General features: G+C 44.4%; 1 protein-coding gene and 1 pseudogene across 6 annotated transcripts; both read right to left on the bottom strand.

The window, feature by feature from the left end:
* Nucleotides 1–26,733: 26,733 nt before the first annotated feature.
* LOC100382568 (Transducin family protein / WD-40 repeat family protein) lies at nt 26,734–60,363 on the bottom strand. Of its 6 annotated transcripts, XM_023301540.2 has the most exons (17): nt 60,101–60,317; nt 59,197–59,381; nt 59,021–59,105; nt 58,617–58,766; nt 58,380–58,500; nt 58,223–58,307; nt 38,570–38,678; nt 38,410–38,477; nt 38,178–38,303; nt 37,641–38,092; nt 37,109–37,312; nt 36,950–37,010; nt 34,164–34,277; nt 31,251–31,364; nt 31,110–31,176; nt 30,207–30,321; nt 26,734–27,254 (listed from the first exon to the last, which is right to left on the bottom strand). In XM_023301540.2, exons 4-15 carry the CDS (start codon nt 58,675–58,677, stop codon nt 31,111–31,113), a joined length of 1,581 nt encoding a protein of 526 aa, XP_023157308.1. In that variant the 5' UTR covers nt 58,678–58,766; nt 59,021–59,105; nt 59,197–59,381; nt 60,101–60,317; the 3' UTR covers nt 26,734–27,254; nt 30,207–30,321; nt 31,110. The 6 variants fall into 6 exon arrangements, with proteins under 6 accessions (XP_023157308.1, XP_008668351.1, XP_008668349.1 ...); XM_008670129.3 differs by lacking the exon at nt 59,197–59,381 and having other exon boundaries at nt 59,021–59,135; nt 60,101–60,363; XM_008670127.3 differs by lacking the exon at nt 59,197–59,381 and having other exon boundaries at nt 30,960–31,176; nt 58,384–58,500; nt 59,021–59,135; nt 60,101–60,361.
* A 5,466-nt stretch (nt 60,364–65,829) lies between these two features.
* Nucleotides 65,830–66,004, bottom strand: LOC111590969 (uncharacterized; annotated as a pseudogene).
* Nucleotides 66,005–72,089: the final 6,085 nt, after the last annotated feature.

Here is a 72,089-nt window from a genome sequence, read left to right as displayed (position 1 = left end):
GGGTCGTCTCTAGTCTCCACCACCGGCTTCTTCCCACGGCGGTCCACATCGTCTTGACCAGGATAGCCGTCATACGGCAATTGATTAAATTCAAAACCCTGTTCAGACGATCATTCGACCCGTGGATATCCCAGCTGCGCTGGCCCTCTGTCCTCGGCACGTAACGACCAACGAGCCGCACCGCCCCATCCTCCGCCTCACGCACAAAGGCGACCGGATCGCGGCTTTGCAGATTCAGCGTGAAGGCGGGACTTCGCACCACCCTCCCACCATGGAAAGGCATCTGGCGAGGGCACACTTCGCCCAACGCCCAGCCATGCGCCAAGGGCCATACCCCGTACGCCACAAATTCTTCAACCAAATCGCGCCCACTGCTCAGGCCGGCGACGCACCGAAGGGCCCCTTCGTCCACATCCTCCTTCGCCACCTCAAAGGGCGGGTACGCTGAGTAAAAATGAGAACACATCTCGGACACGGGGAGTCCCTCATGGTCTTCGACGGTACCCTCAGCAACGTAAAACCAAAACTCATTCCAGTTGCCCCACTTGTTGCGGGCGCAAGGAACCAACTCGACTACCTGCATCGTGGTCTTGCCGGTCTTCGGCGTAAACGTGCAAGACCCAAACTGAGCAACTTCATCTCCAATCATCCTCTTCTGCCAGTGCAAGCAATAATACTTCGCAAAGACTTCGACCGATGGCTGTCCGTCGTACGAAGTCGTCGCCCAGACATACTTCGACAGAGCCACCACGGCGTTCGGTGTCAGCTGATGTATCTGAACGTTAAACCTGCGCAGGACTTCGCCAACAAATCGGTGCGCAGGCAGGCGGAGACCGGCGGCGAAGAACGCCTCGAACACAACCAACTCGCCCTCCGGCTTGGGGACTTCCTCCGTCCCCGGGACACGAGCAACTCCGCCGCCGAAGTAACCCAACCGCTGCATATCTTGCACGCGGACCGACGACATCCGCGACACGCCAAAATCCACAGAATCGCCGGCGCGCAACTCCTCCGCCATCAAACTACTCAGCGTCTCCTCAGACGAGGCGTCGGCCGGCGGCGAGGCGTCGGCCGGCGGCAGCGAAAGAAGAGGAGGTCGGCATCGCTACGTACCGTCGGCGGCGGCGGGCGGTCTGCTTCACTCGAGCCAGATCTCCGGCGAACAAGAGCACGGCGGGCAGACGAGCAACAAGACGGTGAAAAAGGCGGCTAGGGTTTTCACGGAGCGCGGAAAGTGAAGTTCAAAAAGCGCCGACCCCCGCCCCCTTTTATAGACAGGGCGCGGCTCATCGGGAAACCCGCAATCCAACAGGGCGCGGCGCTTCGGGAAACCCGTAATCCAACAGTACGCTGTCAATCAACGGTCATGTCAAAAACCCCCGCGGAACCACTTTGAGCGAGGGCAGCGTCTCCGCCATCTAGCGACGTCTTCGGCACCAGGTTACTTTGTCAAATTGGTCCCTCGGAGGGCAAATGTTGGGGCAAAGGCAAAGACGCCACCCTTCGCTCGAGGCCTTCGCTGCAGTCGCTGGTCTGACAGAGATAAAACGGGCAGGGACACCCTTCGCTCTATTCGGCACCATACGAAGGCCTGTGACGGCGTCATCCCACAGTGCGGCCTCGTCCAGCTCAGAGGCCCACGTGTGATCCGGCCCATTGTAACGGGCCCTGCGTGGCCGCCGCGTGTTACGGGCCTAATTTGTAAAGGCATCCCTGTAATTACAGTCTGTAACCCTGCTTTATGGGAATATTCTGGGGATAACCTAGGTAGCTGAGGGCACATGCGTCCTTAGCACAAGGCGCTGGGCGCTCAGGTACCTATAAATACCCTCGCACAGTGCCCGTTAGAGGCCAGATTAACAGAGCTATTGCCATCTAGCGCGTAACCCTGTTAACGTCACTGTTCACCCTTGTTGGCCCCCCTTGCGACCGAGAGCAAGTTCCAACAATATGATTAGCTTTAACACAACCCTGTTATTGTAAAGCTCACTAGATAATTTTTCACATTTTTCTACTTCCTGAGCATAAGCATTTTTAACCTTAACATGCTTCTTATTTTCCTTAATAAGAAAGTCCTCTTGGCTATCCAAGAGTTCATCCTTCTCATGAATAGCACCTATCAATTCATTTAACTTTTCTTTTTGTTGCATGTTTAGGTTGGCAAAAAGAGCAAGCAAACTATCTTCATCATTACTAGAGTTGTCCTCATCACTAGATGTTGCATATTTAGTGGAGGCTCTAGATTTTACCTTCTTTTTGTTGTCCTTTGCCATGAGGCACTTGTAGCCGACGTTGGGGAAGAGGAGGCCTTTGGTGACGGCGATGTTGGCGGTGTCCTTGTCAGAGGAGGAGTCGGTGGAGCTCTCGTCGGAGTCCCACTCCCGACAAACATGGGCATCGCCGCCCTTCTTCTTGTAGTATCTCTTTTTATCCTTCTTCTTCCCTCTCTTGTCGTCCCTGTCACTGTCACTAGAAATAGGACATTTTGCTATAAAGTGATCGGGCTTACCACACTTCTAGCAAACTTTCTTGGAGCGGGGCTTGTAATCCTTCCCCCTCCTTTGCTTGAGGATTTGACAGAAGCTCTTGATGATGAGCGTCATTTCCTCGTTGTCGAGCTTGGAGGCGTCGATGGGGAGCCTACTTGATGTAGACTCTTCTTTCTTCTCCTCCGTCGCTTTGAAGGCGACGGGTTGCACTTCGGGTGTGGAGGTAGCGCCTCACTCGATGATTTGTTTGGAGCCTTTGATCATCAATTCAAAGCTCACAAATTTTCCTATAACCTCCTCGGAAGACATTAGCTTATATCTAGAATCACCACGAATTAATTGAACTTTAGTAGGAGTAAGAAAAACGAGTGATCTAAGAATAACCTTGACCATTTCATGGTCATCCCATTTTATGCTCCCAAGGTTGCACACTTGGTTGACCAAGATCTTGAGCCGGTTGTACATAGCTTGTGGCTCCTCTCCTTGGTTGAGCATGAACCGACCGAGCTCCCCCTCGATCGTTTCCCTCTTGGCGATCTTGGTCACCTCGTCTCCTTCGTGCGCGGTCTTTAGTACGTCCCAAATCTCTTTGGCACTTTTCAACCCTTGTACCTTATTATACTCCTCTCGACTTAGAGAGGTGAGGAGTATAGTAGTTGCTTGGGAATTGAAGTGTCGGATTTGGGCGACTTCGTCCTCATCATAATCTTCATCCCCTACGGATGGTACCTGTGCTCCAAATTCAACAATGTCCCATATACTTGTGTGGAGTGAGGTTAGGTGATACCTCATCATATCACTCCACCTACTATAATCTTCACCATAAAAAACCGGTGGTTTGCCTAATGGGACAGAAAGTAAAGGAGTATTTTTAGAAATGCGAGGGTAGCGTAGGGGAATCTTACTAAACTTCTTGAGCTCATGGCGCTTAGAAGTGATGGACGGCGCGTCGGAGCCGGAGGTGGATGGCGACGAAGAGTCGGTCTCGTAGTAGACCACTTTCTTCATCTTCTTTTTCTTCTCGCCGCTCCGATGCGACTTGTTGTGTGAAGGGGATCCCTTCACCTTGTTACCGGACTCCCCCGATGGAGCTTTCCTGTGGCTTGTGGCAGGCTTCACGCCGGTCACCATCTCCTTCTTAGCGTGATCTCCCGACATCACTTCGAGCGGTTAGGCTCTAATGAAGCACCAGGCTCTAATACCAATTGAAAGTCGCCTAGAGGGAGGGTGAATAGGCAAATCTGAAATTTATAAAGTTTAAGCACAACTACAAGCCAGGGTTAGCGTTAGAAATAAAGTCGAGTCCGAAAGAGAGGGCGAAAACAAATCACAAGCAAATGAAAGAGGATGACACAGTGATTTGTTTTACCGAGGTTCGGTCCTTGCAAACCTACTTCCCGTTGAGGTGGTCACAAAGACCGGGTCTCTTTCAACCCTTTCCCTCTCTCAAACGGTCACCTAGACCGAGTGAGCTTTTCTCCTCAATCAATTGGGTCACTTAGACCCCACAAGGACCACCACACAATTGGTGTCTCTTGCTTTGATTACAATGGTGTTGAGAACAAGAAATGGGGAAGAAGAAAAGCGATCCAAGCGACAAGAACTCAAATGAACACAAATATCTCTCTCTCACAAGCCACTAAATCTTTGGAATGTGTTTGGACTTGGAGAGGATTTTATCTTTGCTTTTTGTGTCTTGGAGTGAAGTCTAGAGCTCTTGTATTGAATGTGTTGGCTGAAAACTTGGATGCCTTGAAGTGTGGTGGTTGGGGGGTATTTATAGCCCCAACCACCAAAGTGGCCGTTGGGAGGGGCTGCTGTTGATGGGCGCACCGGACAGTCCGATGCGCCACCGGACACTGTCCGGTGCGCCAGCCACGTCACCCAACCATTAGGGTTCGACCGTTGGAGCTCTGACAGGTGGGGCCACCGGACAGTCTGGTGGTGCACCGGACAGTCACTGTTCACTGTCCGGTGCGCCTTCTGGCGCTGCTCTGACTCTGCGCGCTCTGTCCGCGCACTGTAGCGGTGTCAGCCGACCGTTGAACTCGACCGTTGCGCTAGCGACCGTTGCTCCGCTTGGCACACCGAACAGTCCAGTGAATTATAGCGGAGTGGCTCCCCAAAAACCCGAAGCTGAGCAGTTCAGAGTTGATCTCCCTGGCACACCGGACACTGTCCGGTGCGCCAGACCAGGGCAACCTTCGGTTGTTTTTGCTCCTTTCTATTTGAACCCTTTCTTGGACTTTTTATTGGTTTGTGTTGAACCTTTGGCACCTGTAGAACTTATAATCTAGAGCAAACTAGTTAGTCCAATAATTTGTGTTGGGCAATTCAACCACCAAAATCATTTGGGAAAAGGTTTGACCCTATTTCCCTTTCAATCTCCCCCTTTTTGGTGATTGATGCCAACACAAACCAAAACAAATATATAAGTGCAGAATTGAACTAGTTTGCATAAGGTAAGATCAAAAGTTACTTGGAATTAAACCAATTTACATTTTCATAAGATATGCATGGATTGCTTTCTTTCTTTTAACATTTTGGACCACACTTGCACCACTTGTTTTGTTTTTGCAAATGTTTTTGGAAATTTATTTCAAAGTCTTTTGCAAATAGTCAAAGGTATATGAATAAGATTTCGAGAAGCATTTTTAAGATTTGAAATTTTCCCCCCTATTTCAAATGATTTTCCTTTGACTAAACAAAACTCCCCCTTAATGAAATTCTCCTCTTAGTGTTCAAGAGGGTTTTACAAATTGAAAGAAGATCAAATATTTTGGATACCAATTTTTGAAAACCTCTTCTTTAAAATATACCAATTGAGATAGGATTTCTTTGAGGAAGAAAAATACCAATTGAAAACAACTTTCCGAAAAATTTTGAAATTGGGGTGGTGGTGCGGTCCTTTTGCTTTGGGCTAATACTCTCTCCCCCTTTGGCATTAATCACCAAAAACGGAGTCTTTAGAGCCCTTTTACTTTCTCCCCAATGGTATGAGTAATGAATATGAGTGAAGATTATACCAAAGTGGAGAGCGATGCGGAGTGACGGTGAAGGGTAAATAATACGGGTAGAGTGGAGTGGAAGCCTTGTCTTCGTCGAAGACTCCATTTCCCTTTCAATCTATGACTTAGCATGAAATACACTTGAAAACACATTAGTCATAGCACATGAAAGAGACATGATCAAAGGTATATAAATGAGCTATGTGTGCAAAATATCAATCAAAATTCTGAGAATCAAGAATGTTTAGCTCATGCCTAAGTTTGGTAAAGGTTTTCTCATCTAGTGGTTTGGTAAAGATATCAGCTAACTGTTCTTTGGTGCTAACATAAGCAATCTCGATATCCCCCCTTTGTTGGTGATCCCTCAAAAAGTGATACCAAATGGCTATGTGCTTAGTGCGGCTGTGCTCAACGGGATTATCCGCCATGCGGATTGCACTCTCATTATCACATAGGAGAGGGACTTTGGTTAATTTGTAGCCATAGTCCCTAAGGGTTTGCCTCATCCAAAGCAATTGCGCGCAACAATGGCCTGCGGCAATGTACTCGGCTTCGGCGGTAGAAAGAGCCACTGAATTTTGTTTCTTCGAAGCCCAAGACAACAGGGATCTTCCCAAGAACTAACAAGTCCCTGATGTGCTCTTTCTATCAATTTTACACCCTGTCCAATCAGCATCTGAATATCCTATTAAATCAAATGTGGATCCTTTGGGGTACCAAAGACCAAACTTGGGTGTATGAACTAAATATCTCAAGATTCTTATCACGGCCCTAAGGTGAACTTCCTTAGGATCGGCTTGGAATCTTGCACACATGCATACGGAAAGCATAATATCCGGTCGAGATGCACATAAATAGAGTAAAGATCCTATCATCGACCGGTATACCTTTTGATCTACGGATTTACCTCCTGTGTCGAGGTCGAGATGCCCATTAGTTCCCATGGGTGTCTTGATGGGCTTGGCATCCTTCATCCCAAACTTGGTGAGTATGTCTTGAATGTACTTCGTTTGGCTGATGAAGGTGCCCTCTTGGAGTTGCTTGACTTGAAATCCTAGAAAATACTTCAACTCCCCCATCATAGACATCTCGAATTTTTGAATCATTATCCTACTAAACTCAATGGTTTTAGTAAAGAGTATAGGATCGACTTTGCCGACTTTGAAGCCATTAGCGATAAGAAAATCTCTTAGGCATTCATACCATGCTCTTGGGGCTTGCTTGAGCCCATAAAGCGCCTTAGAGAGTTTATACACATGGTTAGGGTACTCACTATCTTCAAAGCCGGGAGGTTGCTCAACATAGACCTCTTCTTTGATAGGTCCATTGAGGAAGGCACTCTTCACGTCCATTTGATAGAGCTTGAAGCCATGGTAAGTAGCATAGGCAAGTAATATACGAATTGACTCAAGCCTAGCTATGGGTGCATAGGTTTCACCGAAATCCAAACCTTCGACTTGTGAATATCCCTTGGCTACAAGTCGGGCTTTGTTCCTTGTCACCACACCATGTTCATCTTGCTTGTTGCGGAAGACCCATTTGGTTCCTACAACATTTTGGTTAGGACGTGGAACAAGATGCCATACCTCATTCCTCGTGAAGTTGTTGAGCTCCTCTTGCATTGCCAACACCCAATCTGAATCCCTTAATGCATCTTCCACCCTGTATGGCTCAATAGAAGACAGAAAGGAGTAATGTTCACAAAAATGAGCGACACGAGATCGAGTGGTTACCCCCTTATGAATATCGCCGAGGATGGAGTTCACGGGGTGATCTCGTTGAATCACTTGGTGGACTCTTGGGTGTGGCGGTCTTGGGCCCTCATCATCTTCCTTGTCTTGATCATTGGCATCTCCCCCTTGATCATTGTCCTCCTCTTGAGGTGGCTCTTCTTGATCTTCATTTTCATCATCTTGAGCTTGATCCTCATCTTGGGTTGGTGGAGATGCTTGATTTGAAGATGATGGTTGATCTTGTGCTTGTGGAAGCTCTTCGGATTCCTTAGGACACACATCCTCAATGGACATGTTCCTTAGCATGACGCATGGAGCCTCTTCATCATCTAGCTCATCAAGATCAACTTGCTCTACTTGAGAGCCGTTAGTCTCATCAAACACAATGTCACAAGAAACTTCAACTAGTCCAGTGGACTTGTTAAAGACTCTATATGCCCTTGTGTTTGAGTCATAACCAAGTAAAAAACCTTCTACAGCCTTAGGAGCAAATTTAGATTTTCTACCTCTTTTAACAAGAATAAAGCATTTGCTACCAAAGACTCTAAAATATGAAACATTGGGCTTTTTACCGGTGAGGAGTTCATACGATATCTTCTTGAGGATTCGGTGAAGGTAGAGACGATTGATGGCGTAGCAAGCGGTGTTGATTGCTTCCGCCCAAAACTGGTCCGAAGTCTTGTACTCATCAAGCATGGTCCTCGCCATGTCAAGTAGAGTTCTATTCTTCCTCTCCACTACACCATTTTGTTGTGGCGTGTAGGGAGAAGAGAACTCATGCTTGATGCCCTCATCCTCAAGAAAGCCTTCTATTTGTGAGTTCTTGAACTCCGTCCCGTTGTCGCTTCTAATCTTTTTGATCCTTAAGCCGAACTCATTTTGAGCCCGTCTCAAGAATCCCTTTAAGGTCTCTTGGGTTCGAGATTTATCCTGCAAAAAGAACACCCAAGTGAAGCGAGAATAATCATCCACAATAACTAGACAGTACTTACTCCCGCCGATGCTTATGTAAGCTATCGGGCCGAATAGATCCATGTGGAGTAGCTCAAGCGGCCTGTCAGTCGTCATGATGTTCTTGTGTGGATAATGAACACCAACTTGCTTCCCTGCTTGACATGCGCTACAAATCCTGTCTTTCTCAAAATGGACATTTGTTAGTCCCAAAATGTGCTCTTCCTTTATAAGCTTGTGAAGATTCTTCATCCCAACGTGGGATAGTCGGCGATGCCAGAGCCAACCCATATTAGTCTTAGCAATTAAGCAAGTGTCGAGTTCAGCTCTATTAAAATCAACTAAGTATAGCTAACCCTCTAACACTCCCTTAAATGCTACTGAATCATCACTTCTTCTAAAGACAGTAACACCTATATCCGTAAAAAGACAATTGTAGCCCATTTTGCATAATTGAGAAACTGAAAGCAAGTTGTAATCTAAAGAATCTACAAGAAAAACATTGAAAATAGAGTGGTCAGGAGATATAGCAATTTTACCAAGTCCTTTAACCAAACTTTGATTTCCATCCCCGAATGTGATAGCTCTTTAGGGATCATGGTTTTTCTCATAGGAGAAGAACATCATTTTCTCCTCAGTCATGTGGTTTGTGCTCCCGCTATCAATTATCCAACTTGAGCCCCCAAATGCATAAACCTACAAAACAAATTTAGGCCTTGTTCTTAGGTACCCAAACGGTCTTAGGTCCTTTGACATTAGAAACAAGCACCTTGGGTACCCAAACACAAGTCTTTGAACCCTTGTGTTTGCCCTCAACATATTTGGCAACTACTTTGCCTGATTTGTTAGTGAGCACATATGAAGCATCAAAAGTTTTAAATGAAACATTGGGTTCATTTGATGCAATAGAAGATTTCTTTTTATGCAATTTAACATGAGTGGATTGCCTAGAACTAGATGTCTCACTCTTATACATAAAAGCATGATGAGAGCCAGAGTGAGACTTCCTAGAATGAATTCTCCTAATCTTATGTTCGGGATAACCAGCAGGATACAAAATATAGCCCTCGTTATCCTGAACCATGGGAGCTTTGCCCTTAACAAAGTTAGACAATTTCTTAGGGGCATTAAGCTTGACATTGTCCCCATGTTGGAAGCCAATGCCATCCTTAATCCCAGGGCGTCTCCCATTATAGAGCATGCTTCTAGCAAATTTAAATTTTTCATTTTCTATCTCATGCTCATTAATCTTAGCACTAAGTTGAGCTATGTGATCATTTTGTTGTTTAATTAAAGCTAGGTGATCATGGATAGCATCAACATTAATGTATCTATATCTAGTACAAATAGTGACATGATCAACAGTAGATGTAGAGGGTTTACAAACATTTAATTCATCAATCTTAGCATGTAACATGGCATTTTCATTTCTAAGATTGGAAATAGAAACATTGCAAACATTTAAATCTTTAGCCTTAGTAATTAAATTATCATTTTCAATCTTAAGGCTAGAAAGTGATTCATTCAACTTGTCAATTTTAGAAATCAAACTAGCATTATCATTTTTGAGGATGACAAGAGAATCATCACAAACATTTAACTTCTCAACCTTAGCAATTAATTTAGCATTCTCATTTCTAAGGTTGGAAATAGTGTCATGACAAATGCTAAGCTCACTAGATAATTTTTCACATTTTTCTACTTCCTGAGCATAAGTATTTTTAACCTTAACATGCTTCTTATTTTCCTTAATAAGAAAGTCCTCTTGGCTATCCAAGAGTTCATCCTTCTCATGAATAGCACCTATCAATTCATTTAACTTTTCTTTTTGTTGCATGTTTAGGTTGGCAAAAAGGGCAAGCAAACTATCTTCATCATCACTAGAGTTGTCCTCATCACTAGATGTTGCATATTTAGTGGAGGCTCTAGATTTTACCTTCTTTTTGCCGTCCTTTGCCATGAGACACTTGTGGCCAACGTTGGGGAAGAGGAGGCCTTTGGTGACGCGATGTTGGCGGCGTCCTCGTCGGAGGAGGAGTCGGTGGAGCTCTCGTTGGAGTCCCACTCCCGACAAACATGGGCATCACCGCCCTTCTTCTTGTAGTATCTCTTTTTCTCCTTCTTCTTCCCTCTCTTGTCGTCCCTGTCACTGTCACTAGAAATATGACATTTTGCTATAAAGTGACTAGGCTTACCACACTTGTAGCAAACTTTCTTGGAGCGGGGCTTGTAATCCTTCCCCCTCCTTTGCTTTAGGATTTGGCGAAAGCTCTTGATGATGAGCGCCATTTCCTCGTTGTCGAGCTTGGAGGCGTCGATGGGGAGCCTACTTGATGTAGACTCTTCTTTCTTCTCCTCCGTCGCTTTGAAGGCGACGGGTTGCACTTCGGGTGTGGAGGTAGCGCCTCGCTCGATGATTTGTTTGGAGCCTTTGATCATCAATTCAAAGCTTTGTGTTGAACCCTTTATTTCTATTTGAACCCTTTCTTGGACTTTTTATTGGTTTGTGTTGAACCTTTGGCACCTGTAGAACTTATAATCTAGAGCAAACTAGTTAGTCCAATAATTTGTGTTGGGCAATTCAACCACCAAAATCATTTGGGAAAAGGTTTGACCCTATTTCCCTTTGAATCATCCATAGAAACAAATTGTTGTCTCATTAATGCTTTTACATCAGTCCAAGTTATGGTTTTTCATAGTCACGCAAATTATTCCACCAAACTAACGCACCATTCGTTAAAGTATTGGCTACAATTTTAATTTTTTGCCTATCACATATATGACTTCGTGTGAAAATCTTATCCATTGATACTTCCCATTCATTATACTCATTTGCAATATTTTCATCAAAACAAGAGAAGGATGGATATATCGAACTTGAGGGAGACGAATCAACATCAATGGTGTGGCTCTCAAAGGCTTTAGTCAATGCGCACATCTTCTTCTTCAATTCCAGATAGGAGACACACTCACCATCAGTAGTCTTAGGGCCCTTATCCTTGTTCATTTGGGTCTTTTGTCCTGTCATTGTTAGTGCAAAACAGAGACAGATGGCAACAAACAAAGAGTGTGAACCCTACAACTACTCTCTGTGTGGTGGTGAAAGGGAAATGTGCCCTTGGGTCATTTCTATAAAAGTTTTGGTGATTAGATGCCCAACACATAGTGTTTTAGTTGATATATGCTAAAGTGTTAAAGAGATGCAAATCAAGAATCAAGGTATGTCTCTAGCTTTAGTGAATTGTTTTTGGTTCTAACATATTCCTCTAAGTGCTAGGAACCTTGCCAAATGAAATGAGATTGGATTGGAGAAGGTTGGTAGTGCCTAGCCAGACTTGCACCAGCATGCGGGTGCACCGGAATGTCCGGTGCCTAGGCTGGCACGCTCGACGAACTCGCTGCCCTCGGGAAAAGTTGGAGACGCTGCAGCTAAAATTCACCGGACTGTCCGGTAAGCCAGCAGCGCCCGTGCCAACGGTCGGCAGCGCAATCAGCGGGCGACACGTGGCTCGAGACAACGGTCACCAGGCCGCACCGGACTGTCCGGTGTGCCAAGGGGACCATGGCTGCAACGGTCGGCTTCACCAGAAAAGGAAAGGAGATCGCACATGTTCACTGTCCGGTGTGCCCACGGACAAAAGGCAACTATTGCCTACCAAATGGAGCTCTAACGGCTCCTAGCTGCCTTGGGGCTATAAAAGGACACCTAGACGCATGGAGCAGTACATCAAGCACCTCTTGAACATCCTAAGACGCCGAGACCTCGCATTCGCGCATTTGATTCACTGTGTTAGAGATCTGAGCACTTTTCTGAGTTGTAACTCTGTTGTGATGCTTTCTTGTGCTCGCTCTCATCTTGTATGCGTATTAGTGTTGCGACTCTCGCTTTTGTGTGTGTTGCTATTCCCTCCTTACTCCCGTGCTAATTCGAGATCTTTTGTGTAAGGTGTGAGAGACTCTAAAGTGTGGAGATTCCTCACAAGGGGATAAACTTGAGACAAAGAGAACCATGGTATTTGAAAGTCGCCTAGAGGGGGGTGAATAGGGCGAATCTGAAATTTACAAACTTAATCACAACTACAAGCTGGGTTAGCGTTAGTAATATAATCGAGTCCGAGAGAGAGAGTGCAAAACAAATCGCAAGCGAATAAAGAGTGTGACACGCGGATTTGTTTTACCGAGGTTCGGTTCTCGCAAACCTACTCCCCGTTGAGGTGGTCACAAAGACCAGGTCTCTTTCAACCCTTTCCCACTCTCAAACGGTCCCTCGGACCGAGTGAGCTTCTTATTCTCAATCAAACGGGAACAAACTTCCCCGCAAGGACCACCACACAATTGGTGTCTCTTGCCTTGGTTACAATTGAGTTGTTCGCAAGAAAGAGTGAAAGAAAGAAGCAATCCAAGCACAAGGAACACAACAAATCTCTCTCACTAATCACTAATGCTTTGTGTGGAATTGGGAGAGGATTTGATCACTTGGGTGTGTTTAGAATTGAATGCTAGAGCTCTTGTAAGTAGTTGGAAGGTGGAAAACTTGGATGACTTGAATGTGGAGGTGGTTGGGGTATTTATAGCCCCAACCACCAAACTAGTCGTTTGGTGGAGGCTGCTGTCGCATGGCGCACCGGACAATCCGGTGCGCCAGCCACATCACCAGGCCATTGGGTTCCTACCGTTGGAGCTCTGACTTGTGGGCACGTCTGGCTGTCCGGTGGCGCATCGGACAGGCCCTGTAGGCTGTCTCTGGTGTGCCACCCGCGCGTGCTCTGTCCTCTGCGCGCGCAGGCATGCATTTAATGCGTTGCAGTCGACCGTTGCGCGCGAAGTAGTCGTTGCTCCGCTGGCTCACCGGACAGTCCGGTGTGCACCGGACATGTCCGGTGAATTATAGCGGAGCGGATTCCCGAAGCTGGCGAGTTCAGAGCCGCTCTCCCCTGGGGCACCGGACACTGTCCGGTGGTACACCGGACAGTCCGGTGAATTATAGCGGAGCGCCTCTGAGAATTCCCGAAGGTGTTGAATTCAGCTTGGAGTTCCCTGGTGCACCGGGCACTGTCCGGTGGCACACCGGACAGTCCGGTGCGCCAGACCAGGGAGCACTTCGGTTGTCCCTTGCTCTCTTTGTTTGAACCCTTTTCTTGGTCTTTTTATTGGCTTAGTGTGGACCTTTGGCACCTGTATAACTTATAGACTAGAGCAAACTAGTTAGTCCAATTATTTGTGTTGGGCAATTCAACCACCAAAATCAATTAGGAAATAGGTGTAAGCCTAATTCCCTTTCAATCTCCCCCTTTTTGGTGATTGATGCCAACACAAACCAAAGCAAGCATAGAAGTGCATAATTGAACTAGTTTGCATAATTGTAAGTGCAAAGGTTACTTGGAATTGAGCCAATATAAATACTTATAAGATACGCATGGATTGTTTCTTTTTAACATTTTGGACCACGCTTGCACCACATGTTTTGTTTTTGCAAATTCTTTTGTAAATTCTTTTCAAAGTCTTTTTGCAAATAGTCAAAGGTAAATGAATAAGATTTTGCGAAGCATTTTCAAGATTTGAAATTTTCTCCCCCTGTTTCAAATGCTTTTCCTTTGACTAAACAAAACTCCCCCTTAAATGAAATCCTCCTCTTAGTGTTCAAGAGGGTTTTGATGTTAATTTTGAAGAGGGTATACCAATTTGAAATTATATTACACATAAGATACTAATTTGAAAATACTTCTTTAAAACCAAATTGAAAGACTAAATTTTTTGAAATAGGTGGTGGTGCGGTCCTTTTGCTTTGGGCTCATGCTCTCTCCCCCTTTGGCATAAATCGCCAAAAACGGAATCATTAGAGCCCTTTTAAACTACTTTTGCACCCTTTGGTAAATAACATGTGAGTGAAGATTATACCAAAGATGAAGAGTTGCTCGGAGCGACGACGAAGGATGAGTTACGGAGTGGAAGCCTTTGTCTTCGCCGAAGACTCCAATTCCCTTTCAATACACCTATGACTTGGTTTGAAATGCACTTGAAAACACATTAGTCATAGTATATGAAAGAGACATGATCAAAGGTATATTAATTGAGCTATGTATGCAAGACATCAAAAGAAATTCCTAGAATCAAGGATATTTAGCTCATGCCTAAGTTTGTTAAAAGTTTGTTCATCTAGTGGCTTGGTAAAGATATCGGCTAATTGGTCTTTAGTGTTAATATATGCAATCTCGATATCTCCCTTTTGTTGGTGATCCCTTAGAAAATGATACCGAATGTCTATGTGTTTAGTGCGGCTATGCTCAACGGGATTATCCGCCATGCGGATTGCACTCTCATTATCACATAGAAGAGGAACTTTGGTTAATTTGTAACCGTAGTCCCTAAGGGTTTGCCTCATCCAAAGTAGTTGCGCGCAACAATGACCTGCGACAATGTAGTCGACTTCGGCGGTAGAAAGAGCTACAGAATTTTGCTTCTTTGAAGCCCAAGACACCAAGGATCTTCCCAAGAACTGGCAAGTCCCCGATGTGCTTTTTCTATTAATTTTACACCCCGCCCAATCGGCATCCGAATAACCAATTAAATCAAAAGTTGATCCCCTAGGATACTAAAGCCCAAACTTAGGAGTATGAACCAAATATCTCAAGATTCGTTTTACGGCCGTAAGGTGAGCTTCCTTAGGGTCGGCTTGGAATCTTACACACATGCATACGGAAAGCATAATGTCCGGTCGAGATGCACATAAATAGAGTAAAGAGCCTATCATCGACCGGTATACCTTTTGATCGACGGATTTACCTTCCGTGTCGAGGTCGAGATGCCCATTTGTTCCCATGGGTGTCCTGATGGGCTTGGCATCCTTCATCCCAAACTTGTTTAGAATGTCTTGAGTATACTTCGTTTGGCTAATGAAGGTGCCCTCTTGGAGTTGCTTCACTTGAAATCCTAAGAAATACTTCAACTCCCCCATCATAGACATCTCGAATTTTTGTGTCATGATCCTACTAAATTCTTCACAAGTAGATTCGTTAGTAGACCCAAATATAATATCATCAACATAAATTTGGCATACGAACAAATCATTGTCGAGAGTTTTAGTAAATAAAGTAGGATCGGCTTTTCCGACTTTGAATCCATTAGTGATAAGGAAATCTCTAAGGCATTCATACCATGCTCTTGGGGCTTGCTTGAGCCCATAAAGCGCCTTAGAGAGTTTATACACATGGTTAGGGTACTCACTATCTTCAAAGCCGGGAGGTTGCTCAACATAGACCTCTTCCTTGATCGGTCCATTGAGGAAGGCATTCTTCATGTCCATTTGCTAAAGCTTGAAGCCATGGTAAGTAGCATAGGCTAATAATATACGAATTGACTCAAGCCTAGCTACGGGTGCATAGGTTTCACCGAAATCCAAACCTTCGACTTGGGAGTATCCCTTGGCCACAAGTCGGGCTTTGTTCCTTGTCACCACACCATGCTCGTCTTGCTTGTTGCAGAAAACCCACTTGGTTCCTACAACATTTTGATTAGGACGTGGAACCAAATGTCATACCTCATTCCTAGTGAAGTTGTTGAGCTCCTCTTGCATCGCCACCACCCAATCCGAAACTTGAAGTGCTTCCTCTACTCTGTGTGGCTCAATAGAGGAAACAAAAGAGTAATGCTCACAAAAATGTGCAACACGAGATCTAGTGGTTACCCCCTTATGAATATCGCCGAGGATGGTGTCGACGGGGTGATCTCGTTGGATTGCTTGGTGGACTCTTGGGTGCGGCGGCCTTGGTTCTTCATCCTCCTTGTCTTGATCATTTGCATCTCCCCCTTGATCATTGTCGTCATCTTGAGGTGGCTCATCTTGTTGATTTTCTCCTTCATCAACTTGAGCCTCATCCTCATTTTGAGTTGGTGGAGATGCTTGCGTGGAGGAGGATGGTTGATCTTGTGCATTAGGAGGCTCTTCGGATTCCTTAGGACACACATCCCCAATGTACATGTTCCTTAGAGCGATGCACAGAGCCTCTTCATCACCTATCTCATCAAGATCAACTTGCTCTACTTGAGAGCCGTTAGTCTCATCAAACACAACGTCACAAGAAACTTCAACTTGTCCAGAGGACTTGTTAAAGACTCTATATGCCCTTGTGTTTGAATCATATCCTAGTAAAAAGCCTTCTACAGTCTTAGGAGCAAATTTAGATTTTCTACCTCTTTTAACAAGAATAAAGCATTTGCTACTAAAGACTCTAAAATATGAAATATTGGGCTTTTTACCGGTTAGGAGTTCGTATGATGTCTTCTTGAGGATTCGGTGTAGATACAACCGGTTGATGGCGTAGCAGGCGGTGTTGACCGCCTCGGCCCAAAACCGATCCGAAGTCTTGTACTCATCAAGCATGGTTCTTGCCATGTCCAATAGATTTCTATTCTTCCTCTCCACTACACCATTTTGTTGTGGGGTGTAGGGAGAAGAGAACTCATGCTTGATGCCCTCTTCCTCAAGGAAGCCTTCAATTTGAGAGTTCTTGAACTCCGTCCCGTTGTCGCTTCTAATTTTCTTGATCCTTAAGCCGAACTCGTTTTGAGCCCGTCTCAAGAATCCCTTTAAGGTCTCTTGGGTATGAGATTTTCCCTGCAAAAAGAACACCCAAGTGAAGTGAGAATAATCATCCACAATGACTAGACAGTACTTACTCCCGCCGATGCTTATGTAAGCAATCGGGCCGAAAAGATCCATGTGTAGGAGCTCGAGCGGCCTGTCAGTCGTCATGATGTTCTTGTGCGGATGATGAGCACCAACTTGCTTCCCTGCTTGGCATGCGCTACAAATCCTGTCTTTCTCAAAATGAACATATGTTAATCCTAAAATGTGCTCTCCCTTTAGAAGCTTATGAAGATTCTTCATCCCAACATGGGCTAGTCGGCGGTGCCAGAGCCAACCCATGTTAGTCTTAGCAATTAAGCAAGTGTCGAGTTCAGCTCTATCAAAATCTACCAAGTATAGCTGACCCTCTAACACTCCCTTAAATGCAACTGAATCATCACTTCTTCTAAAGACAGTGACACCTATATCAGTAAATAGACAGTTGTAGCCCATTTGACATAATTGGGAAACGGAAAGCAAATTGTAATCTAAAGAATCTACAAGAAAAACATTGGAAATAGAGTGGTGAGGAGATATAGCAATTTTACCCAATCCTTTGACCAAACCTTGATTTCCATCCCCGAATGTGATAGCTCGTTGGGGATCTTGGTTTTTCTCGTAGGAGGAGAACATCTTCTTCTCCCCTGTCATGTGGTTTGTGCACCCGCTATCGATAATCCAACTTGAGCCCCCGGATGCATAAACCTACAAAACAAGTTTAGTTCTTGACTTTAGGTACCCAAATGGTTTTGGGTCCTTTGGCATTAGACACAAGAACTTTGGGTACCCAAACACAAGTCTTTGATCCCTTGTGTTTGCCCCCAACATACTTGGCAACTACCTTGCCTGATTTGTTGGTTAGCACATATGAAGCATCAAAAGTTTTAAATTAAATGCTATGGTCATTTGATGCACTAGGAGTTTTCTTCTTAGGCAACTTAGCACGGGTTGGTTGCCTAGAACTAGATGTCTCACCCTTATACATAAAAGCATGGTTAGGGCCAGAGTGAGACTTCCTAGAATGAATTCTCCTAATTTTGCTCTTGGGATAACCGGCAGGGTACAAAATGTAACCCTCGTTATCCTGAGGCATGGGAGCCTTGCCCTTAACAAAGTTGGACAATTTCTTAGGAGGGGCATTAAGTTTGACATTGCCTCCCTGTTGGAAGCCAATGCCATCCTTAATGCCAGGGCGTCTCCCATTATAAAGCATGCTTCTAGCAAATTTAAACTTTTCAATTTCTAAGTCATGCTTGGCAATTTTAGCATCTAATTTTGCTATATGATCATTTTGTTGTTTAAATAAAGCCATGTGATCATGAATAGCATCAATGTTAATATCTCGACATCTAGTACAAATGGAAATATGTTCAATGGTAGATGTAGAGGGTTTGCAAGATTTTAATTCTACAACCTTAGCATGCAATATATCATTTTTTACTTCTAAGGTCGGAAATGGAAGCATTGCAAACATCTAATTCTTTAGCCTTAGCAAGCAATTTTTCATTTTCATTTCTAAGGCTAGAAAGAGAAATGTTCAATTCTTCAATCTTAGCAAGCAAATCAACATTATCATTTCTAAGATTTGGAATTGAAACATCACAAACATTTGAATCAACCTTAGCTAATAAATTAGCATTCTCATTTCTAAGGTTGTCAATAGTCTCATGGCAAGTGCTTAGCTCACTAGATAGTTTTTCACATTTTTCTACTTCTAGAGCGTAAGCATTTTTAACCTTAACATGCTTTTTGTTCTCTTTAATAAGGAAGTCCTCTTGGGTGTCCAAGAGATCATCCTTCTCATGAATAGCACTAATTAATTCATTTAGTTTTTCTTTTGTTGCATGTTTAGGTTAGCAAAAAGAATGCGTAAGTTATCCTCCTCATTGCTAGCATTATCCTCATCACTAGAGGTTTCATATTTAGTGGAGGATCTTGATTTTACCTTCTTCCTCTTGCCGTCCTTTGCCATGAGGCACTTGTGGCCGACGTTGGGGAAGAGAAGACCCTTGGTGACGGTGATGTTTGCGGCGTCCTCGTCGGAGGAGGAGTCGATGGAGCTCTCGTCGGAGTCCCACTCCCGGCAAACATGGGCATCGCCTCCCTTCTTCTTGTAGTATCTCTTCTTCTCCTTTCTTCTCCCCTTCTTGTCGTCGCCCCTGTCACTGTCACTAGATAGTGGACATTTTGCAATAAAATGACCGGGCTTACCACATTTGTAGCAAACTTTCTTGGAGCGGGGTTTGTAATCTTTCCCTCTCCTTTGCTTGAGGATTTGGCGGAAGCTCTTGATGACGAGCGTCATTTCCTCGTTGTCGAGCTTGGAGGCGTCGATGGGTGTTCTATTCGATGTAGATTCCTCCTTCTTCTCCTCCGTCGCCTTAAATGCGACCGGTTGTGCTTCGGATGTGGAGGGGCCATCAAGCTCGTTGATCTTCTTTGAGCCTTTGATCATCAATTCAAAGCTCACAAAATTCCCTATTACCTCCTCGGGAGTCATTAGTGTATATCTAGGATTTCCTCGAATTAATTGAACTTGCGTAGGGTTAAGAAAAACGAGGGATCTTAGAATAACCTTGACCATTTCATGGTCATCCCATTTCTTGCTCCCGAGGTTGCGCACTTGGTTCACCAAGGTTTTGAGCCGATTGTACATGTCTTGTGGCTCCTCCCCTTGGCGAAGTCGGAAGCGACCGAGCTCCCCCTCGATCGTTTCCCGCTTGGTGATTTTGGTCACCTCGTCTCCTTCGTGCGCGGTCTTTAGCGTGTCCCAAATTTCCTTAGCATTTTTCAACCCTTGCACCTTATTATACTCCTCTCGACTTAGAGAGGCGAGGAGTATAGTTGAGGCTTGGGAGTTGAAGTGTTGGATTTGAGCCACTTCGTCCTCATCATAATCTTTATCCCCTACGGATGGTACCTGTACACCAAACTCAACAACATCCCATATACTTTTGTGGAGTGAGGTTAGATGAAATCGCATCAAATCACTCCACCTAGCATAATCTTCACCATCAAAAGTTGGTGGTTTGCCTAATGGGACGGAAAGTAAAGGTGTATGTTTAGGAATGCAAGGATAGCGTAAGGGGATCTTACTAAACTTCTTGCACTCATGGCGCTTAGAAGTGACGGACGGCGTGTCGGAGCCGGAGGTGGATGGCGATGAGGTGTCGGTCTCGTAGTAGACCACCTTCCTCATCTTCTTCTTCTTATCACCGCTTCGACGCGACTTGTGTGAAGGGGATTCCTTTTCCTTCCCCTTCCCTTTGTTGTAGGACTCTCCCGATGGAGCCTTCCCGTGGCTTGTAGCGAGCTTCTCGCCGGTCACCATCTCCTTCTTGGCGTGATCTCCCGACATCACTTCGAGCGGTTAGGCTCTAATGAAGCACCGAGCTTTGATACCAATTGAAAGTCGCCTAGAGGGGGGTGAATAGGGCGAATCTGAAATTTACAAACTTAATCACAACTACAAGCTGGGTTAGCGTTAGTAATATAATCGAGTCCGAGAGAGAGAGTGCAAAACAAATCGCAAGCGAATAAAGAGTGTGACACGCGGATTTGTTTTACCGAGGTTCGGTTCTCACAAACCTACTCCCCGTTGAGGTGGTCACAAAGACCGGGTCTCTTTCAACCCTTTCCCTCTCTCAAACGGTCCCTCGGACCGAGTGAGCTTCTTCTTCTCAATCAAACGGGAACAAACTTCCCCGCAAGGACCACCACACAATTGGTGTCTCTTGCCTTGGTTACAATTGAGTTGTTCGCAAGAAAGAGTGAAAGAAAGAAGCAATCCAAGCGCAAGAGCTCAAAAGAACACAACAAATCTCTCTCACTAATCACTAATGCTTTGTGTGGAGTTGGGAGAGGATTTGATCACTTGGGTGTGTTTAGAATTGAATGCTAGAGCTCTTGTAAGTAGTTGGAAGGTGGAAAACTTGGATGACTTGAATGTGGAGGTGGTTGGGGTATTTATAGCCCCAACCACCAAACTAGCCGTTTGGTGGAGGCTGCTGTCGCATGGCGCACCAGACAGTCCGATGCGCCAGCCACGTCACCAGGTCGTTGGGTTCCGACCGTTGGAGCTCTGACTTGTGGGCCTGTCTGGCTGTCCGGTGGCGCACCGGACAGGCCCTGTAGGCTGTCCGGTGTGCCACCCGCGCGTGCTCTGTCCTCTGCGCGCGCAGGCGTGCATTTAATGCGTTGCAGTCGACCGTTGCGCGCGAAGTAGTCGTTGCTCCGCTGGCTCACCAGACAGTCCGGTGTGCACCGGACATGTCCGGTGAATTATAGCGGAGCGGATTCCCGAAGCTGGCGAGTTCAGAGCCGCTCTCCCCTGGGGCACCGGACACTGTCCGGTGGTACACCGGACAGTCCGGTGAATTATAGCGGAGCGCCTCTGAGAATTCCCGAAGGTGTTGAATTCGGCTTGGAGTTCCCTGGTGCACCGGACACTGTCCGGTGGCACACCGGACAGTCCGGTGCGCCAGACCAGGGAGCACTTCGGTTGTCCCTTGCTCTCTTTGTTTGAACCCTTTTCTTGGTCTTTTTATTGGCTTAGTGTGGACCTTTGGCACCTGTATAACTTATAGACTAGAGCAAACTAGTTAGGCCAATTATTTGTGTTGGGCAATTCAACCACCAAAATCAATTAGGAAATAGGTGTAAGCCTAATTCTCTTTCAGTATTCAAGTGGATCATTGGATCACTTGAAAGGGGTTGAGTGCAACCCTCGACCGTTGGGACGCCACAACGTGGACTAGGCAAGTGTTCCACTTAGCCGAACCAAGGGATAAAAATCGTTGTGTCACATGTCTTTATTCTTGTGCGGTTCTCTCTACTTCTAATTACTTTATAATTGCTCTAAGTTTAATACTCATCTTGTGAAAAGCAATTAAGTGAAGAAGATGTCTCTTCTCGTTCTCTCCCTCTCTAGTCATAGCACCTTGGTTTTGACTTCACTAACATTTCATAAACCAAGTTTGTGTTGTGTAGTCTTGATTTTTACAGGATCACCTATTCACACCCCCCTCTAGATGCTCTCAATTGGTATCAGAGGCATACTCTTCATTCAGGGACTAACCGCCCGAAGAGATGGATCATAATGGTAAGGGGATGGTGACCAACGATCAAGAGAAGGAGACCCTCTACGTTGACGAGCCAAAAGGCGACAAGCCCACTAACTCAGGCTCAAGTCACAAGAAAAGGGATGTAAATAAGAAGAGGCACATAAAGAAGATCATCTACTACGACATCGATGCCTCCTCCTCTTCACCAAGGGATGACGACGACGAAGACTCTTCATAGAAAAAGAAAACGGTTAATCAGAATTACTCTTTTGATTATTCCGCATCCCTTATAATCCAAATGCTCATTTATTGTCTATTCCACTCAGTAAACCCCCACACTTTGATGGAGAAGACTATTCTTTTTGGAGTCATAAAATGCTAGTCACTTATTTTCTCTCCATCCTAGTATTTGGAAAACTGTTGAAAATGGAATGCATTTCGATAGTAGTGATAATCTTGTTTTGATTAATGAGCAAATACATAAAAATGCCCAAGCTACTACTGTTTTGCTAGCATCTCTATGCGGGAATGAATATAACAAAGTCAGCGGCTTGGACAACGCAAAACAAATTTGGGACACCCTCAAGATTTCTCATGAGGGAAACGATGATCATCAAAATAGAATTGGTGGAAGGTGAACTTGGGAGATTCGCCATGAAAAGGGGAGAGGAGCGAACCGAGACATACAACAGGCTCAAAACCCCGGTGAACAAGATCCGGAGTTACGGGACCACAAGATGGACAGATCATAATGTCGTTCAACTCATGCTCAAGTCATTTACTGTTATTGATCCTCATCTTGTAAACCTTATCCGTGAAAACCCCAGGTACACCAAGATGACGCCCGAGGAAATTCTCGAAAATTTGTAAGCGGGCACATGATGATGAAGGAAGCAAGGTATGTGGACGACATTGCAAATGGTCTGCTTTTAGTCTACGAACCGCATCCCGTTGCCCTCAAGAAACAAGAAGCAAGGAGGCGCTACCTAGCAAGGTAGCACAAGTGGAAGTTGCCAGGCTCAACGAGGATGAAATGGCGCTTGTAATCAAGCGCTTCAAGACCGCTTTGAAGGGACACAAGGAGGATCCCAACAAGAACAAGTCAAAGGAAAAACGTTTCTGCTTCAAGTACGATAAGTCTGGTCATTTTATAGCACAATGTCCTGATAATGATAATGATTAGGCACAAGAAAAGAAATGGAAGAAGGAAAGAAAGAAAAACTACAGGAAGGCGAAGAGTGAGGCGCATATTGGCAAAGAATGAGACTCCGACTGTTCTTCATCCGACTCCGACGATGAATGACTAGCTGCCTCCGCCTTCGACAAGTCCTCCCTCTTCCCCAACGAACTCCACACGTGCCTCATGGCTAAGGAGAAGAAGGTGATACACTTCTTCTAGTGATGAGAAATCTTCTGATGATGAGGTAGATTATAGTGATCTATTTAAGGGATTAGATAGATCTAAAGTAGATAAAATAAATGAATTAATTGATGCCCTTAATGAGAAAGATAGATTGTTAGAAAAGCAAGAAGATATTCTTTATGAGGAACATGATAAATTTATCAATGTTCAAAAATCTCTTGCTCTAGAAACTAAGAAAAATGAACTACGTACTGTCTTCTGAGCTATCTGCTTGCAATAATTGTATTCTAATATTAAGAATTTAAATGCTAAGTTAGAAAAAGTGAACATTGCTAGTTTATTTGTAGAGCATGTTGTTATTTGCAACAAGTGTAAGAATTTTGATATTGATGCTTGCAATAAACATGCTTCCACTATTCTTAAGTTGAATAATGATGTTGCAAGTCGACAGGTATTACCAAAATTCAATTTGGTAAGGTTCAGAGGAGGGGATCCGTGGTCTGGTTGGATTAGTGTAGGGATTATTTCACAGTCTATAGGACCCATGAGTCCGTGTGGGTTTCAGTGGCTTCTATGCATTTGGAATTGAATGTTGCTCAATGGTGGAAATTCCACAAGCTACGTTATGGAATGTGTGGATGGCAAGAATTTTCAGTTTCCTTGGTAATGGTTAGCAAGTATGGAATAGATGCTTATCCAAAGGCTTTGATAAGATTGATGGCTCTGAGGCAGACTTATAGTTTGGATGCATATATAGCTGAGTTTGAACAGTCCAGATACTGTACAGCAGTCCATAACTCATAATTTAATGAGATCTTTGTTACACACTTTATTAGGGGACTCAAATTTGATATACAAGGGGTTGTACAGTTGCAGACACCCAACTCTGTGGATAGGGCTATTCATTTGGCAGAACTGCAACAGTGAGTTTTGGAGAAGAGCAGAAATCATAATATGAGGGCTGCTTGACTGCCAGGTCATCAGAATAGGATGGATGTCAAGGAGAACATACCTGCTGATGATCTAGCCAGGAGAGAAGAGTTAGAGATTTTCGAAGGTTCAATGGGTTGTGGTATGAATGTGGAGAGAAGTTTGAACCATGACATTTTCTCAAATTCTATAAAAGGGTGCATGCCCATTATAATGTGGTTTCTACCAGAGGCGGATCTACAGTGTGGGCAATGTGGGCCATGGCCCCACATCAAATTTTGTAATATTCATAATATCATATAGGATTAGATTAGAGGGAGCAGGAGTCTCAGGTCCATTTCGTTCCAGTGTCCATCCGGTCACGGCCCATGCCCCATTGGCCCATTCGTTGTTCACCCAGGAGGCCAGAATCTCAGCTCTCAGGTCAGCCGCCTGCCGCCGCCGGCATCCCACCGCGGCATCGCCGATCGCGACATCGCCCCACATCACAGGACACAGCCACACAGGTAAACCCCTCCCCTGCCCCTTCTTCTTTCTCTCGCTCTCCCACTCGGCCACTCCGCCAGAGCAGCTGCACCGCTGCGCGCTGCAGGCTGCTACTAGTCTATTACTACTACTCTGGTGCGCGCAAGATGTTCGACGAAATGCACCAGCGCATAGAATTTCAGTTAACAACTGGTCAATTGTTGTGTGTTATCAAATATTGTTTCTATAATTTTTCAGAACAAATGAGAAGGTTTTTCCAGCCACTTTCAAGAGGCTCTAACACTGGTGCTAATAATAATGTGAATAACACAGCAACTGTTGGAGGGACGTTCAATCCGGATAACATAGTTGCAGATCCCGCTTTAAGGAGGCAAATTTATGAATATGATAAAGATGTCCAAGACCAAGTGAGAAGGGCATATGTTCTGAATGGTCCATGCCAACCAAAGGGTTTAGATTTCCCTCGTAGACAGTATGGACAAAGTTCAAGGCCTTTTAAAGAGGAATGGTATGACAAGTATGATTGGTTGGAGTATAGTGAATCAAAAGATGCAGTGTATTGCTTTTATTGCTTTCTTTTTAAGCAAGCAGTGAATATGTGAGGTGAATTTAATGGCTTTCTTGATCACCATGGATCAAAGGAAGCTATTTTTGGCCTTATTGATCACCATGGATTATCTATATCCAAGATAAGGGGGCAAGGATATGATGGAGCATCGAATATGCGAGGTGAATTTAATGGCTTACAAAGAAAGATACTTGATATTAATCCACATGCCTATTATGTTCATTGTTTTGCACATCAACTCCAACTTGTGGTGGTTTCTATTGCTAGTAGTGCATGTTGCCAATCGGTTCATGACTTCTTTGAGTACATTCACTTAATTGTCACCACCACAAGCTCATCTTGCAAGAGAAGGGATGATCTAAAAGAAAAACACCACCAGAATATTTTAGAAAAACTAGAAAGGGGTGAAATTTTATCTGGTAGAGGTGTGAATCAAGAAACTAACCTTGCTAGACCTGGTGACACAAGATGGGGTTCACATTATTTAACATTGCTTCGATTAGAGACAATGTGGGACTCAGTATTGCATGTTATTATAAAACATTTCTAATATTATTACTTAGCCTCTATATTGTCATCATAAAATTAGTTTTATCTTGTGAGTTGTGATCTAGTCTAGTGATTTAGCTTTTATAATATCGCCCCACCTATAATTTTATCCTGCGTCCGCCACTGGTTTCTACTGAAGAAATGAATATGGAACTAACTGATGAAGTTTTTATTGAACTCGAGAGGGAGAACAATAAAGAAGTTTTGTGCTGCAAGTTGTCTATGCAGCCATTAACTGGGGTTGCTAGTGATAACAATATGCATATCAGGGCTACTGTGAATAAAAAGTTTTGGTGATGCTCGTTGCTTCAGGAAGTTCCACCGGTTTCATCAGTGAGAATGTGGTGAAGCAGTTGGGGTTGTCTGTGCATGCATGCTCACCTATGCAGATCAAGGTAGCTAATGGAGAGTTGATGTTGAGTGACATCTTGGTTAAAAACTTCGAGTGGTGAGCTTGTGGTCATTTTTTTAGTCCAGTATGAGGGTGCTTCCCTTGAGTGCATTTGATGCAATTTTAGACTATGACTGGTTGATGCAGTATATCCCTATAAAGTGTGACTGGAAACAAAAGATACTGCAGTTTAAAGATGGAGTGTAGGTCAAGCTGGTAGGAGATAAGAATATGGAAGTAACTCAGGTAGCTGATGTTTCAGTGATGCAAATACAGAAGTGGATAAAGGAGAATGACATCTGGACTCTAGTTCTGTTGGAGACCAAGCAGAATCAAACAGTGGGTACTCATGAAGAGGAGATTCAGTCATTGTTGAAGGAGTTTGATGACACATGCAAACGGGTGAAGCCAGTCTTACGTATCCCAAGGCACCGAAGTTTAATACTATGCTCCAATTCCTTTGCTTCAATTATGTTTTTTTACGCAAAAGGAGAGGACTCCATTTAGGACCATGCTTTTTTTCTTGGTTTTTGGCGATTTAATGCCAAATGGAAAGAATTATTCGGCCAAAACAAATAGACCGTAAACCACTTCGATTTCGATTTTTTTATTACGAAAATCAGATTCTCGCGGCTAGAATCTGATCCAAACAGGGTCAATGTCACCCAAGGGAAATAATGCCTATCCCTTCCCTCACTTCACTCAGCCAACCACTACATTTCTTCGCAGGCTTCTATACAGTTTCAAAAAAAAAATCATCGAACTAAGGAACACATCGCATCTTTGGGAGGCCGGCCGTCAGTATATGGCTCGCATCCATATTCGTACAGGCGACCGTATCCCTTGAGGTCTCCTTGTACTAGTAGTAGTCAACCATCGTTGGTAATTCATGCTGAATGAGGCTGCGATTCCTTGTCCATTTTCTCATAGACGGGGCTACTTACACACGTTAACCGGACCTAAAATAGTAGCCCTCCTTGCCGGCACAATGGTTTTGCAAAGAGTGGAACGTTAGTCAAGAGTAATTGGATGCTGAAATCTGATGTTTTCTGTTAGCCCTCTCGGTCTTGGAGATGATCTCAGTTGACCATAAATTCCTGTAATAACAATAAACCATCACCTTCAGCAAAAAAGCAAAACCATTTCCATTTTAAGGAACATCAATTGAAATTAGTTTATGTCTACGATTGACAGTTGACAATTCAAACCCCTCTAACAGTACTAAAATGCTTTGGACATCCAAACACAGTCGAAAGAAATTTTCTAATACTTCATCGGCCCGTCACAAAGTGGCTTTTTGGAGGGTTAAGCCAACAATTCTAATATTTGATCGCATATTACCATGTGTTGAGTTCGGATACTTGCAAATCATACCACCAGATTTTTCTAGAAACGGGATTTCAAATATATATACTTTTCCCATATTTTATAAACATCTGGTAACAAAAAGTAGTCAAAGTTGTGCATTGTTGTGAGTAAAACCTAGCTAAGGCCCCGTTTGGTTAGGGGTGACTAAAGTTTAGTGACTAAATTTTAGTCACTTTTAGTCTCTAAAGAAGTAAACATAGTGACTAAAATGAGGTGACTAAACTTTAGTTCTTTAGTCACCAAGGGGTGACTAAAAAGGACTAAAGTAGTATTTTTACCTTATTTGTCCTCTCAACTTTCTTCTTATAGCAAACATCCATTAATTAATAAGGGTAAAATAGTCATTATTCACAGCAATTAATGCTCTTAGTTCGGTTTAGTCACTGGAACCAAACAGGGTACTTTAGCAACTAAACTTTAGTCACTAAAATTTAGTCTAGTGACTAAAGGAACCAAACAGGGCCTAAGTCCTTTATCTGCTATACTGTAGTATGTACATATAGATATTGATTTTTGCATATATTTGACTTTTGTTTTCTCAGTCATAATATTATTCTGGATATTTTGATGCAAAGATTGAAACAATTCGCACTGCAAATCTCCCTTCATGATGCCTAAGACCTAAGCATTAAACATATGCACTATATAAGATATTAATTGTACACAACTACATACATTGATCTTTCTGATTTAAAGCTCTATAACAATTTACAGTAAGTCCCTAGAACATAATCTAAAGTCACTGGACTAACAGTTCAACTCATGATGGCATTTTCCAGCCAATACCATGATTATATGAAAGGTTGTGGGCCAGCAAACCGTGCATTTGACCATACAAATACTATTTTGCACCGTGGACTATATTGTTTACATAGTAGAGTTTCGAATAAGAGATGAGATAGGTAAGACTGCTAGAGGTAGCCTAGGCATGCCATTGTAAGGGATAAAAAATTAAAGCATCTAATAGCAACCGATCATTTAAGGTGTGTTTGGTTTGTGAAATCACCCATTCTTCATGAGGTGATGCATCTAATGATTTCAAGTCGTCCGACTAATCGTGATTAGTCGGGCTGGTTGCCTGTTTGTGCTCGATTAGCCGGACAACTCGATTAGCCAGGCTAGTCGTCCTACTAGTCACCGATTAGGGCGATTAATTGTTCACTTATTGCCTGATTGGTTTTCATGCCCCACGCGTGCAGGCTCGCGCCATGCGTTGACCGCGCTCAAGCGTGTGTTCGGTTTCCTGTTCCTTCGCCCACCTCCCTGCATGCGCGTATGCAGTTTAGCAGCTTTTTCAGTGTCTGACCTGCACGCATTGAGATGTGGCGAGTTAGCTTCTCTCGCGATGCAGGCTCGCTCGAGGCAGGCACGCGCCAGCAGGGGAACCAATCAGCCGGTTAGTGTTTCCTGGTCGCCACAGCTAGGGTCTTGGTATTGAGCCATTTTCAGCCCATCTACAGTTTTCTTTAGACTTGCCTCTCCTCTCCTCTGCCAATACCTAGCCGCCAAAACCAGTGTACGCCTCCCCTCTTGCCCAGCTGCTCCAGCCTTCAGACCTAGTCACTGGCGGCTGCCCCTGCGCCCTAGACCTCCAGCACTAGCGGCTGCGCCACAGAACACCAATGGTTGCACCAGCGGTTGCTTGCCTGCGCCCCCTGCTGGCCTGCTCCATTCATCGGCGTCTGCGCCCTCTGCCTGCTCACCACCTGCAGTCTAGAAACCAGCGGCTGGGTCAGAGCACCGTCGGCGACTGTGACAGACTACCGGCGTCTCCACTCTCCAACACCATTGATGAGATGAGCTCATCATCTCAAGGCTCCTCTTGCTCCCCCCTTCTATGTAGTTCTGCTAGTGGATGGTTGCTGGCTTGCTACCCTAATCCTAAGCCAGTACTAGGTAGTGATTTGCTCTTATGTCTGTTATTTTGTTTATCCGAACTGTTTGTTCTAATTTATATAATGTATATAGGTATATGTATATATATACCTATATAAATATAACTACTAGTCTAAAAGGTCTAGGACAACCAGGGACCAACTAGGATTGACTAGGGGTCGACTAATCGCCCTAGTCGTCGCCTAATCGCGACTAGTCGTCTGGTCGGTCCTAGGGTTCAACCAGGCGACTTGAAATCATTGGATGCATAATAAGTTCATCCCACAATTTTTGGTGGAATCAACCCATTCCTCATGCATATACTAATTATTACCTTGTGAGGAATAATGTGGTGATGGATCAACCAATTCCATTCCACAAACCAAGTAAAATAAGTGAGAAGTGACAACAAGATGAACCACATCATTCCACAAACCAAACATACCATTAGGCCTTGTTTGGTTGCAAGGGGATCGGAGGGAGATTTAATCCCTTGCTAGTCAAGGGATTTAATCCCCTCTAATCCCAGCAACCAAAGGAGTCCTTAGGCCCTGTTCGTTTTCTATAAAACCATATGTATTGAGGGGAATCAAATCCCCTACAAGTCAAAATCATCTCCAATCTCTTTCAATCCCCCTCAATCCATATGATTTAGGGATGAAACGAACATGGCCTTAGTGGGTGACAAAGAAAACCTGGACATCCTGTTTCCACATATAACCAGAGTGGTGTTTCACTTGTAGTAATGAAATTAGACGTATATGCACCATCAGAACATGAACATATAAAAAAAGAACAGAGGGAACCTCTTCCAGGATGTTGCCGAAGCCATAATCAAGATAAGATTCAGCAGCACAAGAATGCGATGCTCAAATTCAGTTATTATGTCCAGAACTGCATTTGTAGCACATGCCTCTAAATCTACAATGACAAACAAAGAAACAGAAAGTTATCTCGCGTGGATCAATGCTAGCAATTAAAATCCAAAAAACATACTGCAATAGTAGCAAAGCATGTTGTGATAATGAGCTATCAGTGTATGGGAAAAGATGTAAAGATCAAGGCTACTACAAAAATGAGCATGGGCAAACAGAATCAAAGAACAAAGCCTTTAGCCTTAACCTTAACTATCATAAGATCAACTTAGTATGCTTGTGCTTGTGTACTTGAAATAAGTGTTATTGCTATCCAAGAAAACAGACCTAGTGGAACCCCCTCCTGACGAGCTTTGATGCATACCTTAGAACCCCTGTTTTTAGTTTCTAGTTATTGAACATTACAAATAGAGAAAATGTTGTGTTCAATCTTGCAAAATGTACTACAAAGTACAAAGTCAAACTACTGTAGCAGCCAGTAGCAAGCTGCAATCCTTGCAAACAGTAAATTAGCAACAGTGAAACAACTAAAATAAAAGGTCATCTATAGACATATGAATGTCATTTTCTATTTATAATCACAATGCCATGCTACATACAGGGAATAAAAGGAACCTGGCTAATCAAGATCCAATGCAAAGTGCTCTCTGTCTAATTATGACAAGATTCAAACTAAGTACATACCATACCTCTCTAGGCTCGTTTGGATAAATCCAACTCCAATGGCCATTGGACTCCAACTAATTATCCCCTCAATCCGTCCACACCCCCCCCCCAAAAAAAACATGTGGAATAGTTAATCCATACAAGCCTTCAATGGTAGGAAAGTAATACCTCATGAACGTTCTCCCCAGCAAGTGAATGATGCACCATGGTGCCGAAGAAACCTAACCTTCCCTTGCTGTTGTACACCAGAAGCATCAGCAGAGCATATATTTATTCCATTTTTGTCGCTGATCTTAACTTGCTACTCACCTTAGTCCCATAAACAAGACCTGATCCAGGGGAAGGATGAAAACATGCAACATTGACTTCCTCTCCTACACTAGGAAGAACTCTTACAAGCTCCATGTCTGAAACTCGATACACCTATGGCAGTGGAAAACAACAATGATACTTGTTAGACTATGTGTGTGAGTGTGTGTAGGCCGGCACCACTGTTGGGCTGCCGGCCCATTAGGGTTAGCCGGTTAGGGTTGAGTCTATATATTGTACCCATTCTCTATGCAATACAACAATTCATACTTCTACATGGTATCAGAGGATTAGGTTTAGGGTTTCCTCCCATCTCCCACAGCAGCCGCCACAGGCTTCCCTGCCGCCGTCCCCGGGAGGCTCCTTCATCTCTCTCGGGGGCGGCCCCCAACCCCATCCCGGTGCCCCCCACCTTTCCTCCCCTCCCGTTCTCCAAGGCGCAAGGGAGCACCAGGCGCGCGGGTGCGACGGCCATGGCCCCAGCGCGGGCGCGACAGTTCCGGCCCAGGCGCGACGGCCAGGCCCCCGACGCAGCCCTCGGAGGCGCAGCCGCCGGCGCGGACTCGGCCAGCCAGGCGCAACCACGGCTCCAGCACGGGCGCATGGATCCGGCCAGGTACGACCCGGCGCGTGGCACAGCAGCCTGGCCACGGCGGCGCGCAACCCCGAGGAGGGCGCGGCCCCAGCATGCGCGGGCATGGCCACGGCGCAGGCGCGGCGTGCATCTCCGGCCAGGCGCGACCGCCTCCTTCGAGCACGAACCGGCCCCGGCGTGCGCGCACATCCCCGCCAGCGGCGGTGGCAGTCAGGCTCGACTGCATCCTCCACCGAGCCGGCCTCCTCGCCGACCTCCACCGAGCTCCTCTCCTCGCCGGCCATGGAGGCCGTCGTCCCAACTCCTCCCTCACCTCCCCTTGGTGCTCGGCCTCCACCAGGTCATGGCCTTCACCACCTCCCCATCCTGGCCCCTCTCGCCCACGCCATCTTCTCCATGTTTCCTCTACAACAGCCGATGCTCTTCCTCTCTCTGCTTCCTCTCCGGCCGTCTGGCTCCCTGCTCGGCGGGCACAAGCCCTCGGACGCCCCGCGATCTGCCTCCAACCCCCATGACGGTCGCGGTCTCCAGCCAGCTTTCCCACTGTTGCTACCTCTCCCAGGTCACCAGCCAAGCTTCGGATCCATGGTGCTCGGCGCCTGAGCCCCATTTCCCGCGCGTCAAGATGGGGCAGGGCACGAGCAACCCCTCTGCTCGGTTCCCTGTTCCCCATGGCTGCCTCCCTTGGTCGGCGTCCTCCTCTTCGCTGCGTCCCTCGCACGTGCACCCTCCCCTTCGTTGTGTCCTCCGTCGGCACCCTCGCACGTGCCGCCCCTCCTCATCGCGTTGGCCACCTCCTAACTGCTCGCGCTGATGCCCAGCAGCGCCTCACCCTTCAAGCTTCTCCCGGCGCCTGCGTCGTCATCATCCCTTGCCAGGTCCGGCGCAGGCCCCTGCCCGGCTAGACGCGCCTCGCCGCCCACCCCCTTCATCGCCTTCGTTGGATCCGTCGCTGCCGCGGCTTTCCCGGCCGGATCCACGTTGCTGCGACCTTTTCGGCTCGATCTGCCGTCCCTTTGGCTGGATCTCGTCTTCCCGTCCGGATCTGTCGCTGTCGTGGCCTTCCCGGCCGAATCCGACATTCTCCTTTTCTGTCGCGGGCGCGGACACCATGACCGGCGCAAACGCGTGCGCTGCCGTCGGCCTCCCTGGTGGGGCTCCTTGACGCCCGGACGATCGAAGAAGCAGGAAGGTCAGCCTGCCGGTGTTCTTTTGTTATGTCGCCATGCCGACCGTTGACGCTCGAACGTCGACCCCTCCCGAAGAACAGGCTTCTGTTGCGTGTCTCCCGACCGCGACCACCTCGACTTCGGCTACCTCGGCATCTAGGGGCTATCGTCTTCTTGGAGCACACACCGATCTCTACTCCAGCTGCTACATTCGCACCATCACGACGCTGCGACTGCGGGAGGATTTCAACCCGTCAGCTCCTACCTTCGGCCTCTACTCCAGTCTCATCGTGTGTGGTGCCCCCGTTGCGACTGCGGGGGAATGTTAGACTACATGTGTATATATATTGTACCCATTCTCTATGCAATACAACAGTTCATACTTCTACAATACTAATACCTTAGATTCTAAGACCATTAGGTTGTACTGCAATGTAAATTACAGTGAATAAAGTGCATCTATTTACAACAGTCACAAATAAGTATTGTGAGAGTAGTTTGGTCAGATATTCGATAATAGATTATTGATTCATATACTTGTTAGTTAGTACTCGGCCGCCATGAGCTGGTTGACCACTGTTTTTTGTATTGGTCTATTTTAGACCTTTTTCTTCTTAATATATATGATGTGTAGCTCTCCTATGCTTTAGAGAGAGAAAAAGTAATCAACAGACTCAACAGAATTTGCTACAAACAAAAAGGCTTTGTTGTTATTGTTAGTTACTCCCTTTGTTGTTTCAAATTAGGCCTTGTTCCGTTATTCCCAATCCATGTGGATTGGAGGGGATTGGGTGGGATTGATATGTATTTTGACTTGCTATAGATTTAAACCGACTCAATCGCATTTAATCCACATGGATTAGCATCAAAACGAACAAGCCCTTATAGTTCACTTTAGCTTTGTCTTAAGTCAAACTTCTTTAACTTTGACCAAGTTTTTAGAAAAATTTATTTACATTTACATGCTCAAATAAATGCAAAACTAATATGATGTTGCAGATGGTGTCATTTTCTAAAGAAAATGTGTTCAAATTTAGAGGTGGGCAATCCATTTATATTATATTCTAACAAGGACAAAGCTAAAATGACATAATTTGGAATAGTAGTTAGTAGACAACATATGGTTTAGAGCAAGTTAACCATATATACCTCCAAGACTGTGTACACAGGAACTCTGGTCTCCCCATTGATCAAAATGGTCCTCAACAGTGAACTATGTTGCCGACCATATGCCAATAGTATGTGTTCTGATGTGGGTGAAAACTGCAGTGTACGAAAATTACAACACAGAAAAAATTATATTCACTCACGTACATCCAAATTAGAAAATCAGAACTGCAGATTTGTATAACATATTACATATACATCTATTATGCATTGCTCCAAAGCTAAAGGTATCAGTTACAGATTGATTCCTGAGTGAGTCCACACGATTGATATATAATCACCCAACATGATGTTAATTGCTCTAAGAGAAGGAATAGGTGATACCTCATATTTGTTGCTAAAAAAATACTTGGGAAACTGGTCACAATGTGCAGTTTGCTTCTTATAAAACTAAATGATAGGAAACCACTACCTAGGTAAGTAAAATAAACAACCTAGCAAATGACAGCAAATTAGTGCATAGCTTTGCTAAGCTTATCAGTAAATTGTTGGCCTCTCGTTTGGCTAAGAAGCTCAATATTATGATACCTCGGAATCAAAGTGCTTTCATCAAAGGTCGTTTCATCCAAGATAATTTCATGTTGGTGCAACAAACAACTAGAGTTTTCCATCTGCGGAGGAGGGCTAGCTTGCTCCTTAAGCTTGATATTACCAAAGCTTTCGATTCGGTGGCCTGGCCCTTTCTTATTAAAGTGATGCAGAAGTTAGGCTTTGGTCAAGTTTGGAGGGATATTATTTATGGGCTGCTGGCTTCATCTTCAACTCAAGTCATGTTGAATGGTTTTCCTGGAGATACCATTACTCATAAAAGAGGGTTGCGACATGGGGACCCTCTTTCTCCTATGCTTTTTTATCTTAGTCATGGATATTTTGGGTTATCTTTTCTCGAAAGCTGAAGAAGAGGGGCTGCTGCAGGAGTTATCCCAAAATAACCGGTTTGGTCGCATTTCCATGTACGCTGATGATGTAGCCCTGTTCCTACACCCATCGAGAGATGATATCTATTCTACTATGGAGATCTTGCAGCTCTTTGGTGATGCTTCGGGGCTACATAATAATGTTCAGAAATCCAATGTGTATCCTATCCAATGTCCTGAGGACGGCTTAACTGTGGTTCATGAGTTGCTGCCTTGCGAGGTTTCTTCCTTTCCCTACCGATATCTTGGTCTCCCTCTATCCCTTTGGAAACTAACCAAGGAGCAAGTACAGCCATTTGTGGACAGGATTGCGGATCAGCTCCCTAGTTGGAAGGTTGATTTGATGACAAGAGCCGGCAAGATAGTGCAGGTGCAACATGTGCTAGCTAGCATGCTTGTATACTTGGCTATGGCTGTTGATATTCCACAATGGGCTCTAAATGCTATTGACAAATTCAGAAGAGGCTTCTTATGGCGAGGGCATAATGATGCTAGAGGAGGGCACTGTCTTGTTTGCCACCCCCTTCACCTAGGCGGGCTGGGTATTTCTAGCCTAAGTGAGCTTTGTTGGACGTTGCGTATGCGCTGGCTGTGGCTTCAAAAAACTGATCAGCATCGTCCTTGGTCTTCTTTGCTCATCCAAGTTCCTAAAAAGGCCCGAGACTTCTTCGCGCTATGGTGTGACATCGGAGGTGGGAAGTGGATCTAACAACTTGTTTTGGTCTGATAAATGGTTGAATGGTCAGAGGTTAGTTGACATAGCTCCATGACTGTTTGAAATTGTTCCCAAGAAAATTGCCAAAAAGAGAACAATCCAGGAGGCTCTGTCGAATAGGAAATGGATCTCGGATATCAGGGGTGCCTTGTCTGTAGGTGCTCTGGTTGACTACCTGCAGCTGTGGAAGCTTTTGGAAGACCTTCAGTTGCAATCAGATGTGGAGAACAGACACGTGTTTAGCATTGCTGCCAATGGTGTTTACTGTGCTAAGGCTGCATATGAGGGTTTTTTGTCAGTTCAGTTGACTTTGCTGATCATGAAAGAATATGCAAGATTTGGGCATCCCCCAAGTGTCGGTTCTTCCTTTGATTAGCAGCCCTAAGAAAATGTTGGACAACTGCCAGACTTGCTAAAAAAATCTAGATCACCCCGAAAGATGCTCCCTTTGTGACCAAGAGGAGGAAACCATAGATCACAAGGGAGTTTTGGTTCTTTTGGTTAAGAAGGTTTGGTTTGCAAACTTTTGCTCCTCAACCGGATATGACCTCCTTTATGGCATGGTGGGAGCAAGTTAGTGATGCTGCACGTGGTTTAATGCAGCAAGGTCTTAATTCTCTAGTCACCTTGGGAGTCTAGATGATTTGGAATCACGGGAACAGATGCGTCTTCGACAATTTGGCCCCCAACTTGGCTGTTGTTCTTAGACTAACAGGGGATGAGTGCAGGATGTGGGAGATGGCTGGGGCTAAAGGTCTTGTCTTACTTTCAGCCATCTCCCAAATTCTTAGTGCTCCTAGTTAGTTAGTGGTGGTAGATTCTTAATTTTGATCATGGATCCTTTCCTTTTTCTGTGTTTCGGCCTCCTTAATGGGGCCTTGTAACTCTTGCTGTTTTGGTCTTTAGGACCTTCTTACTTCTTAATTTAATGATGCGCAGTTCTCCTGCGTGTTCAAGAAAAAAATGACAGCAAATTTAAACTGGACAAAAGTGCAGTTTGGCAGTGAGCTGCCTACATTGCTCTAGAAAGGAATACATGGGTACACATATTTGCCTCTTCAAATAAACACACCTCATAAATAAAAATAAATAAAACAATAAAACAACCCAAGAAACAAAAGTTCAAGGAAAATAACCTGGATGGAAGTTAAACAGTGAGCAGCCTTTATTGCTCTAGTTGCAAGAACTGTTCCAAATCTATATGGGTGTAATAGAATAATTATTATTGGTCCATTTGCAAACAATAGCTAGACAAAGGTTATCTGATGAGAAAAAACAGCAGAGAGCAAACTAACGTTGCGTCCTCAAGAGAATAAACCCGAAGCTCATATATAATTTGGCGAGACGGAAATGCTTGGCGAGTTGGTGATGTTCCAGCCCCAGTAGAGTCATAATGTTCATGCAACTGACTTCCATGGCCACCATAACTGTGTGGCAGCACACATGCAACACAAGCAACCAAAAATCGCCCACAGGGTGAAACATGGGTACCCATTTCGCTGCAGAAAATTTAACAGAAACTTCAAGTAAATGAGTCTCAAACTTCAGGTGCGATAGAAATCTAGCAAAGATGATATAAGTGCTACTCAATATTACCAATACATCCAGATGGTACAAATTGTAGATGTTACTGTTTTTCTGCTGTAACCAAACATATAGAAGTTGATTGCCAACAGTTTTGTAGCAGTTCAGAATTAGCATGAAAAAGAGTAAAGAACAAGACTTTTGCATGTCGTGCATTAAATACATTAAGAAGCGGCAGCACAAGATCTAGTTAGTGGTGGTGACACACAGGAACACTTAGGGGAAAGAAGGAACATTGGGCACCTGCAAAGTACAGCATGAGGAATTGTCAAGAGGCATGCCTCAGGCCCTAATGTGATAAATGGATTCTTCATTTCGTGGCGCCATATTCTTAGCTTCACCGTACAAGGTAATTCGGTGCCACCACCAAGCAGAGACGTAGTTTGTTCTGACCCGACACTTAATGAGATGGCAGGAGCTTCAGCAGCATGAGTACCCAGAAGGGGCCTCCCAACACTAGGTAAAGAGGTCATCAGATGATGGCCAGAGGTATCATGTAGCCTTGACCCATCAAAACTGCCAGTAGTGACTGGAACTGATGATGAGGCACCAACCTGCTCAAAATTCTGCATGTATTGTAGTTCACTAATCAAGTTATCTACCCCAGAACCACCAAGGAGAGGTGTGTCTCTGAAGGAATAATTGCTCAGAAGTGCAGGGGTCATCGTTGAATCTTCAGAATCAAGGTTGTGAACCTGTAAATGGACCTACTCATGAGTTTCATCGGCACAACCATTTATACTAGGAAAGGTGTGGATGAAGTGGACACAAAAAATTGACCTCTCCTGTAAGTAGATATGGGGCACCATGGGGGTGAAACTGCACAGCTCTCAGTGAACGGCGGGTTTCTAGTATGATTGGAAGTTCCAAAGTTTCCCATCGTTTATTGCAGTCCCATAAAAACAACTGAAAAATGTGTTTATAGTTTGTACATTAGTTATGTCATTTTAACAATTTAATGATGAAACAAGTAAATATAAATTCTATAGTAAATTCAACACACAGTTCTCACTTTGTGACCTGATGCAACTGCCAGAAGCTCCCCAGTTGCATGAAATGCAATTGATGCAACTGGCCTATCTGTGGAAGAAATGTTAATAAAAAATTAAAGTGTGTTGCTTTAGAAATAGAGAAAAAGTGATCATGACAATTGGCTTGTCAAGGATAATTACAGAAGACCAGTTCTGCTGTGCAGCGAGATGTTTTAGCATCCCAGAGACGAACTTCACAATCCAAACTTCCACTAGCAAGAATATCAGAACGCTGAGGATGGAATCTAACCTGCAACAGAAAACCACCTTAATACATAGATACTCAGAAATCAGAATGATATTGGTCTGTGACAAAAAAAAAATCTCGAAAGCGCAGGAGAACTGCGCCCCATAATATATTAAGAAGAAGAAAAGGGAGTGGCCAAAGAAGGCCAGTAAGAAGCATACATAAATGAATCCATTAGACCCTCCTTAATTCTCAGCTAAAGGTACAGCTAAATGGCAGGGCCCCTTGGCACCAGCAATCTCCCATTGCGTCCTTTCCTCATCAACAACTCTAAGACTCATGGTAACACTAGGGTTGCAGTCATCAAAAACGCATTTGTTTCTATGTTTCCATAAGAAAAAGAATTTCATTGCAGCAATACACTCAGAGGATGGGCAAATCTGGACTGCCCATGAAGGAAAGGCAGCAGCCTTCTTTAATTTTTATCAAGGGTTACTTGGAACTGCAGAAGTAAGAGATGTTACAGTTGATCTGGATGCTCTAGGGATGCCATCTTTTGACCTCGTTGCCCTGGATGCGCCTGTCTCGGAGGAGGAAGTCTGGGATACAATTAAGGCCCTCCCTTCGGACAAATCCCCGTGTCCTGACGGGTTCACTGGTAGATTTTACAAGAGTTGTTGGTCGGTAATCATGGCTGATTTTATGGCGGCCATTCACTGCATTTGGGCCAGAAATTTCAGAAACTTGGGTTCGCTGAATTCAGCATTCATCACTCTTCTGCCCAAGGTGGAGGGGGCCACTAGTGTGAGAGACTTCCGCCCAATAAGTCTGGTTCATAGTTTCGCGAAAGTGGTAACTAAATTGTTGGCTAACAGATTAGCAGACCGGCTGCAACATATGGTTTCCCCCAATCAAACCGATTTTATAAAAAAACGGTTTATTCTTGACAACTTCATGCTAGTCCAGCAGACGACCAGATTCTTACATTGTCAGAAGCAGGCTCGTATCCTTCTCAAACTTGACATTTCAAAGGCTTTTGACTCGGTATCGTGGGCCTTTCTTCTCGAGGTCTTGAAAAAACTGGGTTTTGGACAGATCTGGTGTGATATAATATGCGGGCTGTTAGCTTCATCTTCTACCAAAATTTTACTAAATGGTCTGCCAGGGGAATGTATTGGGCATCAACGCGGACTGAGGCAGGGTGATCCTCTATCGCCTATGTTGTTTATTCTTGTAATGGATGTCTTGAATCTGCTTGTGCAGCGAGCCTCTGAGGAAGGGTTTCTTCAGCCTCTTTCTTCTAGGAATATGCAGCATCGTATCTCGTTGTATGCGGATGATGCAGTGTTATTTCTATGTCCTACTGCCCCGGATATCAGTATGGTTATGGATATTCTTCATTTATTTGGTTCAGTTTCAGGTCTAAGGACTAATGTCCAGAAGAGCAGTGTGTTTCCAATCTGCTGTGGGGAAGAAGAGGTGAATTGTTTACAGGACTTGCTGCCATGCAATATTTCAGTTTTTCCCTGTAAGTACCTCGGTTTGCCTTTGTCTCCCAAGAAACTCACAAGGGACCAGGTTCAGGCCATTGTTGATAGAGTGGCCAGCCTTTTGCCAGGATGGAAAGCTGAACTTATGACCAGGGCTGGTAGAGCTATTCATGTGCAGTTTGTCATGACGGCTAAGATGATTTATGCAGCTCTGGCACTTGACCTTCCTGTTTGGGCCATCAAAGCAATCGATAAGCTGAGGAAGGGCTTCCTCTGGAGGGGTAGGAAAGAGTTCCGTGGTGGTCACTGCCTCTTGGCTTGGCCTAAGGTTACCCGTCCCAAGGAGTTGGGTGGTCTGGGGATTAGTGAGTTAAAGAACCTCTGTTGGGCTTTGAGAGCTCGCTGGTCGTGGCTGCAGAAAACAGACCCCAGTAGGCCTTGGGCAGACTTCCTCATTCATGTTTGTAAGGTGGTTAAAAATCTGATTGCTGCAACCATTATTACTAAGCTCGGTGATGGAGCTAATACCCTTTTCTGGAAGGACAGATGGTTGGAGGGGAGATGTATTAAGGACATAGCTCCTGCTTTGTTTGAGTTGGTGCCTTTGCGTCTTGCCAACATTCGGTTGGTCAAAGATGCTCTCCCTAATTTCCATTGGCTCTCCAATGTGCAAAGGGCAATCTTAGTCAGAGTCATCGCTGAATTCCTGGAACTTTGTGAAGTACTTGATGTTGTTGTGCTCCAGCTGGAATAAGGTATCGTCATTTATGGAAATTCAGCGCTTCAGGTGATTATTCATCTAGTTCTGCTTATAATGCTCTATTCCTTGGTTCAGTTCAGTTCGAACCAGCAGAGCGGGTGTGGAAATCTTGGGCTCCTGGGAAGTGCAAGATCTTTATTTGGCTTGTGGAACATAATAGGTGCTGGACTGCTGACAGGCTCAGAAAAAGAGGGCTAGACCGACCAGAGCAGTGCCCCTTGTGCGACCAAGAGGCTGAAACCATAAATCATTTGCTGGTCAAGTGTGTTTTTGCTAAGCAGTTCTGGTTTGATTTTCTTAATTCAGTGGGGCTGCGGGATCTGTATCCAGCTCATGAGGAATCCTTTGAGTCGTGGTGGAAGTCTAGCAGCTCCCGGGCATCGGATCTTGTGAGAAAAGGTTTCAATTCTTTAGTGATTCTAGGTGCTTGGACCATTTGGAAGCATAGGAATAGGTGTGTTTTTGATGGTTGTAATCCCAGCTTGGTCATGGCCCTTAGGATGGCTAGGGAAGAGGCGGTGCTCTGGTCCATGACTGGTGCCAAGGCCTTGTCCTTCCTCCAAGTCGATGAGTTGTTGGCTTAAAACAGCGGTGTGGGTCGTGTTTCTTCCATGTTTTAGTCGGTGATCCGTAGTTAGTCTCTAGTGGTGTGTGTGTTGTATTGGGGTTCTCTCCCCCCTTTCTTTTCTTCTATTAATACAAAGATGCGCAGCTCTCCTGCGTATTCCAGAAAAGGAAAAAAAAGGTCCAGGCTCCCAGAATGATAAGGGAATCAAGGCCTTTTTTGTGAGCCCAGTAGCAATATTCCCCACCGATTCCCACCAGCCTAGATATGAGCCAACATCAAGTTGAGGAGCCAAAGAATGCTGACCGAATTTCCTTAACAACAGATACCAGAATTCCCTGGAGAAAGAACAGGTAACGAGGAGATAATCAATAGTCTCATCCTCTTGATCACAAAAGGGGCACTTCTCAGGATGACTCAGCCCTCTTTTAGCAAATCTATCCGCTGTCCAGACTCGATTTTGTGCAACCAGCCAGATGAAGAAACGACATTTTGGCAAGGCCCAAGTTTTCCAAATTTTCTTGTGATGAGGGAAAAATACAGACCCCAAAAAGAAACCTTCGTAAGCAGTCTTTGCTGAATAGATGCCATTAGGAGTAATACTGAAAACATGTTTATCCTCAACCTGGAGATAATCTGTTAAGACTCCCGCTGTCAGTGGACCTTTAATATCAGAGATCCATTTTCTATCTGTAATTGCCTCATAAACAGTCCTGATATTTGAAAGGGAAATGGACTTAATCATTTCTTATAATCGGTTTTGGTGGTTGACGCCCAACATAAACCACGTGGACTAACTAGTTGTCCAGATATCATTTATCACAGGTGTATTAGGTTCAACACAAACCAAGAAAGAAATTCAGTTAGGCACTCAATCAAAGATTGGAGCAAGACATGTAGTGTGCTGAAATTTGGCGCACCGGACAGTGTCCGGTGCGCCAGCCCAGGCAGCCAGCAACAGCCACTCTCGGGTTTCATCCAGGCGCGCTCCACTATAATTCACCGGACTGTCCGGTGTGCCACCGTACTGTCCGGTGAGCCAGCGGAGCAACAGCTCCATGCGCGCCAACTGTCGACTGCGCAGAGTCTACAGTAGTGAACAGTGCCGGGCAGAACTCAGAGGTCACCGGACTGTCCGGTACAGCAAAAAGACAAACGTCTCCAACGGTCAACTGCTCCAAACCCTAACGGACGCGCTGACGTGGCGCGCATCGGACAGTGAACAGTGACTGTCTGGTGCGCCCATCGCTAGAAACGGCTAGAAAGTGGTTGGGGGCTATAAATACCCTCCAACCACCTCATTCAAAGCCATCCAAGCATTCTGAGTTTCTCATTCATTGCAAGAGCAAAGTGCAACACTTCAAGACACAATCAAAGCAATCAATCCACTCAAAGTTCCCAAAATCAACGCTAGTGCCTAAGGGCTTGTGAGAGGATCATTTGTGTTCTTTTGTTGCTCTTGTCGCTTGGATTGCGTTTCTTCCTTTCTCATTCCTTTTCTAAGTGCTTGTAAAGCTAAGCAATAGACACCAAGAGTGTGGTGGTCCTTGCGGAGTCTTAGTGACCCGTTTGATTAAGGAGAAGGCTCACTCGGTCTTAGTGACCGTTTCAGAGAGAGGGAAAGGGTTGAAATAGACCCGACCTTTGTGGCCTCCTCAACGGGGGACTAGGTTCTTTGGTACCGAACCTCGGTAAAACAAATCATCGTGTCCACTTGTGTGATTTCCATTTGATTTGTTTGCCCTCTTTCCTGTCTCTAATGTTTCCTTGCCAATATTGATTTGAGTTTGCTTCCAAACGTCATTCGCATCATTTGAGCAACTCGTGGCAAAAGAAACATTCTTTCGCACTCGGATTTAATTCTAACGCTAAGCCCGGCCCTAGTGTGTGTTTAAGTTTATAAATTTCAGGTTTCGCCTATTCACCCCCCCCCATAGGTGACTTTCAATTGGTATCAGAGTCAGTGCTTCATTAAGAGTCTAACCAACTCGAAGTGATATCTGGAGATCATGACCGGCGAGAAGCCCGCGGGCTCGGGAAAGACTCTCAAGGGAGTCCGGCAACAAGTAAAAGCAGGAATCATCTTCCTCTATCAAGTCACATAGGAGGGGTGACAAGAAGAAAAGGAAGATGAAGAAGGTGGTCTACTACGAGACCGACTCTTCAACACCCTCCACATCCGACACCGAGTCGTCCACTACTTCTAAGCGCCATGAGCGCAAGAAGTATAGTAAGATGCCCCTACGCTATCCCCGTATTTCCAAGCGCGCTCCTCTACTTTCCGTTCCCTTAGGCAAACTACCCTATTTTGATGGTGAAGATTATTGTATGTGGAGTGATAAGGCATCATCTAACCTCACTGTAAAGCCCAAAATTTGTATAAGGAAAAAAATAGTGGAAATGACTTTCAAATAAACTTCAAATTCAAAATAATGTTTTCTTTAAAGAGAACAATATGTGTGTGGCATGATTAAAAGTGTTTGCTTAAAAAAATCAGTAATATATATATATATAATAATATTGCATCTCATATTAGTATTTCTTTTTCTTGTGCATCTATTTTTGGAAACCTGAATTCAAAACTTAAAAGTTAAAACTGAAACAGAAAAAAAAGAGAAAAAAAAGACTCCAACTCGCGCTTTGGGCCTAATCCTCCAGCGACAGCCCATTCCTTTTCTCCCTGTCGGCCCATTCCCTCACCCGTGTCCACGCCCATCGCGTTATGTCCCTGACTCGTGGGACCGACCGGTCAGCTCTATCCTCTCCGCCTGCGTCCACGCAATATTGTTGCATGTGCAACAAACTTCCCCGTGATGACCGGAGTTCGAATCGCCAGCGGTACTCTTCGCCCGTGGCCATATAAACCGGAGTTTTCCCCTCATCCAATCGGGCATCGTGCGCCGTGTTACCCGGGTTCGCCCTAGATCTTCGGTTCGTGCGGGGCTCCGCCTTGTGAGTCGCCGGGATCTCGGGTGGACTCCACCTTCCATATCGATGCTACGGATAAATACCCAGGGTCGTGGACCCTCCTTGACCGAAAGAGCATGTAGACCCGTAGATCCTGAGGGAAGTGGCGCCACCATGGCCTTGTGTTCACCAGTGTCGCTCGCTTGTGAGAACTCATGGCGGCGTACCCACATGGCTCCGTGGGCAGCGCACTCCACTGCCGTGCGCAGGTTGGATGCATGCCCAGGACGTTCGCTCAAGCACTGAGAACACGCGAATGTGGCGGCCATGCGCGGAAGTCGACTGGTGTGGGTGAAATTGCTCCCTGGACTCCTACAGAGTCGTTGTTCCGCCATCCGCCGTGGGCAAGGCCCACTCTGCTCTGATCGATGGTATGCTACCAACCCTTGTGTTTGTACTCATCGTCTCTGCGTGTAGCGTCGCTCGAATGGTTGTTTGGGGCCCTCAGAGTGGTTTGGGCACTCGCCGGCGATGTCCGCCGCCGCGGCATACGCTCTGGCACCGCCGGCGTAGGCTTAGGTAGAAGGCCTCCTGGCCGTTGGATCGGTTGGGGGCGTCTAGGATTAGATCGGGATGGCGGTAGGATATTGATCGCAGATCCGCGAAGCAACGGTTTAGATTAGATCACGTATACCCCTTCGTCCACATAGAATCTCGTGCACCGTTTCATTGAATCGAAGAAGTTAATCGGGGTCGTTGGGATCTGATCCTACGGCGGTAGCGCGCCCGTACCCCTTCATCCGCTCATTTTGCGAATGAGACCCTATTCTTTTACCAAATAAACCCGCAGTCCGTCCTAATGGTAACCTGTGTCTTAGTTATTTTTGCGCATGGGCCCCTACACTTCTTGAGAATTGACGCGCAATCCAGGAAATAGAGAAAACAGAGAAATAATTATAGAAATTGGTTTTTAATATAAAAATAATTCCAGAAACTTATTTAATTGTTGTGACTAGCTGTGAGGTCACGTGTCACCTGAAGATCATCCTGGTACCTGGAATCTCAAGTCCTAGGCAAGTTGTGCCCTTGACCACTTTTATTACCCAATAATGTTCTTGAATATCACTTATCCATACACAGGTTTAATTTTGATGGGACCCAATAGGTCACCCTAGAGTAGTTATCATTTTTAACTTGTTCACCCCTGAATCATTTGAGTAGTTTTGCTATTGCTTTATATGGTTTTGGGTTAATATTTCATTATATCCATGTTCCAATTATTCTGTTATTTTATTTATGTTCATGTCAAGATCATTATCTTTAATTAGAACATGGAGCTTAACTTGAGAAACATGTGCCACCACAAGGGTAGAATGGGACGCCCTTGGCTGACTAATTAGGAAAGCTAGTGGAAGACTACCTTACCCGAAAGGGGCAAGGGCAGTAGGGGAGTAGGCATGCAAGGAGGTTCTCGGGTTGATTTTGCTGAGATGGCGGTCAGACAAGGGATTTTTGCAATTGCTCTTCCCAGAAACTGTAGCGGGTTTTCGGAAGCTAGTGGAACTTTGTAAGGGCCTCGTTGTGTTACCCTGTCTCGCTTCCTTGGTAGAGCTGTATGGGACTCATGGCCCCTTGGCAGATGGGTAACATGACTTGTGGGTACAGGGTACAACCTCTGAAGAGTGTAAAACTGGTATACGCTAGCTCACGGTCAAGAGCAGCTCCGGACTCTCGCATGATTAAATTAACTTGACCGGGGAGGGAAAGACCGCCCTCCTGGTATTATATTAAGAAGAGACCGAAACATGGTCCCGGCCGAGAAAATCCCCGAACCCTGGCCCCTCATCACTAGCGGGCCGTCACCGCCCACTCTGCAACAGCCCAGCTGGAGGGTGACGCGCAGTACGTAACCCAAGAGCGGGCGGGGCACAACGAGGGGATTTTTTTAACCAAGCCAGAAATTCGCCCCCGAGGGGATCGAACCCAGGACCTGGAGGTGCTACTCGGAAGTCTTAACCATTATGCTACAGGCCCTTTCGCCTCGCATGATTAAATTATGGAACTAAATTCAATTTGTCATTTGCATTGCATGGTATTATTTATTAATTTTGTTCTATTCTTATTATGGATTGGTATTTACTTACATTTAGTAACTGCTAATAAAATTTGACCAACTTATTAAAAGCAATGCTCATCTTTAACCCCTATTGTTGATCAGCCTTGCACATCACATGAACTCTCACCTTTGATGAGTTCATGCACATTATTCCCCACAACTTGTTGAGCGATGAACATGTGTGAGCTCACCCTTGCTGTCTCACACCCCCCCACAGGATGAGGCGCATGGAGGTTGCTGCGATGTGTTCGTGAGAGGTCTAGGTCGTCGTCTCCCACTCAACTTTGGGTTGTTGGATCTTTGTCTCCTTACGATGTAATTATTTATTTATTTTGTACAGAACTCCAATTGTATAATAAAGTTGTGACATTCGTTTCTGTACCATGATTCATCATATGTGTGAGAATTGGTTTCAGCACACCTGGTGATTATGTTCGCGCCCAGGTCCCTAAAACACGGGTGTGACACTCACTCCACGAAAGCATATGGGACTGTCATGGGCATCATAGGGAGCGAGAGGCAACAACCAGGCTGGGATAAGGCTAGAGAATAAGATTGAGATGAGAGAATTGTGGAGAGTTGGTTAGCAGCAGATAAGTCCAAGAAAGTAGGAGTTAGTTGAGAGTTTGTAGGAGAAGTTGGTTAGCCATAGGGCTATTTATAAGCCGCATGGCAGCAGGGAATAAATCAAGCAAGATCATTATCAAACCAATCTCTCTCCCTTGCAATGGCCCTCTCAAGCGCCTAGGGCTGCTACCCTAGAACCAAGCCTGCGGCAGAGGAGTATAACCTCGCCGGAGAAGACAGCTATCCCCATGGTATCAGCTCCAGGTTATCCTCACCACCACCAGCCGCCGCAACGCCCTCCCACCCGCCCTCTCCAACTCCAGATGCATTCACTCGGCTCGAAGAGAGTTTTGGCCGTCTCGCAGAGAAGTGGGATCAGTTCGTTGTGATGTTCCACCGCTACAAGGAAAAGACAGAGAAGGAACTCCAAGCAGCGGTGCGGCTTCAGGCGGCAGCGCGAGGGTTCCTGGCACGCCGCCAGGTACAGTCCCTTCGTGGGGAGAAGCACCTTGCTGTGGCCTCCAGGGCCACCCCATGGTCGTCATCACATGAGCAGGCCGTGGTGCGCCTGCAAGCCACAGTGCGCGGCTTCCTTGTTAGGCGGGCGGTGCGGAAGCTGCACTTGCTGATCAGCTCATCGCTGCACCAACTCGCAGCCTGCGCGCCCAACCACCAGGTCTCGTCTATACTTTTTGAACCCCCTGCAGAAGTTGAGATCTGGGTATGCAGCCCCCCCTACACGGCCCAAGAGGGTCGTCTCCTTCATTCGGGCAACTACCTTGGTGCTGGACAGACCCAACATAAGAACGGGTCGGTTCCTCCTTCACCTTTCATCCAACGTGAAGTCCGCAGTTCAGCTCTTCCCTTGGGATCCAGGAGGACAGGAGGACATAGCTGCAGTTAAAATTTATATTTTAGTTCCACAATTATTTTGTATTTTCGTCTTAAATAATAAAGGTAAGCCGAGATGTAAAAGGCTTAACCTTAAGTCGTGTCAGGTAAGTCTATGGCAGCTCGAGGACGAGCTGGTCCTCAAGGGAGGGGGAGATGTCATGGGCATCATAGGGAGCGAGAGGCAACAGCCAGGCTGGGATAAGGCTAGAGAATAAGATTGAGATGAGAGAATTGTGGAGAGTTGGTTAGCAGCAGATAAGTCCAAGAAAGTAGGAGTTAGTTGAGAGTTTGTAGGAGAAGTTGGTTAGCCATAGGGCTATTTATAAGCCGCATGGCAGCAGGGAATAAATCAAGCAAGATCATTATCAAACCAATCTCTCTCCCTTGCAATGACCCTCTCAAGCGCCTAGGGCTGCTACCCTAGAACCAAGCCTGCGGCAGAGGGGTATAACCTCGCCGGAGAAGACAGCTATCCCCATGGACCGAAGGTCCATGACAGGGACATTATTGAATTTGGAGCGCAGGTACCACAGGTGGGAGATGAGGACTATGACTCGGACGAGGCCGCCCAAATTAGGTACCTCAACTCACAAACAACTTCTATACTCCTCGCCTCCTTGTGTCGAGAGGAGTATAACAAAGTGCAAGGGTTGAAGAACGCCAAAGAAATTTGGGATGTCCTCAAAACGGCGCACGAAGGGGACGAGGTGACCAAGATCACCAAGCGGGAGACGATCGAGGGAGAGCTCGGTCGATTCGTCCTCAACAAAGGAGAAGAGCCGCAAGCTATGTACAACCGGCTCAAAACAATGGTGAATCAAGTGCGCAACTTCGGGAGCACAAAATGGGATGACCATGAAATGGTCAAGGTTATTCTTAGATACCTCGTATTTCGTAATCCTACTCAAGTTCAATTAATACGTGGTGATCCTAGATATAAGTAGATGTCTCCCGAGGAAGTGATTAGCAAGTTTGTGAACTTTGAACTTATGATCAAATACTCCAAACATATTATCAACTTGGAGCAAGGTGCCACCTCTACATCCGAGGTGCAACCCGTTGCATTCAAAGCAACGGAAGAAAAGGAGTCTACACCAAGTAGGCTTCCAATCGACGCCTCCAAGCTCGACAACGAGGAGGTGGCGCTCATCATCAAGAGATTTCGCCAAATACTCAAGCAAAGGAGGGGGAAGGACTACAAGCCCCGCTCCAAAAGGGTGTGCTACCGGTGTGGTAAGTCCGGTCACTTTATAGCTAAATGTCCATATTCTAGTGAAAGAGACAGGGACGAAGACAAGAAGGGGAATAAGAAGATGGAGAAGAAGTACTACAAGAAGAAAGGCGGCGAGGCGCACATGGGGCGAGAGTGGGACTCCGACGAGAGCTCCACCGACTCCTCCGATGAGAACGTCGTCAACAAGGGACTTCTCTTCCCCAACGTCAGCCACAAGTGTCTCATGGCTAAGGACGGCAAGAAGAAGGTATACTCTAGAGCCACCCCTAAATATACTACATCCGATGATGAGGGTAGCTCTAGTGTTAATGAAGATGATTTAATTTCTCTCTTTGCCAATCTTAATATGGGCCAAAAGAAAAATATAAATGAATTAATAGAGATCATTAACGAGAAGGATGATCTCTTGGAATGCCAATAGGACTTGCTCGTTAAGGAGAACAAAAAATTTGTTAAGTTAAAAAATGCTTATGCTCTAGAAGTAGAAAAATGTGAAAACTTATCTAAGGAGCTTAGCATGTGCAATGATTCAATTTCTAGTCTTAGAATTGAGAATGATAATTTAATTGCTAAGATTGATAAATTGAATGATTGCAAAGCATCTACATCTACTGTTGAACATGTTGCTATTTGCACTAGATGTATAAATGTTAATATTGAAGCTATTGATGATCACTTTGCCATGATTAAACAACAAAATGATCACATAGCTACATTGAACGCTAAAATTGCCGAGCATGAGCTAGAAAATGAAAAATTTAAATTTGCTAAAAGCATGCTCTATAATGGGAGACGCCCTGGCATTAAGGATGGGATTGGTTTCCAACAAGGGACCAAAACAACACCAAACTTAATACCTCTAAGAAATTGTCTAATTTTGTAAACGGCAAGGCTCCCATGGTTCAGGATAGAGAGGGTTACATTTTATATCCTGCAAACTATCCTGAGCATAAAATTATGAAAGTTCGTGCTAGGAAACCTCATACTATGTTTCATCATGCTTTTATGTATAAAAATGAGGCTTCTAGTTCTAGTCATACCACTCATATCAAAATGCATAAAAAGAAAATTCCTAATGCATCAAATGAGAATAACATTTCATTTAAAACTTTTGATGCTTCTTATATGCTTACTAACAAATCAGGCAAAGTAGTTGCCAAATATGTTGGGGGCAAACACAAGAGTCCCAAGACTTGTGTTTGGGTACCCAAGGTGCTTGTTTCTAATGTCAAAGGACCCAAGACCGTTTTAGTACCTAAGAACAAGGCACAAACTTGTTTTGTAGGTTTATGCATCCGGTGGATCAAGTTGGATAATCGATAGCGGGTGCACAAACCACATGACAGGGGAGAAAAGGATGTTCTACTCATATGAGAAAAATAAAGATCCCCAACGAGCTATCACATTCGGAGATGGAAAACAAGGTTTGGTTAAAGGTTTGGGTAAAATTGCTATATCCCCTGACCATTCCATTTCCAATGTTTTTCTTGTAGATTTTTTAGATTACAATTTGCTTTCTGTTTCTCAATTATGCAAAATGGGCTACAACTGTCTCTTTACTGATATAGGTGTTATTGTATTTAGAAGAAGTGATGATTCAATAGAATTTAAGTGAGTGTTAGATGGTCAGCTATATTTAGTTTATTTTAATGATAACCAAGCTGAACTAGACACTTGTTTAATTGCTAAGACTAACATGGGTTGGCTCTGGCATCGCCGACTTGCTCATGTTGGAATTAAGAATCTTCACAAGCTTCTAAATGGAGAGCACATTTTAGGACTAACCAATGTTCATTTTGAGAAAGACAGAATTTGTAGCACATGCCAAGCAGGAAAGCAAGTTGGAGTCCATCATCCACACAAGAACATCATGACGACTGACAGGCCGCTTGAGCTACTCCACATGGACCTATTCGGCCCGATCGCTTATATAAGCATCGGCGGGAGTAAGTATTGTCTAATAATTGTGGATGATTATTCTCGCTTCACTTGGGTATTCTTTTTGCAGGAAAAATCTCAAACCCAAGAGACTTTAAAGAGATTCTTGAGACGGGCTTAAAATGAGTTCGAATTGAGGATCAAAAAGATTAGAAGCGATAATGGGACGGAGTTAAAGAATTCACAAATCGAAGGCTTTTTATTAGGTTATGACTTAAACACAAGGGGGCATATAGAGTCTTCAACAAGTCCACTGGATTAGTTGAAGTTTCTTGTGACATTGGATCCTCTTTTCCTTCTACTTAATATAATGATGCGCAGTTCTCCTGCGCTTTCGAGAAAAAAAAAGACATTGTGTTTGATGAGACTAATGGCTCCCAAGTGGAGCAAGTTGATCTTGATGAACTAGATGATGAAGAGGCTCCATGCATCGCACTAAGGAACATGTCCATTGGGGATGTGTGTCCTAAGGAATCCGAAGAGCCCACGCAAGCACAAGATCAACCGTCATCTTCCATACAAGCATCTCCAACTACCCAAGATGAGTATCAGGCTCAATAAGATGAAAATAAATATCAAGACGATGAGCCACCTCAAGAGGAGGACATTGATCGAGGGGGAGATGAAGATAACCAAGATAAGGAAGATGATCAAGAAATTTAGGATCAAAAACCGCCACACCCAAGAGTCCACCAAGCAATTCAAAGAGATCACCCCGTCAACTCCATACTCGGTGACATTCACAAGGGGGTAACCACTAGATCTCGAGTTGCACATTTTTGTGAGCATTACTCTTTTGTGTCCTCTATTGAGCCATACAGGGTGGAGGATGCACTAAGAGATCCGGATTGGCTGATGGCAATGCAAGAGGAGCTCAACAACTTCACGAGGAATGAGGTATGTCATTTAGTTCCACGTCCTGACCAAAATGTTGTAGGTACCAAGTGGATATTCTGCAACAAGTAAGATGAGCATGGTATGGTGACAAGGAACAAAGCCCGACTTGTTGCAAAAGGTTATTCACAAGTCGAAGGTTTAGATTTCGATGAAACCTATGCACCCGTAGCTAGGCTTGAATCAATTCGTATATTACTTGCCTATGCTACTTACCATGGCTTCAAGCTTTATCAAATGGACGTGAAGAGTGTCTTCCTCAATGGCCCTATCAAGTAAGAGGTCTATGTTGAGCAACCTCCCGACTTTGAAGATAGTGAGTACCCTAACTATGTGTACAAGCTCTCAAAGAGGCTTTATGGGCTCAAGCAAGCCCCAAGAGCATGGTATGAATGCCTGCGAGATTTTCTTATCACTAATGGCTTCAAAGTCGGAAAGGCCGATCCTACTCTCTTCACTAAAACTATTGCAAAAGACTTGTTTATATGCCAAATCTATGTTGATGATATTATATTTGGGTCTACTAACAAGTCATCTTGTGAAGAGTTTAGTAGGACCATGATACAAAAATTCGAGATGTCTATGATGGGGGAGTTAAAGTATTTCCTTGGATTTCAAATCAAGCAACTCCAAGAGGGCACCTTCATCAGCCAAACTAAGTACATTCAAGACATACTTAAAAAGTTTGGAATGAAGAATGGCAAACTCATCAAGACACCCATGGGAACAAATGGGCATCTCGACCTCGACACGGGAGGTAAATCCGTAGATTAAAAGGTATAACGGTCGATGATAGGTTCGTTACTCTACTTATGTGCATCTCGACCGGATATTATGCTTTTTGTATGCATGTGTGCAAGGTTTCAGGCAAATCCTAAGGAAGTTCACCTTAGGACCGTAAAAAGAATCATGAGATATCTAGTTTACACTCCTAAGTTTGGGCTTTGGTACCCAAGTGATCCACATTTGATTTAATTGGATATTCCGATGCTGATTATACAGGGTGTAAAATTGGTAGAAAAAACACATCTGAGACTTGTCAGTTTCTAGGAAGATCGCTAGTGTCATGGGCTTCAAAGAAACAAAACTCCGTAACTCTTTCAACCGCCGAAGTCGAGTACATTGTCGCAGGTCATTGTTGTGCGCAATTACTTTGGATGAGTCAAACCCTTAGAGACTATGGCTACAAATTGAGCAAAGTCTCTCTCCTATGTGATAATGAGAGTGCAATCCGCATGGCGGATAATCCCGTTAAACACAGCCGCACTAAGCACATAGACATCCGGTATCACTTTTTAATAGATCACCAACAAAAGGGGATATCGAAATAGCTTATGTGAGCACACACAACCAATTAGCCGATATCTTTACAAAGCCATTAGATGAGAAGACCTTTAGCAAACTTAAAATGAGCTAAATATACTTAATTCTCGGAACTTTGATTGAAACATTGCACACATTGTTAATTTATATACCTTTGATCATGTCTCTTTCATTTGGTACAAATGCATATTTTTTATTCTTCTTGTGCCAATGCTAAGACTATTTTGCTTTCAAGTGTATTTCTATCTTTCGGCAAAGAAAAGACTTCCACTCCAACTCGGACGATAGCACTTATCCTTTGCCGCTACTCAAAAACTCTCAATTGGTATAACCCTTCACTCATATTTCTTTTATCAATGCGGAGAAAGTATTAGGAGAAAGTGTCGAGGGCTCTCAAGTTCTCCGTTTTTGGCGATTAATTACAAAGGGAAAAAGTATTAAGCCCAAAGCAAAAGGACTGCGCCACCATTTCAAAAAAATTCACAAATGCTTATTTCAATTAGTATTTGAGTTTATTTCAATTGGTATCTTATTAGTATGAAAATTTTCAATTAGTATCCATTTCAAAAAAAAAAGGGAAATTCATTTCAAAAACCCTCTTTAAAGCTAAGGGGAGAATTCATTCAGGGGGAGCTTTTATTTAGTCAAAGGAAAAGCATTTAAAAAGGGGGAGGAATTTCAAATCTCAAAAATGCTTCTTGCAATCATATTTCTATACCTTTGACTATTTGCAAAAGACTTTGAAAAGATTTTTCCAAAAGAATTGCAAAAATAAACAAGTGGTGCAAATGTGGTTCAAAATGTTAAATAAGAGAAAAGCAATCCATTCATATGCATAAAGCCTTTCATTGGTTTAATTCCAAGTAACCTATGCACAACTATTTCAATTGCAAACTAGCTACATTTCTATACTTCATATTTGCTTTGGTTAGTGTTGGCATCAATCACCAAAAAGGGGGAGATTGAAAGGAAATAGACTTAATCATTTCCTATAATCGATTTTGGTGGTTGACGCCCAACACAAACCACGTGAACTAACTAGTTTGTCTAAATATCATTTATCACAGGTGCATTAGGTTCAGCACAAACCAAGAAAGAAATTCAGTTAGGAACTCAATCAAAGATTGGAGCAAGACTTGGAGTGTGCTAAAATTTGGCGCACCGGACAGTGTCCGGTGCGCCAGCCCAGGCAGCCAGCAAACCAGCCACTCTCGGGTTTCATCCAGGCGTGCTCCACTATAATTCACCGGACTGTCAGGTGTGCCACCGGACTGTCCGGTGAGCCAGCGGAGCAACGGCTCCCTGCGCGCCAACGGTCGACTGCGCAGAGTCTACAGTAGTGAACAGTGACGCACAGAAGTCAGAGGTCACCGGATTGTCCGATGTAGCACCGGACTGTCCGGTGCAGCAAAAAGACAAACGTCTCCAACGGTCAACTGCTCCAAACCCTAACGGACGTGCTGACGTGGCGCGCACCGGACAGTGAACAGTGACTGTCCGGTGCGTCCATCGCCAGCAACGGCTAGGAAGTGGTTGGGGGCTATAAATACCCCCCAACCACCTCAAGCCATCCAAGCTTCTGAGTTTCTCATTCATTGCAAGAGCAAAGTGCAACACTCCAAGACACAATCAAAGCAATCAATCCACTCAAAGTTCCCAAAATCAACGCTAGTGCCTAAGGGCTTGTGAGAGGATCATTTGTGTTCTTTTGTTGCTCTTGTCGATTGGATTGTCTTTCTTCATTTCTCATTCCTTTTCTAAGTGCTTGTGAAGCTAAGCAAGAGACACCAAGAGTGTGGTGGTTCTTGCGGGGTCTTAGTGACCCGTTTGATTAAGGAGAAGGCTCACTCGGTCTTAGTGACCGTTTCAGAAAGAGGGAAAGGGTTGAAATAGACCCAACCTTTGTGGCCTCCTCAACGGAGACTAGGTTCTTTGGAACCGAACCTCGGTAAAACAAATCATCGTGTCCACTTGTGTGATTTCCATTTGATTTGTTTGCCCTCTTTCCTCTCTCTAATGTTTCCTTGCCAATATTGATTTGAGTTTGCTCCCAAACGTCATCCGCATCATTTGAGCAACTCGTGGCAAGAGAAACGTTCTTTCGCACTCGGATTTAATTCTAACGCTAACCCCGGCCCTAGTGTGTGTTCAAGTTTATAAATTTCAGGTTTCGCCTATTCAACCCCCCCCCCCTCTAGGTGACTTTCACTATTGACAATCCTCTTGGGTATAATATTATACAAAGTTGGAGTTGGAGCAAGGTATTTAATTCGCTTACCATTTAACCATTTATCCTTCCAAAACTTTGTATTGGTGCCATCTCCCACCTCAGTAATGACCACCTCCATGAAGAAAGCTCTAGCTTTTCCAGGAACTTTTATGTGGAGATCGGACCAAGGGCGTGTGGGATCAGTCTTTTGCAGCCAGAGCCATCACATTCGAAGGGCCCAACATAATTCTGGAAAACTAGATATGCCAAGTCCACCAAGCTGCAGTGGTCGGCAAACTCGACCCCAGGCTACAAGACAATGACCTCCTCTTGCCTCCTTTCGGCCCCTCCAAAGAAAACCCCTGCGTATTTTATCAATAGCATCCAGACCCCATTTTGGAATGTCAACTGCCATGGCAAGGTACACCATCATACTTGTGAGAACATGCTGAACCTGCACTCTCCTCCCAGCTCTAGTCATGAGATCTGCCTTCCAATTGGGGAGCTGATCAGCAATCTTCTCAACAATTGGTTAGAACTGATGACAAATTGAAAGGAAATATGGTTTGGGGAATAGTAGATTGATTATAGAGGTACAAGAGTGTACAATATATAGACAAGGATCGTTTAAAGTTTAAAAAAAGCACCCAATCAATGAAGATTCTTGTCTAATGTATGATCAACTACCATAAACGCCAAGGTAGATATGGCAGGCCTGATAAGCACATACGACAGCCTGCCATGTTTGTTGGTCGAGTGACCAGCTCGACCTAGGGGTTCGACCAGGCGACTATTGATGATTAGTCGACGACGACTAGGTCGACTAATCGACCTCTAGTCGACCCTGATCATCCACTAGTCTTCCTGTCCATCCAGGACATATATATAGTATATAAAGAGTAAACATGACATGAATTCTGTAATACTGATTTAAGAGAAGATATTTGTTCATCCAACTGAAAACAGTAGCTCCACAATGACCCTAAAGTAATGCAGGTGTTCAAAACAGCAAAGAAACACTTACTACCACTCTACCAATGACCTAAAGAAGATCTTCGTCGAACTGAAATTCATCAACAAGTAATGAACAGAGATTGAGAATTTCAGACCATGGACAGGTAATCAACAGAGGTTTTGAAGAACAAGATGGACAGATAATATCAGGGTTCAGACTTCAGAGAATTTCAGACCATGGACAGGTAATGAACAGAGGTTTTGAAAAACAAGATGGACAGATAATATCAGGGTTCAGACTTCAGACCAACCTCCAGACGATGAACTCATGCACGCGCATGTGAACTAGACCCGCTGTGCACCGGTGAACTGGAGCCGCCAACGATCAGGATGAAGCCACGCGCCGGTGAACTGGAGACGCCGGCGATCAAGTGGCAGCCGCGCGCCGGTTTGCCGTGGAGAGGTGGAATGAGAACAACGAGAAGCAAAAGGGAAGAGATTGAGACGACGGGAATCGAGATGTTTTGGAAACATTCTGTCAGGCGTCAGGGAAGGTTCTATGGGGCGTTTCACCTCCTTGCAGCTGGGCCGCCCGCCAGAAAAAAGCCCATGAAAATTTGAGGCGCGCCGGACCCTGGTCAGTCATGATCTCTTGATCGAGCGACTAATCATAGCTAGTCGGCGACTCGAACGACCAGGGCGATCAGGTGTCCTAATCGGGTCACCTGCCCAGATCGGCCACCCAAAACCGATCAGCCAACTAATCGCGATTAATCGGATGACTTGAAAACACAGGCAGCCTGAACCCAATCTAACACGCCATTGTCATCCGTCTTATTGTGTTGCCCTTCGACGACTGTGGTGGCGTGGGGAACATGGTGCCAAGGGGTGGGGAGGAGAGTAGCCATGGCACGACAGAGGAGGCCGCCGCGTAAACGCAGCATGGTGGAGGGCCAGTGTGCTAGGGCAGCGGAAGAGGGGGAAGCCAAGGTGAAACATGGACTCGTGATACCATGAAAGGAGATATGGCTTGGGGTATAGTAGCTTGATTATATAGGTACAAGTGGTGTACAATATATAGACAAGGATCATCTAAGGTTTATAGAAAACACCCAATCAATAGAGATCCTTGCCTAATCTATGATCGACTACCATAAACGCCAAGACACATATGGCAGGCCTGATCAACCCAATCTAACACATATGGCAGGCCTAATCACCACACATGGCAGGCCTGATCAGCCCAATCTAACACATATGGCAGGCCTAATCACCACACATGGCAGGCCTGATCAGCCCAATCTAACACAAATGTACTTTCCAATGGAGAAACAAATCTCTAGCTTCTCTTTATAATGCTTTCCTTAACTAATAAATTTGTTGTGAAATGGAAAATATGCGGTGCGTTTTTCAATCTCCAGCAAACAGTGTGTGTTTCAATTTCCAACAAGCAGTGTAATTTTGGAGGATGATGATGACATCAAAGGGCCTCTTTGCACACTTTTTATATATATTGGTCACTCTTTGTCAAAATGTATTGTTTTCCTTAGTATACATCAGATCTGAGACACTTGTGTCTCCTTTTAAAATATAAATTTAGAAAAATATTCAGCATAAAAAACATGTATGACAAACTAGTATTGTTTAAACTGTTGATCACTAAAAAACCATGATGAACAAATTATATTTGTGTATTTAATTGTAAGTGGTTTAAGCACATAAGGAAACAAAATACAATAAGGATTACGTAATGTACCACCCATGGAGTGCGGTGATGTCCAAGCAGTACATTCAAGCATTTCCCAGTTTGCCAATCAATTATTTTGACAGTATGGTCACCACTGGGGATAAAGCCAAGTTAGTCTATAAGTCCTTTGGTATTTATAGACCATACATTCAGCAAGTTAATTAACCTACTGTGTAGATGCAAGTACTCTCCCATCTGTACTAAATGCAGCTGCAATAGTTGCCTTCGAAGAAGGCGTGAGAGGGCAATATTTGGGAATCCACCAATGCAAGAACTCTGCTTCAGCCCTGTAAAAGAAGGGTAAAAAAAGATGACAAAATTGAAGTAAAGCAAACAGTTTAAGCCTTTATAAAAACAACTCGTAAATATGCATCTTGTTTTGGTAAGAAAAAAGACCACTTACCAAGAAAGGAGATCATGCTGAGCATAGGTGCCCCAAAATTTCGATTCAATAGGACAAGCATCAAGTCTTGGAGGTTTGGTCCAAAGATTTTTTGCTTGGTTTTTTGTTCGAGGTGAGAGCTCCCGCTGAGCTAATAGACTAAAAATGTTTCTGGTAATAAGATAGGGAAAATGAGGCACACTCAGCAGATGATTGTTGGCATTAACAGTTAAAAAGAAATTGTTTGGTAACAGATATAGTTCATTGGTGCTTTTACAACAAGAACCTCACACAACTTATCTCCACGGGATAAATCATAGGGCTCAAATCACAATTCAGGATTCTAATGTCCTTGAGGTAATGCAACAGAAGTTTCTATGACTCAAAATGCTAGGGATAAAATGATATGTTATCATCAGTTTAACCTTTGCTTTGTTCTTGGTATTGATGTTTCATGTCTAGAAACTGACTCTGGAGTTGAAGCGCGCTTCCAGTCTTGTATCCGACATTCTGCCATCTCAGAAATTTAATAAATCCCACCTAACATGATTTAACAGACCAAACAATATATGGCCGTAAATGTAGTGTTCATTACACTTACCTTAATACAAATTGTAAAAACTGAGAAATTTGCAAAATGATGGGTTTGCCCAAAAAACAACATAGAGGATACTAGCGCAGTTGTCCAAAGCCATGGTTCCTCAGGGCATCATATGGTAAGATATTCTTAGCACATCCAATGGTGACAAAATACCGATTCCTGATTTGGAACAATTATCTCATACGCTAAATGAGTATAACAAAGACTGAGTTAGCACAACAGATTACAGCATACTGCAACAAAAAAAGTGTACGCTGATTATGTAATTTTGTAGTTTTCATCGATGTCATGTGAATGATTTGTATCCATGGCCATGTTACCATGTGCATATGCTCTTCCACATAGACGATAAAATTCAAGGTTCCTTTGTGATCGTTAGGTAGCCAATATGCCATACAGCATATTTCAAACATAATGTCCAGCATGCAATTGATCTGTTCTATCAGAACACATGCTAAGAGAGAGAGATATCTAAATACAGGAAGTATTATTCTCCATCATCCTTGCAAGCCGAAACCAGCAAGCACGACTCCACGATGAACTTACAGATGGGAAAGAAAGCTTTCCGCAACACAAAGGAATGCAAAATACTGGCACCACACGGGACGCGCAGCAAATTGAACAGAACAAATATGCAAGCATCAGCTAATCCTGATTTGGGGAATTCGGAGTGCAGAAGACTCCAATGACGGATCCGGTCGAAGCAGCAAAGCCCACCTACGAGAAAACTAGTCCCCAACGGCCAACGCAATCGGCCACCACCCATACTACTAACCTGCCCCAGGCCAGCCGCCCGACCCCCACCCTTTCTCCCGAAACGAAACCCAAATTGCCTCCGCAGGAGTTCGTCGAGGAAGAGAACGCGAATCGCCACGGTCGGTCACGAACCGCTGCGTAAGATTACCTCCGGTTGCGACTTCCGAGGACGGCAGGTGCCCAGCGACGGTGGCCAGGGACTCGGGCGCAGCAGCCTGGATGAATGAACTGGCGACCTTCGACTAGGGGTGGATGGAGGAGGTGCAACGGCCGCCGCCGGCTGGCCAAGGAAAAACCCTGACGCGCTCGTAACGGCAGGAGGCTGGAGGCAGACAGCAACGGAACAGCGTGGAAAATAGAAGAAAGAGACGAGGAAACTGCGTGCTGACCCGTTTCATGAAATAATGTGTCTGCACGGCACGCACATTTTCCATGGAAAATAGTCATGCCTTTCAGCTTCAAATTTTTTTTTGGCCTATCCAAGGTCCATTTGGAACGTGGAATTTTTTTTCTATTTTCTGTATTTTTTCGAAAATAAATCGATTCCTATAAAATTACTGCATTCTAAATGGGATCTTATTTTTTTAATATATATTGTTATTTTTTCTAAAAAATTGATTTAACTTGACCCGTAAAACTACTTAGGTTTATTTATTCAGGATTATAATATATTCAGATAAATAAGTTAGATTATATACTTTTGGCAAATTATAATCTCAAACAAATAAATCATTAGGATAAGGGCCTGTTTGTTTACCCCAATAGATTATATAATCTGAATTATTTTCGGAGGATTATATAATCTGGATTATATAATTTGGATTATATAATCTGAGTAGTCATGTTTGTTTACCCAGATTATCTGTCGTGTTTCTGTTGGACGGTGGGCTTCTCCGATCCGATAGGCGCAAAAACGATTCGGTAGATTATAATGGCAATGGTGGGTAATTTCTAGGAAACTTGAAAGGGTAGTGGGGAAGTGGGAAAAAATAATCTGAAATAAGCACCTCCTCACTTGCTTATGGATTATCATAATCCAAGGGGTTAGATTATATAATCTGGGCAAATAAGCTAGACTGTTTGTTTGCCTCTTAGGATTATTTAATCCAGATTATATAATCTGGGGGGTAAACAAACAGGCCCTAAAGCTAAAGCTAAAAAAACATTCTACTAACAATACTTGAGCTATGCTAAATAAAACATTAAGACAGAGAAAATAAGTGTTTTAAACCCTGGATGATCCTCTTTATTTGTTTGAGCCTGTACTGGACGTAGGCTCAGTTTACTCACCTAAACTTTTCAATTATTCCACTCTATCTTAGTGTGCATTTTCATTTTTTTTTGTTACGCCATATATAAATTGAGTTCTAGCTAAGTTCATAGTTAATATAAAATGTCATACGTTGAAAACAGATTTTTCAGTTATTTATCAAGGATAGAGAATCTAATGCTAAATTTATCTTACAAATTACATGACAAGTAACCATGAAAGTTTTTATAGATAGCGCATCGTGTCCTCTACCACCACATCAACATTGAACTTGTGTGTATATAAGGAGATTAAAAAAAGACAAAACTCGTTAAGGGTAGATTAGAGTCCTATTTGACATAGTTTATTTCACAGATTTAAGTAAACAGAAGTTGTACCAAACAGAACGTTTTAGCAAATTATTAGTTTAGTTGTTTCTCAGAACGAACTAAAAGCGGGAAAATAAGAAGCTGTTGTTTTTCATCAACTTCTAATATAAATTGCTTTTTCAATAAGTATCAGTTGTGCCAAACACGACAAAGACCAATTGGAACACTTTTGGAGAGTGAAGTGTGATGTTTTTTTATTTATTTCAAAGGACGGACAAAGTGTTGGCTAGAGTAGACAAATCTGACTTTTCTCGCTAAAAATAAGCGTTGATGTACTCTTTAGGTAGTAAATTCGAACCGAAATAGGAGTACTAATTGTGGTCCAACAAATTAATCTTGAACATGACCTTTCACGGTTCAATTGCCGACGTGGCCTCGTTTATGACGACACTCCACATCCACGATTACACTTCGTTCTTTTTTATTTATCGTATTTTAGTGTAAAAATAAATTAGCGGGTGACAAATATTCAAGAATGAAGATAATATTTACTAGTAAATAAGAGTCATTACATCATAGGTGATGTTCAAATACTATAAATGAATAATGTCATTTGGCAAATTTCCTTTTATAATGCTCCGCTTGCATGTCGGTATTGGAGAGCATGGAATCGAATTAGTTTCAATATCAAATCAGCTATGATATTGAAATGAGATGCAATTTCAATTCTATTGTTTAGATGTTATTGTATTGAAGTTTGTAATTAGGTGTCTAATTATACGTAATATAGAGGGATGATACTCTGAATTGGAAGAGATAGTATCTAATTATAGCCCAACACCACGGAATTGGCTCTCTGATTCCAAAACTCAATTCCATGTATAATTAAACAATAGAATTCAGAAAAGTTGATTCCAATTCCTAAATTTGTACACCAATATCTGGTTATTAGTGGAAGGAGGACAAGATGTTATTAACTTATTATGGAGTGGGTCGGACAAGTGTTCAACCAGGTTTTGTACCCCTTGCCGACTGAGTGTAAAACCTAACCATGCTACCATCGTCAGGCCCAAGGGATCCTTCGACAGGCCCAAGGGATCAAAAAGTGTTCCTCCTATGTAGTTTATATCACCAGGAAGATATATTCCAATGGTCTAGGCCTACTAATGGCAAAAAATCCAATCCACGCCCACCTATACCCAAATCTAGTAACTTTGATATTCATCACACACCCACCCAAATATATAAGAAGGATCTATTTTTCGTATATCGCTCCACCACACCGAGAAGAGGTATGTGTACCTCTAGCAATAACAAGAATGGAACCATAGGCTCCTATGCTGGGAGCATTTCGGGGTATAGGTCTAACCACCTCAACTCCCCGTTTCTGGCATGCTATAGTTCTTTTAGTCTCTCGACGACGGGAATGGGAGATGACTGGTAAGCCAGATGCTTCGCGAACCACCGGTACATTTCGTTGCACTTAAATCACCCTCGTTAAGAGGCTCACTCCGATACCATTGATGTCCACTAGCTTTGATAGTAATGGCTGGATCTACTAATACCCCGTCCATTGAGTATAACAAAGCAAACGATGGTATAGCAATGAACAATGGAAAACCCGACCCATCCAATAATATAATTGATCCCAAACCAACCTGTAATTGGGTGGAAACCCATGGAAACTCCGTGGGTTCAGCTTATTGTCTCACAGTGACAACTTTATAGGTAGTTTCAATGACATACAAAAACATAGTCCACAACATACAAAAATAGTGACAATAATATTATACACTGATACAAAAACAAGTTTGGTCGATGAACATTTAGGTCTCGAGAGAATAACAAAAAAACATCTGTTAAAGATCCTTAATAAACAATAATCTTTTTAGCAAGAAACATAAACTAGCAGCAGTGGAAAGAGTCTCTGATCAAGCTCGAAGCTAGCAACAGTGGAAGGCACATCTAGGTAGCATCAGAAGCACACCGAACGACGCATAAATCTCTCTGAAAGTGAAAAGAAAAGAACCATGTGTGAACGATCCCTGGGGTGGTAATGTGTTCACTTCGTACGCAAGAGCGCGCACCAGGGGACAGGGGGCGTCGGCGTCTAAGTGTGAAACTGTCTAATTAGCGTCAGTCGTCAGAAGGGGCCAGGGGAACTCTGTCCGCCGAGGCGAAGACTTAGGGAGAGGGGAGACTCCGGCCGTCGGGGCAGGAAGCAGGATGCGGCCGCCGGTGCACGAGTGAAAACTTGGGGAGTTAAGGTTGGGTTGTGTATGTTAGGACTTGGGACTAAGTTGGGAGTCGACTCGAATACAGTCATACGGTCTACGGATGTGTGAAGATCCATGGAAGCCCATGTCTATGCAAACCCATCTACACCCATATCAACCATTTTGACCCACAATACAAAATAAACCCACCCAACCCAACCCGTTCACAATCAAAACCCATCACAACCAACCAAAACAAACCCATTTCTTAAACCCACCTAAAATACCCGCTTACACCCACCCCGTTTGCAGGCCTACAATGGTCCTACAACCCCTCGAATGTCCGTGTCCGACCTGACAAATAGTGTTGTAAGGAAAATAGACCCTGGGCCATTTGGCTAATTGAGTTTTGGTGTTTGATGATCAACACAATCCGTGAACTAATAAGTTTTCTAGTGTTTGTGTTTGTAGTTCACAAGATGCAAGATTAACTTGGACTAAGGAATTGAGGAAAGCAACACCTCAAAAGAAGTCATTAAAAAGATCCAAGAAAAGTCCAAGTGTTCTGCCTGCGGACTGTTTGTGCATGGAGCACCGGACTGTCCGGTGGCACATCGGACTGTACGGTGCCCACACGCCGGACTGTCCGGTGCACCAGGGAACAGCAGCCCAATGGCTAGTTCCAGGTGGCACCCGGAGAGAAGACCACCAGACTGTCCGGTGTGAGGACCGGACTGTCCAGTGTGGAAAACCTGCGCCGCCAACGATCACCTGCTCTGACAGGACAACGGCTAGGTGCACCGGACAGGCTATAGTGCGCTGTCCGATGCACCACCGGACTGTCCGGTGTGCCACAGAGAAGCAGCAGCTTTTCTCCAACGGCTCTATTTGTGTTGGGGGCTATAAATACACCCCCAACCGGCCATTTCCTAGTGTGGGAGCCCAAGAGACATACCAAGGCATATAGTAGACATTACCAAGTGCTCTTACACCCAAGTGCTTAATAGAATCACTCGGTGATTAGCGTAGGTGATTTGCAAAGTGCTTAGGTTAGTTAGACCGCTTTAGCGCTTGCTCTAGGTGAACCCTAGATTGTTGAGTGAGTTTAGATAAACCTCACAACCCTTCGGCTCTTGCGCGAGCCGTTGTAATTGTACCGAGTGGGGCGAGTGTCTTGCGAGACCGTGACAACTGCGTTTGTGTCACGGCCGCCACCGTGTATCGGAGGGAACGAGGCCCGCGACGCTTCGGTCGGAAGCTCGATAGTGGAGACGACGGGGAGCGTCTGAGAGGAGCCGGAAGCGGAGCACCACTTGCGCGTGGAGAAGGCCCGCGGCTCTCTACGGAGTTACTTGACCGAAGTGCTTGACCCTCGCGTGGGCTTCCCTTTGCGTAGGGACACCAACGAGGATTAGTCGGGACCTTGCGCGGTTCCGGATACCTTGGTAAAAATACCAGCGTCATCCACGAGAGTTTGCTTCTCTACTTTGCTCTTTAAGTTTCCGCATTTATATTAAGCATTTAAGTTTCAATCTTGTAGTCATACTTATTTAGTGTAGATTGAAACTTAGCCATTGTGGTAGAGATAGCAACACTTAGACAAAACCTAGTTTGCACATTCTAGTTTGTCTATTTGCATAGGTTTTGTTCTAGGGATTTAATTGTGGCCTAGTTTAGTAAAAGTTTTAGAAGTCCTAATTCACCCCCCCCTCTTAGGCGTCACCCGTTTCCTACAAGTGTCAAGATAATCTTCTTAGTGCTATACTTAATCATTTGAAACAAGAGATAACAAGGAAATCATGCGGCAATAGGATATTCTTAGAAGGTGAAGGTATCATTGATAAGCCAACGCTACGTTTTGAGATTGTTTACAAGCATTTAAAAAAATGCATGGTACTTGTTAGACTGACATAATAACAATGTCCATGCGCTGCAAACAACACACAATCATATTTAATACTCATAAAAATAAATTTAATATCAAAGTAAACATATAGTTCACATATCATATATTAACTGATAAGAATAAATATTACACTCTATCTTAACCAAAAGTTCAAAAAATGTATGAGTGGTAAAGGAGTGTGACCCCCCCTCTCCTTCAATTAGCGAGGTTAGGTAAGAAGCGGGGCACAATCACATTTGATACCCATAAAAATAAATTTAATATCAAAGGACCATATAGTCCATATATCAGAGATTAAACGAATAATAGCAAATATTACACTTTATCTTAGTTAAAAGACCGAGAAAGGTATGAATTTAAAAGAGACTTGACCCCTTTTTTATAGCTCGCTCGGTCGTTCGTCCTCCTCCATTTAGCGAGGTGGTACTATGTGGAAGCGATGTATTGTGTGTGGCTTTATGTCGTATTGAGCTTGGATGGTTTCACATGACCCATCTGTGCCTATTAGGCCCATTTGTTAGGCGAGAAGCAAGGGAGAGGGGCAAACCTACATACTTTGCACGTGACGTATGACACACGCTGCACGAAACTGGAGCTTTAAAGTAGTAGAGATTAGTGATGTGATATATATTGTATCCTAAACCTAATTAATGACTATTTTAGTTTTTCTCCACCAATATGGTATCATGAGCCTATCGTCTGTCTCTAGTCGCAACTTGAAAGGGAAATGTACCCTTGGGACATTTCTATAAGATTTTGGTGATTAAGTGCTCCACACAAATGCTTTGAGTAATATTTGTGCCGAAGACTTAAGAAGTGCAAATCAAGAGTAAAGGTATGTTTCTAAGACTTAGTACATTGTTTTGGAGACTAATGTATTGTGTCTAAGTGCTAGAAACAGGAAAAGACCAATTTGGAAAAGACTTGGCTGAGCAGCCAAGACTCTGCGCAGTCTGGATGCACCGGATTGTCCGGTGGTGCACCGGACAGTGTCCGGTGCGCCAGGCTGGCGTCTGTCAACTGGCTGCTCTCGGGACTGCGACGACGGTGTACGACTATAAATCACCGGACTGTCCGGTGGTGCACCGGACTGTCCGGTGAGCCAATAGTCGGTCGGGCCAACGGTCGGCCGCGTAATCCGCGCGCGACGCGTGGCAGAGCCAACAGTCAGAAGGGAGCACCGGACTGTCCGATGTGCACCGGACAGTGTCCGATGCGCCAACGGCTCTGAATCTCCAATGGTCGGCTTCGACAAAGAAGGAAAGAAATCCGCACCGGACAGTGTCCGGTGCGCCAGGCGACAGAAGGCAAGAATTGCCTTCCTAGAATGCTCTCAATGGCTCCTAGCTGCCTTGGGGCTATAAAATGGATCCCTAGGCGCATGGAGGAGAACACCAAGTATTCTCTAAGCATTCCTAAGCACCAAGACTCAAATTCCGCGCATTCGATTCTTTGTGATAGCAACTAGAGCTCCATTTGAGTAGAGAACTCTTTGGGTGGTGTTGTGAGCTCGAGTTGTGACTTGTGTGCGTGTTCGTGTTCTGATTTTGTGTCTTGTGTGCGTTGCTCATCCCAGCCTTACTTCCATGCTTCTTTGTGAACTTCAAATTGTAAGAGCGAGAGGCTCCAAGTTGTGGAGATTCCTCGCAAGCGGGATATAGTAAAGTAAAGCAAAACATCGTGGTATTCAAGTGGGTCTTTGGACCGCTTGAGAGGGGTTGATTGCAACCCTCGTCCGTTGGGACGCCACAACGTGGAGTAGGCAAGTGTTGAACTTGGCCGAACCACGGGATAAACCACTGTGTCTATCTTTGTTAATTTTCGCGTGGTTATCGTGTCTTACAAGAACTCCTCTCTAGCCACTTGGCTTTACTGTGCTAACTCCTAATCAAGTTTTGTGACATTAAGTTTCAAGTTTTTACAGGATCACCTATTCACCCCCCCTCTAGGTGCTCTCAATTGGTATCAGAGTCGTTCTCTTCACGTGAGTGACTAATCGCCCGAAGAGATGGATCCTAAGGGCAAGGGGATGGTGGTCAATGATAAGGAGAAGGAGTCCTTCGTCAATGATCCTAAGGATGACAAGCCTACTGACTCGGGCACGAGTCACAAAAGAAAAGACGGGAAGAAGAAGAAAATGAGGCGCATCAAGGAGATCGTCTACTACGACGACAACGACGAGTCCTCTTCTTCCCAAAAGGACGACGACAACGACTACGAGAAAAAGAAGACGGTTAATTCAAATTTTTCCTTTGATTATTCTCGTATTCCGCAAAGTTCCAATACTCATTTGCTTTCCATTCCCCTCGGTAAACCCCCTCACTTTGATGGAGAGGACTACGGATTTTGGAGTCACAAAATGCGTAGCCACTTGTTCTCTCTCCATCCAAGTATATATGAGATAGTAGAAAATGGAATGCATTTTGATAGTACAGATAATCCCATGTTCATCAATGAACAAATCCATAAAATGCACAAGCTACTACTGTCCTTTTAGCATCTTTGTGCAGGGAAGAATACAATAAGGTGAGCGGCTTGGACAATGCCAAGCAGATCTGGGACACCCTCAAGATATCGCATGAGGGAAATGACGTCACCATGCTCACTAAGATGGAGTTGGTGGAGGGCGAACTTGGGAGATTTGCAATGATCAGGGGAGAGGAGCCAACCCAAACGTACAATCGACTCAAGACCCTCATCAACAAAATAAGGAGCTATGGAAGCACACGATGGACGGACCACGACGTCGTCCGCCTACTGCTAAGGTCTTTTACTGTCCTTGATCCACATCTTGTAAACAATATTCGTGAGAATCCCAGGTACACCAAGATGTCGCCCGAAGAAGTACTTGGGAAGTTTGTAAGCGGGCGGATGATGATCAAGGAGGCAAGATACGTCGATGATGCATTGAATGGCCCAACCCACGAGCCTCAAACTGTGGCTCTCAAAGCAACAAGGAGCAAGGAGGCGCTACCTAGCAAGGTGGCGCAAGTTGAGGCGACCGGGCTTAATGAGGAAGAAATGGCCCTCATCATCAAGCGGTTCAAAACGGTGCTAAAGGGTCGCAAGGAGCACCCCAACAAGAACAAGACAAAGGGGAAGTGCTCCTGCTTCAAATGTGGTAAGATTGGTCATTTTATCGCTAATTGTCCCGATAATAATAGTGACCAGGAACAACGAAGGACTCGCTGCATCGGCCTTCAACAAATCATCCCTCTTCCCCAACGAGCGTCACACATGCCTTATGGCGAAGGAGAAGAAGGTATGTACTCGAAACAATACTACTTATGCTTCGTCAAGTGATGATGAGTCTAGTGATGATGATGAAATAGACTATTCTAGTTTATTCAAAGGTTTACATAGAAATAAAATTGATAAGATCAATGAATTGATTGATGCTTTGAATGATAAGAATAGATTGTTAGAAAAGCAAGAGGATCTTTTGTATGAAGAACATGATAAATTTGTAGAGGCTCAAAAATCTCTTGCTTTAGAAGTTAAAAGGAATGAAATGCTTTCTTGTGAACTATCTACATGCCATAAGTCTATTTCAAACTTAAAGAGTATTAATGATGACTTGAATGCTAAGCTAGAAGTAGCAAATAGATCTAACTCTTGTGTAGAACATGTTGTGATTTGCAATAGGTGTAAAGATTTTAATGTTGATGCGTGTAGTGAACATCTAGTTTCCATTGCAAAACTAAATGGTGAAGTGGCTAGTCTTAATGCCCAACTTAAGACTAGCAAGGATGAATTTGACAAACTAAAATTTGCAAGGGATGCCTACACAATTGGTAGACACCCCTCAATTAAGGATGGGCTTGGCTTCAAGAGGGAAGCCAAGAACTTAACTAGTCATAAGGCTCCCATTCCCGCCAAGGAGAAAGGGAAGGCCCCTATGACTAATAGTTGTCAAAAGAACCATGCTTTCATGTACCATGATAGGAAATTTTCCAGAAATATTCATTATGATAGGAGTTGTAATGCTTACAATTCAAATGCAATGATTGCCTCAAGTTCTTCTATTATGCATAATAGAAATTTGACTAGAAAAAATATTATGCCTAGAAGAAATGTTGTTCATGTTCCTAGGAAAGTAAACAATGAACCTTTTACAATTTATCATGCTTGCAATTCTTCCTTTGCAATTTGTAGAAAGGATAGAAAGGTGATTGCTAGGAAATTAGGGGCAAAATGCAAGGGAGATAAAACTTGCATTTGGGTCCCTAAGGATATTGTCACTAACCTTGTAGGACCCAACAAGAGTTGGGTACCTAAGACCCAAGCCTAAATTTGCCTTGCAGGTTTATGCATCCGGGGGATCAAGCTGGATTATCGACAGCGGATGCACAAACCACATGACGGGGGAGAAGAAGATGTTCACCTCCTACATCAAAAACAAAGATTCTCAAGACTCAATCATATTCGGTGACGGGAATCAAGGCAATGTCAAAGGACTAGGGAAGATTGCTATTTCATCCGAGCACTCTATTTCCAATGTTTTCTTAGTTGAGTCGCTTGGATATAACTTGTTGTCTGTAAGTCAACTTTGTAATATGGGATATAATTGCTTATTCACAAATGTAGATGTGTCTGTCTTTAGAAGGAGTGATGGTTCATTAGCTTTTAATGGTGTATTAGACGACAAACTCTACTTAGTTGATTTTGCAAAAGAGGAGGCCGGTCTAGATGCATGCTTAATTGCTAAGACTAGCATGGGCTAACTGTGGCATCGCCGCTTAGCACATGTGGGGATGAAGAACCTTCACAAACTTCTAAAGGGAGAACACATAATAGGTCTAACAAACGTAACCTTCGAAAAAGATAGACCTTGTGCAGCTTGTCAAGCAGGTAAACAGGTGGGAAGCTCACATCATACCAAAAATGTGATGACCACATCAAGACCTTTGGAGCTGCTTCATATGGATCTCTTCGGATCCGTCGCCTATCTAAGTGAAAGTCGCCTAGAGGGGGGGTGAATAGGGCGAATCTGAAATTTACAAAATTACTCACAACTACAAGCCGGGTTAGCGTTAGAAATAGAAACGAGTCCGAGAGAGAGGGCGTAAAACAAATCGCAAGCGAATGAAGAGTGTGACACGTGGATTTGTTTTACCGAGGTTCGGTTCTTGCAAACCTACTCCCCGTTGAGGTGGTCACAAAGACCGAGTCTCTTTCAACCCTTTCCCTCTCTCAAATGGTCCCTCGGACCGAGTGAGCTTTTCTTCTCAATCACTTGGAACACAAAGTTCCTACAAGGATCACCACACGATTGGTGTCTCTTGCCTCAATTACAAGTGAGTTTGATCTCAAGAAAGAATGAGAAAGAAAGCAATCCAAGCGCAAGAGCTCAAAAGAACACAACAAATCTCTCTCACTTAACACTAAAGCTTTTGTGGAATTGAGAGAGGATTTGGTCACTTGGGTGTGTCTAGAATTGAATGCTAGAGCTCTTGTAAGTGGTTGGAAGTTGGAAAACTTGGATGACTTGAATGTAGGGTGGTTGGGGGTATTTATAACCCCAACCACCAAACTAGCCGTTTGGTGGAGGCTGCTGTCGCATGGCGCACCGGACAGTCCGTGCGCCACCGGACACTGTCCGGTGCGCTAGCCACGTCACCAGGCCGTTGGGTTCCGACCGTTGGAGCGCTGACGTGTGGGCCCGCCTGGCTGTCCGGTGGTGCACCGGACAAGTCCTGTAGACTGTCCGGTGTGCCACCCGCGCGTGCTCTGCTCCTCTGCGCGCGCTGGCGCGCATTTAATGCGTTGCAGTCGACCGTTGGCGCGAAGTAGCCGTTGCTCCGCTGGCTCACCGGACATGTCCGGTGAATTATAGCGGAGCTGAAATACGAAGCTGGCGAGTTCAGAGTCGCTCTTCTCTGGAGCACCGGACACTGTCTGGTGTGCACCGGACATGTCCGGTGAATTATAGCGAAGCGCCCCTGAAAATTCCCGAAGGTGGGAGGTTTGGCTTGGAGTCCTCTGGTGCACCGGACACTGTCCAGTGGCACACCGGACAGTCCGGTGTGCCAGACCAGGGCTGCCTTCGGTAATCCCTTGCCCTTTTTGTTGAACCCATTTCTTGGTCTTTTTATTGGCTAAGTGTGAACCTTTGGCACCTGTATAACTTATACACTAGAGCAAACTAGTTAGTCCAATTATTTGTGTTGGGCAATTCAACCACCAAAATCAATTAGGAAAATAGGTGTAAGCCTAATTCCCTTTCAATCTCCCCTTTTTGGTGATTGATGCCAACACAAACCAAAGCAAATGTGGAAGTGCATAATTGAACTAGTTTGCATATGTAAGTGTAAAGATTACTTGGAATTGAGCCAATATAAATACTTATAGAATACACATGGATTGTTTCTTTTATTTTTAACATTTTGGACCACGCTTGCACCACATGTTTTGTTTTTGCAAATTCTTTTGAAAGT

The sequence above is a fragment of the Zea mays genome, chromosome 2, assembly GCF_902167145.1.
Source record: "Zea mays cultivar B73 chromosome 2, Zm-B73-REFERENCE-NAM-5.0, whole genome shotgun sequence".
NCBI lineage: Eukaryota > Viridiplantae > Streptophyta > Magnoliopsida > Poales > Poaceae > Zea > Zea mays.
The sequence above is the reverse complement of the archived record's forward strand: the minus strand, read 5'-3'. Positions and strand labels throughout refer to the sequence as shown.

Coding starts and splice junctions, on each gene's coding strand:
- LOC100382568 (XM_008670127.3), bottom strand. CDS start 59,112: ATGGCAGAATGTCGGATACAAGACTGGAAGCGCGCTTCAACTCCAGAG. Junction 58,767..59,020: donor ATACCAAGAACAAAGCAAAG/GTTAAACTGATG, acceptor TCTTATTACCAG/AAACATTTTTAGTCTATTAG. Junction 31,177..31,250: donor GTCTTGTTTATGGGACTAAG/GTGAGTAGCAAG, acceptor GGTGTACAACAG/CAAGGGAAGGTTAGGTTTCT.